This window comes from Aythya ferina (assembly GCF_964211825.1).
Source record: "Aythya ferina genome assembly, chromosome: 1".
Lineage (NCBI taxonomy): Eukaryota > Metazoa > Chordata > Aves > Anseriformes > Anatidae > Aythya > Aythya ferina.
In genome coordinates, this window is record NC_140296.1 from 158,495,933 (window position 1) to 158,568,021 (window position 72,089).

Sequence of the window (72,089 nt, forward strand, 5' to 3'; positions counted from 1 at the left end):
TTATGATTTCCCTACTGGAAACTGAAAATTTCCTTACTGAAAAATAAGAGTTCCTTACTGGAATTGGTTTCACAAGCTGGCACGTTATGATGGGATACTCAGCACTGTCCCATCTGTGGGCAGAGAGTTGCTTTCTGAGGTAAAGTTGGACAATGAGACTGCCAGTTACATAAGTAAGTTTTGTTTATCAGAGATTTCACAGTTTTCATCCTTGTGTCTGGTAGCATGTACTTTCAGGTATCACTCAGCCTCATTCGCAGGCTGGTAGAAAAGAGGACCTGCTCAACTTGTGCAGACCCAAGACATCCCCAGTTTAAATATCAGTGTTACTCTGTTTCTCCTTCACGCATAAACATCAAGCAACTTTAGCTTTATGAACTTAACAGAGTTGCCATGTTATCCAGGAACAGAAGCTCCCAGCTCATAAGGCATACAGGGTGGTCCCGGGAATCTATCTACTTATGTTTGTGCATGTAGCTGCAGCACTCAGCACTTGCTGGCACATCCTTTTCTACAAGACCTCAGTGGGAGTGGGAACTGCTTCCTCCTGCAAAGCTGGCTAACTGTATCATGCTTCTCCATGACACACTGTCTACAACTAAGTTCCAACAGGGATTTGACAGAGACAGTCGAATCTGGTGAATAAAAAATAAATAAAAAATGCAGGGCTGGTGTTGCAGTCAGGAATTTGGCTACTTAGACCATTGGACTTGCTTTGAGAAACCTTGTCTATTGGGATTAGATGGGGTCCATCTGTATGAGGAGAGAAAGTACATCTTTAGTTACAGACTTGCCAATCTGGTGAAGAAAGCTTTAAACTAAAGCTACCAGGGTAGGAGAATGTTGATGCTGACATTAACTATTGCTGCCCATAAATGCAGCACAAAGAAATGCCAACCAGTAAGTCAGTTTCATTAGGAGCCCAACTCAAATGCCTCTATGCACACTCACATAGCATAGGAAATAAGCAGGGTAAACTGTAATTTTTATTCCAGTCTCAGGGCTATGATGTCACATTCCTCAGTGAGATGTGGTGGGATGGCTCACATGACTGGAGTGCTTAAATGGATGGCTACAGGCTATTCGGGAGAGATAGGAAGGGAAAAAGAGGAGATGGGGGTATTCCTCTACATAAGGGGAGGTCTGGAGTGTATGGAGCTTATTTATGGTGATGAAAGGGTTTAATGTCTCTGCGTAATGACCATAAGAAAGGCCAAAAAGGAAGATATTAAGGTAGAAGCATGTTATAGACCCAACCGAGCTGAAGAAGCAGGCAGAATATTCTGTAAGCATCTAGAAGTGTAAATCACTAGCACTCATTCTCATGGGAGAATTCAACTTCCCAGGTGTCTGCTGGAAATAGAGGAGAAGGAGCAAACTAGATTCCTGGAATTTGTGGAGGATTACTTCCTGACACAGGTGATGAGGGAACTGACTAGGGAAGGTGCTCCACTGGACCTCGTGCTTATTAACAGAGAAGGTCTCAAGGCTGATGTAATGTTTGGAGACTGTTTCAAGCACAGTGACCATGAGATGATAGAGTTCTCAGTCCTTGGGGAAGCATGGATGGCAGTCAGCAGAACTGCTGCTATGAATTTTCATAGGGTTGATTTTATCCTAATTAAGGATAAATTAACAGGTCCCTTGGAAGAGAGCTTTAAAGAGTGAAAGAGTCCAGGAAGGCTTAATATTTATTCCTCAGGAAATAAATCCTGAAGGCACAAGAGCAGGCTGGCAGGCTGTCCCTATGTGCTGAAAGATGATCTCGTAGGGTAGAAGACTAGCCTAGCTAAATAGAGAACTTATTTTGGAACTTGGAAAAAAATAAATAATAATAATAATAAAAAAAAGACCTTTGGAAGAATGGAAGAAGGGGCCATTATCTGAAGAGGACTCCAAAGGTGTTGTGAGGTTATGCAGGGAAGAAGTTAGAAGTTCCAGAGCCCAGATAGAGCTTAACTTTGCAAAAATGTTTTTATAAGTGCACAAACAAGAAATGGAAGATTGAGGAGAATCCCCATTCTTAACTGGTTGAAGGGGGAAAACATAATGATGAGATGAGGAAAAGGCTGAGGTACTTACTGCATTTTTTGCCTCTGTTTTTATTAGTAAGACTAATTCTACTCAAGGTACCCATATCATTAAGCTAGAAGACAGAGACAGGGAGCAAAATGAAGCACTTTCAATCCAAGATGAAATGGTTAGCAACCTATTATACCACTCAAATACCCACAAACCTATAGGATCAGATGATATCCGCCATAGGGTACTGAAGGAGTGACTTTCCAAGGTTCCAGTTGACCAGGTGTTGGTGAATGTGACACCCACCTGCAAGAAGGTCAAGAAGGAGGATACAGGGAATTAAAGGCCTGTCAGTCTGACCTCAGTAAAAGGGAAGGTCACAGATGGCATCATGAGTGCCAACACACACCATGTACAGGAGAACGCAGTCAGCATGTGTTTATGAAAAGATGGTCCTGCCTGACTAGCTTGATCTCTTTCTATGACAAGATGACCCCCTTAGTGGACAAGGGAAGGGCTGGGGATGTTTATTACTTGGACAGTAGCAAAGCATTTGATACTATTTCCAATAGTCTTCTGCTGGAACAACTGGCTGCTCATGGCTTGGATGGATGTACAGTTTGCTTGGTGAAGAACTGTCTGGTTGGCCATGCTCAAAGAGTCACAGTGAATGGAGTTAAATTCATTTGGCAGCCAGTCACAAGTCTCATTCCTCATGGCTCAGTTCTTGAGTCAGTTTTGTTTTACATTTTTATCTTTGATCTGGATAAGGGGATTGAGTGCACCCTCAGTAAGTTTTCAGATCACACTAAGTTTAGTGGAAGTGTTGATCTGCTTGAGGGCAGGATGGCTTTTCAGAGGTATCTGAGTATCTGGATAGGCTGGATTTATGCCCTGAGTCCAATCCCATGACTTTCAACAAGGCTAAGTGCTGAGTGCTGCACTTGGGTCATAACAACCCCATGCAGCAAAATAGGCTTGGAGAAGAGTATCTGGAAGGTTGCCTGGCAGGAAAGAACCTTGGGCTGCTGGTTAACAGCCAGCTGAGCATAAGCCAACAGTGTGCCTAGGTGGCCAAGAAGGCTAATGGCATCCTGGCTTTTATCAGAAATAGTGTGGCCAGCAGGACGAGGGAAGTGATCCTCCCTCTGTGCTTCTGTACTGGTGAAACAACACCCTGAATACTGTGTTCAATTATAAGCCCCTCACTACAAGAAGTATTCTGAGTTGCTTGAGAGTGTGCAGAGAAGAGCAACAAGACTGATTAAGGGACTAGAAAACAAGACTTATGAGAAGCAGCTGACAGAACTGGGGCTGTTTAGTATAGAGGAGATTGAGAGGAGATCTCACTTAACACTCTCTATAACTACCTGAAAGAAGGTTGCACTGAGGTGGGTGTTGGTCTCTTCTCAGATAACAAGTGACAGGATGCAAGGCAATGACCTCAAGCTGCACCAGGGAAGGTTTAGATCAGATATTAGGAAGAATTTCTGCATGGGAAGAGTGGTTAGGCATTGGAATGGGCAGCCCAGGGAGGTGTTGGAGTCGCCATCCATGGAGATATTTAAGAGACGTGTCTCTGGCTTTTAGGGACATGGTTTAGTGATAGACTTGTAGTGTTAGGCAGGTTTTTAGGCTTGATCTTAAAGGTTTTCTCCAACTTAAATGATTCTGTGATCCTAAGATTACTTATTTATTTGTACCTATTATAACATTAGTTGTTACTTTATTCATTAATTCATTCATTTTTACATTATTTTTACCGGGACTGATGGCAGATTAGCAAACTTGTAGCTATGGTATTTACCTATCTATAATCCTCAAATACTGCACTGATGTTCTGTTAGTCCCAGGCTCATGAAAATGGGCTTTGAATGAGCCAAAGATCTCTTACATAGCTTCATAAAACATTTAGGTACAAATTACTGTCACATCCCAATTTAAAAATGTTTATCACTAACAAATATTATTTATTTATTTATTTCCCCTTAAGAGTTCATTCTCATATGATGAAAGTACTTCAGCCTAATGAAAGTATGTCAGTCTACTCTTCTCCAAATGCAGAGGAACAATTTATACTGACTTTATTTGCATATTTAATTACTATGAATATTTTTGTGTCTGTCTAGCTGTGGCTTTATTAAATTAGTAGAATTTTTCTTGTCATAAACATCAGCGTCTTCTAACTATCTTTAGCCTTGCTATCCATGGATCTTGCACTGATATCTTCAATGCAACTCAGATTTATTTCTGTCTTATTGCTGGTATGAGCAAAAACACTATTGTATGTGTACAACATGTGTTTCCAGCTCAGAAAGCCAGACATATCCTGGGCTTTATTAAAAGGGGTGTATCTGACAGGTTGAGTGAGGTGACTCTGCTCCTTTCTCATAAGACCCCCACCTGGAGAGCTGCATTCATCTCTGTGGCCCCCAGCAAAAGAAGGACATGGACCTGTTAGAGGAGGGCCAGAGGAGGGCCATGAGGATGATGAATCAGCTGGAGAACCTTTCCTTTGAAGGAAGACTGAGGGAGTTGTGCTTGCTTAACCTAGAGAAGTCTATGGGGAGATCCTTTCAGTAGCCTTTCAGTACCTAAAAGGGGCCTACAGGAAAGATGGGGAAGGATGCTATTGTACTGACAGGTCAAGGGGCAATGGCTTTAAACTATGAGTGTAGATTTAGATCAGATATAAACAAGACATTCATCACTATGAGAGTGGTGAGGCATTGGAACAGGTTGCCCAGAGAAGTTGTGGATGCCCTCTCCCTGGAAGTGTTGAAGACCAGGCTGGAGGGGGCGTTGGGACTCCTGACCTAGTGGAAGGTGTCCCTGCCCATATCAGTGTCATTGAAACTAGGTGATCCTTAAAGGTACCTTCTAACCCAAAATATTCTATGATTTTATTATTCTCAATATACTTTATAGTTCCTAATTTTTCATGTCTCATACTTTTTTATATTCTTTCGCTTCCAATTGCATTTCACTTTTCTACTGAAACAAATATGCTTATGGCTAAAATTGGCCTTTTTTGGTTGCAAAATCATGGGAGTATTTAAGGACAATCTCTTAAATTCTTTTTAAGTATAGGTATTCCTATTTTTCTTCTAATTTTTTCCTTCCATACAAATTTGTTAATCCTTTTCCTCTTCAGGGACGTTTAGCTCTTCTGAAGTACTGGCTAGAAACATGCTTTTGACCATATTAAATGGTCAACTTTGGCAACCACCAGATTCCAATCCAGTGATTAACTTGTCTTTATTCATCATAAGGAAGTTCAAAATGGATTTACCTCATGTTGTATGCAATACTTTGTGTCTTAGAAATTGTACAGTGTTGAGAAGCTCTACTAATGCTTTATTATGACAACAGTTCAGAAAATAAAATTTCCTATTAGAAAAGATATTTATTTTAAAAGTTTCTTCATCTTGTACCTCATCAAGATTACCTCCATCTGTCTGTAAGATGTGGACTTTCTCTTTTATAAATTGTCTCACATGCTGTATCTCACACTTTAGCTTCTGAGAGACAGCTGATGTAGGTGTCTACATGTATGCTAAGATTGCAAGCATTCTTTATAGTCAATGAGAATCTAGAAAATAGAGTTATGAAGCCTAGGGAGTGACTTAGCTCTCCTTAACACAAACACCATGACAGGATTTAGTTACATAAATTCTAGTATTATTTGAGATACTCTAAGATATCAAGGTCATCTGTATAAGTTATGAGAAATGGCTTAAAGATCTGTTCTATTTTCAAATGGCAACTGATGACAAATCATAGTAATTCATATTACATAATAAAAAAAATACCTGTGTTCAGGCAATTGCCATTTATCAAGGTGCTTCATTTAGCTGGTGATATGAAGACATCTACTGCTGTCAGATATGTCCAAGACTGTCCAGCATATCCACATCTCCACATCACTGACAGTTATGACTTAAGATCATGATTTTTTTTGTTATTTGGAAACAGTGGCAGGAAATCGGGTATGTCTAAGTAATCTAAAATTACTTTAAAAATGTTTGGGGACCTGATACTTCACTTGGAGCTCCAGTCCAGGAGACAGCCAATCTCTTAAAATGAGGTAATATGCCCACTTTGTGGAAATTGTCTGAATGATATTCTCTCCAATAGTTTTCATTGCCAATTTATATTAGCTGAGTGTTCAGAACAATATCTGCATTCAAATATGATAGAAATAGTGTCAGGCAAAATGAGATGTACAAGGTACAAACCTGGAGACAGTAAGGATCTGTTCTGTTGTCCCAAAGGTATCTTTTTTTTTTTTAAAAAAAGTATAGTTTTTAAAAGGGGTGGAAGGGGTCAAAGGTAAAACAAAAATTTAGAAGACAATCTAATATTTCTATTAAGTCATTACTTGATTCCTCAGTGAGCTGTTTTCTTTTATTTTATTAAAGTCTTTTAAATGGATTTCTTATATAGTTGTATAAGTTAGAAAAGAAAGAAACAGTTTACAGCTTTTGAGATTTGCATCATAGGTTTTCACGGGCTTATTGTGAATTTATACAAGACTGCTTAAGGTCTAATTTGCTCTTCATCCAACTCAGGAAGGGACAAGCTATACCAACATTTCCTTCATCCCATGTTGACGGAGGAAAATATATCACTTTCTAGGTATAGGTTTCTTCCTCACCTCCCAGAGATCTTAGAGCTCTCTCTACTCAGTCTGACATATTTTTCTTTACCTCTTCATGTATTTCAAATTTCAGGAAACACTTCACAATCATTTTGGTATAATTATGCATCTGTATATTTCTATACATGTATGCCTGTTTGCTAAATGGTAAACAGATTTGGCCTCACAAATGGACATAATAGAAATCTCTTTGACTTCCTGGTGGATTCTTTCATGATTTCTTGCATATATAAATATATATTATGGAAAAAATTGAATTACATTTTCAAACACACTTCATGTTTTCAGAATAGCGGTATGTATTTAACCTAGAGGGAGTTTCTTTTTTCTCTCTTCAAAAGCTGGATTGCAATTTCTCTTGCATTTCTTCTCATAATTATGGAAAGTAAAATATTACATTCAAATATTGTAACTCCTCCAAGCTTTCAGTCAGATCAGAACTCCATGTTATTAGCTGTTGGTCAAAGACAAACAAAGACAGATGTAAACTTTGTCGTGAAGGGCTGAAGAAGGCATTACAAATGACTGAGAAAAAAATAATGATAAAGGAAAGCCTTCACAGAGCAAGTAGGTAACAAATTTGTCAATTGGCCAATGTAAAATATGAATAGAACCCCATTTAATATTATTGACTATGAGCATGACACATTTCCCATTTACTCTCTACTTACAATAGTAAATCAGATAGTTCCTCTGGCATTGACAAATAATTTATTACAGTAAATTTATTAATTTATTTAATTTTATAATTTATCTAGCCTGAATTGAACAACTCATAGCCATGGTCTGAGACTTACTACTCTCAGCATGTTAAAAGGAAGCCATACAGTTTTGTGGAGTGAGATAGCCTTAGAACAGAGACCAGGCTAAGCTATAGTAGCTAGTAGTTTCCAGAGCTGGGAAATGGCATGATTTCACTTAATAGTAAAGACACATCTTTAAACTCTGAGCTATAATCTGGTCTTTAAATATAAAAATTAACATTTGGATCCTAAAGTCTGTTGACATTAGCCAAGCCACAATTTGACTTTTATCAAATTATTATTTCATTATTTTCATCATTTGCTCAAAATGTCTATGTGTTTTCACACGTGTGTGTGCATATGTCACTCTTGCTTTACACTGAAATTCTGAAGACACGTGGATTATTTGAAAAAAAAAAAAAAAAAAAGGAATAAATTCTACAGAAATAAGATCTGATTCCAAGTCTCAAGTCTTAACAGAGTAATGATTTTTAAATGGAAAAGCTGGTTTCACAGAGGATTGTAGACACAGACTTATAGACAGCAGTACTAATAAGACACACTATAATTTAGGTTATATTCATATCACATATATTACTTCAGTAATGGCTAGCCAGTTGTGGTATAGCAAAATCCATTGCTTCTATTCCAGTATCCTGAAAACAGAACGAGATCTTGTTACAATAATCATACATATTCATAATAGTTTTTTCTGGTAAACAAAAGTGTTCTACATGTGTTAAAGTGGTTAAATCTTTGCAATTGCTATGGAATTTTGATCACAACTGTAATGGAATAACCCTGAGAGTAGCCAGTAGCATAAAAGAGTATAAACATGGCAATATATTAGAAAGTCCCACACCATATTTAAAATAATACTTGATAAGTTCTTCCTCCATTTTTGTTTTGTTTTGTTTTTTATCCCACTGAGGTTTAGTTTGCCCTCTTTCTGTGTCTTAGTAAAGAAGTTTCTTGAAGCATGCAAGTGATGAAGAATGACTAAGACTAGTATTGAGCACAAGTGTGTGAGACTGCATCATGTCCTGTATATCCAGGCCCATCAGAGAAGACTTGTGTTGTCTCAAATTGTTAACTTTCCTAGGGAACTCAGAGAAGGAGCATTCTTTACAGCCAATGAGGAATAGATGGTAGGTAATGGCCTGTGACATTCTGACTCAGGACATGGTGATGTAAAAAAGGTGTTTGCTTTACCAATAACAGTAAAAGCTCCTTGAAAGCTCCCAATAATGTTTTGTCTCACATACACATCCCAAAACATTTTCAGAAAAGTATGTGCTTTTCTGAGTCTTGGAAAACAGGGTTTGGGCTACTAATTCTCTCAGGTGATGTTGAAAACTTGAATCTCTGCCTATGTGCCTCTAAGCCAAATAAAGATTATCTTGTCTATGTCTTAACTTCCTGCTAAACTTGGAGCTAAGAATGTCCTTAGAGAAGATCTCATTGATTTCCCATATTTCAAGACTGCAAAACACGCTGTTGGGAGTGACTGGGGGCTTTCCCAGGGTCTTATATGCCAACATATATGGTTGGTCACAGATGCCAAGTGTCTAGGCCCTCAGCACACCAGCTGGCTCTGATAACACTGACAATCCCAAATCACATTCTCTGGCCTTGTTGTCTCTATCTATTGACCCAGCAGCTGTATTTAAACTCAATCTCAAAACCCAGCTGTGGACATGCTTTAGATGGTTATCTACCTTGCCAGTCATCATATTGACTTGACATTTGAGTGTGATCATGGATATGCCTCCTATTTGCAGATCTGTCTCTGGACAGTTGGCCTGCCCTCTTTACAGTCACTGAAACACTTTTCTTGATCAGGTACTATGGGACTGCGTACCTTGCTGATGAGGATGTTGTCCTGCCTTGTGTGACCACTGGCTCCCAGCTTACCTTCCCCTGCACAGCTGCCATCTCTTGTTGCTCTTCAACAGTTATCTCAGGTAAAGCACAAAGACCTGAGTTGAAAAAGCTTCTGGATGAATTGGTAGAAGATGTCTAGGTAGGTGGAGGCCCTGGAGGGAACTGGCCAAAACAATTAGACTCTTGTGGTATACTCACTGCCCTGATACCACATAGGTTTGTGTACTACTGCACATGCTCTCATACCAGACCAAAAGTTTTCTCTAGCTGAAAGGCGAGAAAGTATGGGAGGTTGTGGTGGTTTTACCATGCTGGGCAGCTAAACACCACAACCGCTCTCTCACTCCCCCTCTTTAGATGAGGAGGGGGAGAAGTGAAGCAAAGAACAACTCACGGGTTGAGATAAGGATAATTTAATTAAAGGAAACAATAATAATAATTAAAGAAAGGTTATTATGAACTAAACAATTTAACTAAAGGAGAATAAAAAGGGAAAGGGGAAAAGGGAGGGGGAAAGGGAAAATAAAAAAAAAAAAAAAAAGGAGGAAAACAAACAAATAAAACAAATGAAGGGTATGTGGAAGTGCAGAGGAAAGAAATTACTCTCTACTTCCCACAAATGAGCAACGATTGACCACGTCTTTGAAGCAGGGCCTCAATGCATGTAGCCAGTGTTCGGGAGGAGAACCAACGTTTTCACAATGAGCGCCCACCCCTCCCCTCTTCTTCCTGTTTCCCCCTTTTATTGCTGAGTGTGACATCACATGGTATGGAATATCCCTTTGGTTGGTTTAGGTCAGCTACCCTGGTGATGTTTCTCTTCTCACTTTTTGCCCACCCCCTAATAGGGTTAGAGAGAGGCCCAATGCTGTGCCAGCACTGCTCAGCAGCAGACACAACACTGGTGTGCTAACACTGCTGTTCCAACTACAAGTGCGGAGGACAGCACTGTATGGGCTGCTGCCGGGAAAGTTAACATTCCAGCCAGACCCAGTACAGAGGTTTCTTCATTTTTTTTTTTCCTCTGTAGGGCAGGGCTTTGGTAAGGTGGCATGTGTCTTCTCCTTTTTCTGTTCTTTCTCTCTCAGCTCTGTAGAGTAGCCAAAGTCATTGAGCAGTTCCCTGTTTTTTTATAGTGTTCGCACATTCCCACTGCCCAAAATGTAGGGAATGCAACAATCCTAAGAGTCAGAAATCTGCCAGTGAAATTAAAAGGAAATATTACCATTTCACAGTAATTAGTCCTGTGGCTGCTGTGAGGAGCCTACCTACTTAAGTTTTTCTAAAACATAATCCAATTATCTGTATTTGTTGTACAGAAATTCATACAACCTTTTGTATCTCTCTCTACCTAATGCATGCAGTGGTTCCAACAATATATTAAAATGACATGACTTCAAGAGCTTGGTGCTGGAAACATGTAATGCAGGGTAGAAGAAAAACAAAGCAAACAAACAATAAAACAACAACATCAAAAACACATTAGTTTTTGTTGTTTTTTTATATATATATATAATTTTGGTGATGGCAATATGAAATATTAAATTGCCTGAGGTTTATGATCTCTCAATCACTCTTGATTAGTCAACACTTCAGTGATGCTGTTTTGTCTCAAGAGTTCATTGTAACATATCCACTTTCTCCTTCCACATTAAAATGATGTGTATGAACAAACCTCTAAAAGATTATTCTCAGAAGTGGATAAGCCTTATGAAGAAATTCAGTTGTCTAGTTTTTCTAACAAAGCCAAACTTTTTTTTTTTTTTTTTTTTTTTTCTGGCATTTTAGAATTTGGTTTATTCTTTGAAATCTTTTGATTACTGCAAAGATCCAATACCTTTAAATCAAAAGATGAAAGGATTCATCAGCAGAATACTGTACAATTAGTTTAATTGGCTCTGAGTTTTCCCATTGAGAGGGTTATTCCTAACATGTATTTAGCTCTTTCAAAAAGTTGGTGTGTGAAGAGTCACTAGCCTAATTCATCTTAATTAAAGTCTTCAGCTGGAAACAATAATACAATAATGAAGTTTGCAAAAAATATTAGTCAAATCATTAAAGCTTTTTCATTAAAATATAATTACATTAAATTATAATAATCAAAATTTTATAATTATTGACTTAAAATATAGTTATTTAATTTATTATAATTATCATAATTATAATATAATATTATATTATGTTATTATTTATATTATATAATATTGTATATATATGTATTACTATAGTATATTATTATAAATATAAGGAGAATCTCCATCTGGAGATTCACTGGATGCAGGGGGGGGACATGACTAATAAACAAAAGCCTAAGGAAAAGGCTGAGGTTCTTAATGCTTTCTTTACATCAGTCTTTAATACTCAGACTAGTTATTTATCCTCAGGATCCTCAGCCTCCCAACCTGTAAGACTGGGGTGGGGAGTAGAAGAAACCCCCACAGTTCAGGTGGAAACAGTTAAAGATCTGCTGCTCCACCTGGACTGTCACAAGTCCATGGGGCCGGATGGGATCTGCCTGAGGGTGTAAGGGACTTGGTGGATGTGATTGCTAGGCTGCTTTCCATCATCTATCAGCAGTCATTGTCATCCAGAGAGATCCTGGATGACTGGAGACTTGCTAATGTGACACCCATTTATAAGAAGGGTTGTAAGGAGGACCTGAGGAACTACAGACCTGTCAGGCTGACCTCGGTGCCAGGTAAGGTGATGGAACAGGTCATCTTGAATGCAATTACACAGCATATGTTGGATGACTGGGGGATCAGGCCCAGTCAGCATGGGTTCATGAAAGGCAAGTCCTGCCTGACCAACTTCATCTCCTTCTGTGACTGGGTAACCCATCTGGTGGATGAGAGAAAGGTTGTTGATGTAATCTGCCTAGAATTCAACAAGGCCTTTTACATGGTGTCCCACAGTATTCTCCTGGAGAAGCTGGCAGCCCATGGCTTGGACAGGTACACTCTTTGCTGGGTTAAAAACAGGCTGTGTGGCCAGGCCCAGAGAGTGGTGAATGGAGCAAAATCCAGGTGGTGACTGGTCACCAGTGGTCTCCAGAGGTCAGTGTTGGGGCCCATCCTCTTTAATATCTTTATTGATGATTTGAATGAGGGAATTGAGTGCACCTTCAGTAAATTTGCAAATGACACCAACTGGGGGGAGGAGGGGCAGTGTTGATCTGCCGAGAGGGTAGGAAGGCCCTGCAGAAGGACCTGGACAGTTTAGATTGATGGGCAGAGGCCAATGGGATGAGGTTCAACATGGCTAAGTGCCGGGTCTTGTACTTTGGCCACAACAACCCCACGCAACATTACAGGCTTAGAGCAGAGTGGCTGGAAAGCTGTGCAGAAGAAAAGGATCTGGGGGTGTTGGGTGACACTTGCCTGAACATGAGCTGGCAGTGTGCCCAGGTGGTGAAGAAGGCCAATGGCATCCTGGTTAGTATCAGGAATAGTGCAGCAGGACCAGGGAGGTGATTGTCCCCCTGTACTCAGCTCTGGTGAGGCTGTGCCTCGAGTGCTGTGTTCAGTTTTGGGCCCCTCACTACAAGAAGGACATCAAGGCCTTGGAGCATATCCAGAGAAGGGCTACAAAGCTGGTGAAGGGTCTGGAACACAAGTCTTATGAGAAGCCACTGAGAGAATGGTGTTTTTTTAGTCTGGAGAAGAGGAGGCTCAGGGGAGACCTTATTGCTCTCTACACGTACCTGAAAGGAAGTTGTGGGGAGCTGGTGGTCAGCCTCTTCTTGCAGATAACTATTGATAGGAGAAGAGAAAATGGTCTCAAGTTGAACCAGGGGAGGTTCAGGTTGGAAATTAGGAGAAATTTCCTCTCAAAAAGACTAGTTAAGCATGGGAATGGGTTGCTTAGGGAGACGGTGGAGTCACTGTTCCTGGGAGTGTTGAAAGAAAGGTTGGATGTGGTGCTTAGGGGCACAGTTTAGTGGGTGACTTTGGTGGTAGGGGAGGAGTTGGACCAGATGATCTTGGAGGTCATTTCCATTCTTAATGATTCTATGATTATATTTATTTGAGTATTGTAACTGAAAATGAATAATAGGTTCAAGTATGGTACACCTTATATGATACACTTTAATACTATTGAATCGATAACAAAAAAGAGCGTGGAAAAATACTGAACATTTTCTTGCTTCAATGTTGAATATGAAAATATAAAGTTTTCTGAATTGTAGCCATTTATGCAGAGAAAGCCATATATCTTCTCTTGTCCATTTTGCCAAATGCTAGAAGCAACAAAACACACTAATTCCAAAATATATTTGTGGATATAAGGACAACATCTTATCATGTATCAGAAATTATAATTTGCAAGTCCTTTCATCCAAGATTGGGCCAAATACACTACTTGGGACAAACCTTTGTGTCAGATTATTCTGAAGTGTTCTGGAGGTCATTTAGGTAGTTTTTTGTTTGTTTGATATTTTAAAAGCAGCTAAGGCCGTGCATGGCTTCCTTCCTTCCTTCCTTCCTTCCTTCCTGTTCTTTCTTCTCCTTTTTTCCTATAAAAGTGAGTTCCCATCTGTAGCTTTCTGGTCTTCTAACTGAAAACATTGGAAATGTTTTCATGTCAGTAAATATTTGTAGACTCAAGGCCCACATTGCTTGCTATTTCCCAAAAACTTCTTCACTGTGTTGCTTGCTGTTGTCCTACATGTGGATACAGAAACATGGCATCATTGCTTTTCTTTATACTGTAGATATTCTGATTTTGTGATTAGTTCCCTTTATTTCTTAATTTTATTTTTCAATATTCTGTTATAATCCAAAATAGTATGTCTATATATATATATGTAAAAAATATGATTAAAACAATAGCAGTTTACATAGTTTTGTCCAATTCCATTCTTTGTTCCAGAGATTTAAATAAGTTCCAGTTTAAGGAGGCAGTAACAGAGCATTAACGTTCTTTTTTTATGCTGGTTTAAGACACCCACGTAGAGGCAATCTGCAGAATTTTAAGTGCCACAATGTATACACCAAGTAAGGGAAATTCCTGACAAAACAGTTTTGAAGGAAATCATACCACATCTTCCAAGTATCTGAAAAAGGAAAGTGTGGTGTTTAACAGGCAGGGTCATCAGCCTTCTGTAGTGCCTGTGTCCAGACTGATCATCAGGCTCTTAGGGTACGTTAACAGTGCTTAACAACCAGAGCAGGAAGCTGGGCAGGAGACTAAAGGCTCCTTATGTCACCTTAAATGTATCCATTGGTGAGTCTGGCTGTTAGAGTGTTTGTGTTGAGTTTAATTCAAACACTTAAGCAGTTTCCATGCCTTTTCAGGGAGCGCACAGAAACTTTATTCTAATTCAACTGGAACAGCTGGAGCATTAGGATCTGCTGCCTCTGCACAACAAGGGTGATATTTTATTTTAAAATTTATCAACTACTTTTAGTTTTTCTATTACGTTTTGACAATGATATACTTAGTATTCGATATACAGTCCGTGTTTTTCCTTTCACAATGTTTCCTGAAGTTGTCACAAGTACATTCCCCAATTATTTTTCTCATTATTGAATAAATTACTTCTAAGTAAAACAATACCAACTACAACACGTTGGTGTTTAAAATTTGTGAAGAAAAAAAAAATAAGCAAACAACAACAAAACACCAACACTTTGAAATAGTTTGATGATGATGGTGGAAAGTAAGATTCCTTTTTAAAAAAATACACAGGGATGTAAGCCAAGCCCTGCAGCAAAACTGATTTCAGAGCAATGCATACTTTAAGAGAGGATGAGAAAAAATACATCCACAAGCAAAACAAAAAGAATATTTGACTGTGGACTTGCAGAAAAGTTATTGCTTCCACAGCTAAACACTCTGATTTGCATGCTCTCCCCCTGCTCCCCAACAACAAATGTACCAAAGAAAACATCAGCAAAACAAAACAAGCAAACAAATAAAACCATCACCAAGAACAGCAAAACTCAGCAGTGAATTTTCATAAATCCTCAAGAATCTCTTTCCTCCTGGTTTCCACAATTCATGAACACCAACTCTGTTACTGTGCCTCAGTGACGCTAGGTGGCACTTCAGAGTAGTGCTAGGGTCAGAAAGACTTTTGTAATCTTTTCTGGGTATTATGCGTATGAAATTAAAGATGAATAAAAGTAATGCTAGACTCAAACAGAAATTTATTAAATAGGCTTTTTGGTTATTTTTCATATAAGACTAAGAAATAACCAATGCTATCTGTCTGGAAAAAAAAAAAAAAAAAAAAAAAAAAAAAAAAAAAAAGGATTTTAACAGATTTATTCACTGTTTTAGGTCAAAAAATCTATTGCCAGATACTGTATTTAGAGGATTTGAGAAGCAAACCAGGGAGGGAACTGAAGAAAAACTATAGGCCTGGAAATCAGAGCAATGTGGTCTGTGAAGTATTTGATTTGATACTAAGGATTTAAAAGTTAATCCTTTCCTGGAAATTAAATTAGATTTAATGTCATCAGTAATCAAGTATGTGGTCACTGTCCATAACCAGGTGGATGTTAGAAGAGACAAATCAGCTTTCTTGTGTCCTATAAACCAAGCATTTATGAAGGGTTTAATTTGGATGTTTTCTTGTTAAGTTTTGAAAAATAAAATTCTTTACTATTATTTGGTTTTGCTAACATAAAAATGTATATATATCTTTGGAAAATCTTAAACTTTTGGGATATCATTAATTATAATGATAATAATAAAAAAGGGGGGAGGGTGACAAAGGGAAGGTTTCTTCAAAAGCAAAATAAGAACTTCAAACATTATTATCAAGATAAAGTAAGGCATTAAAAAGGTTGCTTCTTTAAGATATTGTCTTTGTTTACATCTTAGTTAGTCAATTCAGTGAGAAATTAGAAAGAGATTTTTTTTTTTTTTTCAGTTAAAAACCTCCTGCAAGGATTTTAATTAACATTCTAATAAGATTAATGAATGAGGGAAAAAATTATTCATTTAAATACCATAAAACAGTAGAAAATAATGTCCATAATTGAAAAGTCCTTTGAATGGGAGGAGTTGAAATTGAAACTATTTTGCAGGTTTGTTCCTAAGTGCTGTGACAAATTATAGGCATCATTAATTAAAGATGACAAAAATGCATTGTTGTCTAATTTGATTACTCTGTCTTCTTCATTGTAAAAATACAGTTATGACAAAATATGTCTTTAAAAGCAAAAACAGGCAAGGTGCTGTTTTGTGTGTGTGTGTGTGTATTTTTTTATTATTTTGTATTCAGTGGAAGCAATAAAAAGTTGTACTTTTTTAAAAGTTGCTGTATTTTTTAATGCTGTTAAATCCTTACATCATTCTTGTAGCTGAGCATCTGTCACGACACCTTCTCATATCTCTTGTTTTCACCAGCTTGAATTTTCAGATTATTAGGATATGTTTTTTGGATAGGCTTCCTAGAAGAATCTATCTAAAATCTGAGAGGTGGTCATCTGTTTTGCCTGTAGTGATCCTTCTGTGGTCCAGGGTTGCAGGAGGGGCTAGGATACCTCAGCACATCCCCAGAAAACAAGCATTTTATTCCTTTATGAGAACATTATGAGAGTAATTCCATGGTTGATGTGGTTGATTACTATCTTCATTATTTATGAAGGGACCAGAGATGGACTGTTTAGACTAAAGTTTTTCTATTTTATATGTCATTTTTTTCTACCTGACACTTTATACCCTATTGTAAGCCTTCCCCTCCCCTCCCCTCATTTGTTCTGTATTAAAAAAAAAAAAAAAAAAAAAAAAAAAAAAGTTTTAAAAGTATTGGGCTTCCCACTTCTTTGAAGTCTTTGCAGATGTTGCATGTAGTTTGGACCCAGTATAGGATAGTTATATCTGTCAGTTAGATATCGCAGAGTTGGCTGCGTTATGTCTGGAAAATGAAGAGCGTGTTTGCATTCAGAATTGACCACCTACAATGATCTTGCTGGAGTCTCATGCTACAGGAATTACTTATTGTCTTTTATTATGGAGGACTGGGAATAACAAAAATCCTATTATATTTCCAGTCCTTTATTGATGGCAGAGAATGAACTATACGAGGAATACCTAGTGCTTAAGAACAGAAGGCAAGTTTGGTGAGTTGGTATTGTATAGCTATTACACAGGCAGAGGAGGACCAATTTCAGATATTTTCCTTTGGACTTAAAGTCGCTTCTAGTTTGAAAGAAAACCTCTGTAGAGATTTTTAAAACTATGGAGAGAAAAAGGGTAAGTTGTATATATGTTCACATGAAGCTTTATGTAATAGGTTATTTGTATTATTTTTAAATACATTTCTTCTTGTAAGTTGTATCTGTTAATTTGAATCATGTGCATATTAACTGTGAAATTCAAGCTAAAAAAGGGCTATATCCTTTATTGAAATGCCAATGTTTAGCTGTCTACATAAAGTCTCTTTTCAGTAACATCTAAGAACCAAACATACAACTAAGAACCAAAGAGTAAAACCAACCCCCCTCCCCTCCACCCAAAAAAAAAAAAAATCTGCTGATTTTCTGGAGGGTTTTCCCTCCAGTTTTATAGATAACACTCAGAAAATGTGAAACCCAGAAGAAAATCAGATGCAAATGTTGGAACTCATTAGTTTCCTCTTTAAAACAAAGGTGCCAACATGCTGACACATAGTTTCAGAGAAGAAAAAAATAAAATAAAAAAAAAAAGAGAGAGAGAAGAAAAGAGCTTTCACATAACCTGTTCTTACTATAGCTATCACTACATCAAAGAGGTTTATTTTTCTGGACTTAATCATAATTAAAGTTATGATACATTATGTCATGCTGTCAAAACAAAAAAAATAAAGACAAACACTTTGGAGTTTGCCTGTATTACATTATTCTTTAATATAAATGACATATATGTTTTACAAATTAGAGAGATTGACTTTGGAGAATTAAGAGGCTGCAGAAGATTCTTTTAAGGTGATATTTTGATTGAGTATATGTTTAGCTTTGTAGATTGACAGTAGAAATGTGCAGCCTACCTTTGATGTGTTTGCTACCCATTACAATGTTTTGAAGAATCTCAATTTGCACAGCTTCAAATCATTCTCAGAAGATACTTCTACAAATGGTGTCCCAGCAAAGTCCAGATAGGCCTTGCAATTTTTATTTTATTTTTATTCTTATTATTTTTGCTATTCTTCTGTTTTTGCTCATAATTTAAATTCCACAAATTCATCAGATAGGGAGCCTGCATATCTCTGCTCAACAGTTAAAAACAGTGTTGAAGAACCCAAATCAGTAAACAATGATGACAAATGTACAATGTAGAACAAGTTAACAGGGAATTGTTACTATTTTTGTTTTAGATATATACATGGATTTATACCAATGGACAAACCCTAATACCTTTGTCTGCAAAGCAACCTCACTGAAGTCAGTGAAACTACTCTTGTGACTAAGTTAAGAGAGATTATCCCTAAGGAAATGTAGTAATTGAGCTCCAGACATAGGTTATAGGTTTTGTACTGCAGACCACTTATTTTGTTCACTAGGATTATGTTAGACTAATCCTGAATAGCAATGCTCTAAAAGAATGTCAAACTTAAAAAAACTATGTGTACAATATGAATTTATTTTTATTTTTTTCCAAAATAATGACATTAGCAACAATTTTATTTGCCTTTGCTAAATAGATACATTCAGAATTAGCTTAGTATTATAGTGATATTTTAAAACCTCCAGGGCTTGAAATAAATTTAAAGGAGGTAACTCTCACCTTCTCAAGTCTCAAAATGACTTGAGAGTCCTTTTTTCCTCTATTTGTCTTGTGTGGCTATAAAAATATGCTCAATCACTATCTTTTTTTTTTCTTTTTTATATATCATAACTTGACAAATATTTACTCCGAATCTCATATACAGTGGAATCTGAAGAACTGTAGCATTCAGCAAACCAAAAATTACCACAGAAAGCATGCTGGAAAAGAAGGCTGAAATAAGTCAGTTTAAAGCACAGTCAGTAATTCTTTTTTGATGGCATGTTTTATCTTGTAGATCTGCAATGATTAATTTATTTTACATCAATGGATCATCTCCACTTTGAAGTAAACTTTCTGGTATTTGGCAATAATTGTTAGCAACAATTTTTTGAACAGGCCTATTACCTAAATAGGTACTTTAGCTGAAATACAACTGAACCCCATCTTTAGAAATCTATTTGTAATTTCCAATCTGTATTGCAGAGCGTTCATGGATACACCGGAAAGCAGAGGGCTGGATTTCCCAGTATTGCACAGGGTTGCTGAAGAGACTCACACCGGAATACGTTGCCTTTTTGGTGTTGTATCCAAGAGGGCAAAAGTCGTTGATACCAACGGAAGCAATTTTGTTGTTATGAAGATAGACCACCTGAAAAGTATTGAAATGCAGAAGTGAGAAATAAAGCTTCTGTGGCAAATAACATAAATCATTTAATGTCAAATACTTGGTTAGCATTGTGCAATACTATACAGACTGACAAAACACCCACTTTTCCAAACAAACATTTGATTCTTACTTTTTGAAATACCTAGATTATACCAAATTAGAAATAATTTCTAGAGAAAAAACAGAAATCCTGCAAGGGAGTCCAGTAGTAATACTATCATTTGATTACACTGTAACTGAAAGGGAAGTCAAATGTTATATTATTAATATAGTGCTGTGGTTCAGAAGCATGTGCTGTATATAAAAATGTATTTGGTGTTGATTGGTTTCTCTCCAACTTTCTCTCATGACTCCAAAATTAATTGCTAATAATAATTAAAAGAGCGGATGGTTAATTTGCTCCATAGAAACTATTTCTGATGAGTTTTCCCAAGGTAAACTCAGGCAGCAATTTCCATTTGGGAGTCTTCATTCTTGCGGAGTTTACTTTACTGTAAAACCTCAGTTTAAGTGAAGACAGATTTCAGCTGGTTCTTGCAGATCAGTTACACAGAGCTTAAGAATATTACTGGTTTGAAATATATATTTCTTATCTTTGCCTTCCCAAAGGCATGGTTTTGTAGGGTACCAAAGGGATGGTTCTTGGGAAAAAATAAAAAATGACACTGAGTCAAATCAAACAAAACAAACAAACAAAAACAATGGAAGAAATGTTCTCAGTAAGCAGGTTTTCTGAGCAAAGAAGAAATAAGAATACACGAATAATTCCGTATTTGTTTTTTACCCTTAGAGATACAAATTAATGCCTACAGGTCTACACACCTCCATAGCTACACCCACACAAAAACCAGAATGAGTACTCCCGTATTTTGCAATTTTTCTATAACAATTCAATGGTTTACAAAACTTGAATCAAGTTACCTCTTGCACAAATACTTTTCTGTTCAAAACTGAATAACCATATATACATATCACACAGAGTCTTCCAAATATTGCTCTCTGAGGCAGTATAATAAACCATACCTGTATATATTTGTGTTCACCCAGCCCACTAGGTACTCTGACAAGTTCATTGTTATTCAGATGAAGCTCTCTCAGATGAGGTACGTTGTTAAGAGAGCCGTTTTCAACTGAAGAAATACTGTTGAAGCTGAGACCCAATCTGCAGAAAATAAATAAAAATACAAATAAAAAATGATGTCAAACTTGCCCACTTTATCATATTTCTTCGAGTGTTTACATCTATATACTACTGCAGTAGGAATGACCAGGCTAATTATGCATGAAGTTTAGACTCACCAAAAGAACTAGTTTAGAAAAGTACATTTAAATGTCTGACATCTGATAAGATCTATCATAATTATCACTAGTTCATTCAACCTTTGTCCATGGTACTGCATACTTTCATAACTTATATTACTGATGCCATTGTATGGCATCTTTCTGTGGCATCAGTAATATACATAGTAATGTATAACCCCATAACCATTGGCCTTTCTTTAAAAGCTGAATAAAAGTTTCTTGCAGGACTTTAGGAGCACTGGCTTTAACTTTCTTGTCAAAATACATAACCCATGGTGACCAGAACTGTTAATTTTAAATCTTCACCACATCCCAAAATACGCATGAGTTAAGAGCCATGTGGCAAACTGGAAACTGGAGCTGAGTCATATGTGATGATCTGCTCATCAGGACACAGAAGTGGGACATTACACATTTTCCTCATGTTCCAAACCAGACCTTTAAACACTGAATCATCCCTCCCAATTTATACTTCATGATCTTTGTTTATTAACACAATTTATGTCCAGTTTGGAAAACCTAGTTCTATCTGCACGTCTCTGTGTTAACACAATTTAAATTTGCAATCATCAGACTGTGTATTTATTGATTTGTGTTTTTTTTTTCAAGACACTCATAAGTTACAATGTTCTGTGTTGCAGTAAGGAATTCAGTGGTAATTCTGCAGTTGTTGTCAGTAAGCGTGCTGTCCTTTGAGAAAATTACCTCTGTAAAAGCTAGATATACATCATCTAGTTTGGGTTATTTATTTATTATTTTTATTTAGGCAATCCTTTTATAATTTTGAGAAAAAAGTATGTGGCCTACTAATAGCTGAAACAATTAAATAATTTAATATAGGTGATCAGAATCCCTATGATAAAATAATTTGCTATGGACGAATTTAAAGAAAGTCTGATTCACAGCAATCTACCGTAATTCTTTGTAGCTTGTGCCTGTTTCAGAAGGCAGAATCTGGATCTAGTACAAAATCACAGAACTAAAAATTCTTTCTTGATATTTATAGCAGAGATGTTTCTAGAAATAGGAATGTACAAGAACAGAAACACATTTCAGAAATTTTCTTTTAGGGATAAACAGTCAAAGAAAGATCTTGCTAGCTAATGTTATGCATAAACAGTAATAATTTTAAATATTTAAATATTTTAAATATTTAAATATTTTTATTATTTAAATATTGAAAAGTTATCATATTATTAAAAGACAAAGGAAAGCTTAATGAGATCTCCCATTCACATCAATGAGGATTTCATTTACTCGGAGATCAATTCACAGCACCCTTTATTTTTACTAGATTTTGGTAGGGAAAATTTTTTATTAATCTAATTTTAAAGTTATTAGAACAAAATTCCTGTAGAGAAGAGTAGCTTAAGTTTTAATAAAACTTGGGAGATTTGTTTCTACAGAGCAATTTGCAATTTGGCCTGGAGATCCACAGAATTACAAAGGCTTTCGGGAACAGATATAAAGAGTAAAAAAAAGAAAAACAAACAAACAAACAAACAAACAAAAACAGAAAAAAAAAAAAAACAAAGACAAAATTTAGGCAGAAGACTATAAGTTCTTAGTGAACACGTATCTGAATTCTCACTTTATATGCAGGTCTATAAGCAGATGTCTCATAACTAGGGAGAACAGCATGAGAAAAGCAGGACTGACTCTCATATTTGTCTGTTGAAGAAAAAGTAACCCATTTAGAGATATTAAATATGGAAAAGATCCAGCTCTGGATTAGCTCATGCAGGGAAAAGCTTTTGAGGAAGAGTAAAACTGGAGGAGTCTATACTAAATATAGACTCCTATTATTATAAATAAATAAATAAATCTAACTCATAAGCAGTGAAATTACGTGTAATTTCATCTCATCTAAATGTGAATGAACTATCAGTCACTTGGGGCTTTGTTTACAAATGAAATAAGACAAGATTCCTATGTAAAGCACAGGTTGACTAAGAGTAAATAATTAATAGGAAATAATATGATCTTCATTCCTCCTCTCCCCCTACCATTTTTTACCCACATGGTAAAAATGGGAGGACATTGGAAAGTGACTCTTGCTTACTACATTGACAAATTTTATTTCCTTTAATGAATTGTTAACATAGTGTTTCAGCTCATTTAATTACAGCATTCCACATCAACAAAGCCACATCTAAAAATGGAAGAAATTCTCAGATCTTTTTCATATTCTTTTTTCTCCAACAGTCAACTTTTTGTTATATGCACTTTAAGAAACTGCATTATTCAAAGCTTGAAATGTATGCAGCTAGATCTTTTCAGTAGATTTAATAGGATCTAGATTTTAATAACAATATTTGTATAATGTGTGTACTCCCCTGTGGAGCTCCTTCCTCAATGAAACCAGGAAAGTCTTTGTTCAGTCTACATTCTTGAGATATATATATATATATATACATATATATATATATGTATATATTCCACTCCAGCATTATATGAAAACTTTTGAAAGACATAAGAGTATTTTTACAAGGAAAACAAACAAACAAAAGGAGAATTATTGGTGGTCTGTTAGAATGCAAGAATTCAAGAGAAAATAAATGGTAGATCTACACCAAGTTCATGCATGGAATAGTTTATGATTTAAAACACACACACGCATGAAAAATAAAATAAAATAAAAATGTTTCTCATAGGCTGACTGTATTTTAGGGCAACTATTAGACTCTTGAGCACTGTTGATACAATCCAGGAGAGTGGTCTCACGCATGTTTCTGAAGTCTTAAACACATAAATAAAAATAATTTTGGGGTAACTTATTTTTGTTGAACTGGAAGAAGAATCATATTTTCCTTTAGATTTATCCCCAATGCTGTTCTGTAGCTCTCTCTTTGCTCCCTTCTTTCTACATGTCTGCTGTGTTATGTCCAATGCCCTCCTTTTTCACCAGGTCTGTATTTTGCCTTACTTTACAGCTTTGCAAAAGAAGATTTCTGACAATGCTTAGATTTCTTGCTTGACTGCAGGCCAGAGAACAATTTAAAAACTGGTGCCAACTCAGAGCAGCTCCACATTTCCACACCACAATCAGCAGAGTATCTTGTTTCTCAGTACAGCACAACCACAATGGCAGCAGCACAGGGACAGATATTTTTAGCAGTCCATTAGCACTTCTACATGCTGCTTTATGTCTAAGGAAGGAATTCCAACAATATTACCCATGATTTCCAAAGATTAATGTCAAAAAGCAGAAAAACTGCATCATCTGAAGGACAGCACACCTCCCCACAGTAAAATAAATTACCGTCTACCTGAGAAATTAAGATGGTTTGTTAAGGTGGTTTGTTTATTTATTTATTCAAAGTTAATCATTTGTCTGATGGATTGGATCCAATAATTTGAGTAATAGTCTTGTAGATCAAGTACACCTCCATTTTCATAGAAGTGTTTTAAAGTATCATGGTATTAAAAGACCATGTATTACAGGCTCATTTTCATATTTTAGCACGTTATTTAATGTGAACGAATTCACAAATAATTCGGTATGTCTACAACTGTTCTTCAGGAATTCTCCTTATACTTTTCAACAACTAGAGAAATTTATTCAACAACAGATTCACATATTGCCAAGGTATAATCACCACGAAATATGGTGAACCTTTTTCATTTGCATTGTATGTTTTTTGTTTTGTTTTGTTTTATCATATTATTGGATTCATTACAAACTTGTCTTTTTTGAGAAACAGAGGAAACATTGGCAAAAGGTCTGTTAATTCTCCTGTAGTTTTTCCTCAGTTTCCAGAAGAATTTGCATAAGCTATGTCCCACATAAACTGCCTAAATTACCAATGGAAATACAATGAAGGAAGTATGACATAACAAACAACTTTAATTGCTTTCTTTATTTTTATTTTGTTGTTGTTGTTTGTTTTTTTTTGTTTGTTTGTTTTTAAATCAAAGAAATAGTTGTCCCTGGCATACATTATTCATAACTGAAAATAATTGTGAAGTGTAGTTAGAAAAAGTGTTTTGATCTGTTATTTCAGTGCACAAGTCCTTAGGAGATTTTTGTGCTAAGCTATTTACTGCTCCAGTGATAATAATGCTGATGAAGCCCATAATTATGTTTTCTAAATGTATCTGTGATGGTTATAATTTCAACTAACATTTATATGTAAAAAGACAAAATGAATTATTACTTAGCCAAGTTGGTGAGTCCAGACAGGCCTTCAGCATCAATTTTGCTGATTTTGTTGCCATCAAGATGAAGTTCAGTAAGGGATGGAGGAAGTCCTGAGATAGGGAACATCATAAAATTACTTTTGATAAAACTGGATTTTATTTATCTATTCATTTTAATGGACTTGTTTTATGCTGAGGCTCCTTTTACAGTTACAAAAATGATTTTTAGCAGACTTGGCAAGAACAATGAATAGAACAAAGCACTTTCACAATCAGGGGATCTGGATGCTGCTAGTAACAATTTATTTGGCATGAAATAAGTCCAAGCTCCTAAGGTCATCAAAGTGCATTTAATTCTTAAGAAGCAGTTAAACAAAGTTTTTCATAGATATGAATTCTAGCCTTTCTGATTATATAAATAAGACATATACAATAGTGCAAGAAGTCTTCATTTTAGCCAGACTATGCATGTATAAAAATATATAAACACTTCATGCCTAGATATTTAATAAATAATAACAGCAGAAAATGAGATTACATAGATGAGGAAAAGCAATGTTAATGTTATTTTTAGTGGGGTACATATTAGTGTGCAAATTTTGTTTTTCAGGGGAAAAAAAAAATGCTACCACATATTTTAACTATCAGAGTTTCCCCAAAGGAAGGGCCAAAACAGGAAATGTGGCAAGAAAGAAACAACTAGTATTAACTTTCAAAAAAGTAGAGCTACTTCAAAACATTCTGCTGGCTGAAGAATGAATAAATTGAATATAATGTCCTCTGTATTGGAACCAACCTACCTTCCTTCCTTCCTTCCTTCCTTCCTTCCTTCCTTCCTTCCTTCCTTCCTTCCTTCCTTCCTTCCTTCCTTCCCTCCTTCCTTCCTTCCTTCCTTCCTTCCCTCCCTCCCTCCCTCCTTCCCTCCCTCCCTCCCTCCTTCCTTCCTTCCTTCCTTCCTTCCTTCCTTCCTTCCTTCCTTCCTTCCTTCCTTCCTTCCCTCCTTCCTTCCTTCCTTCCCTCCTTCCTTCCTTCCTTCCTTCCCTCTCTCCCTTCTTCCTTCCTTCCTTCCTTCCTTCCTTCCTTCCTTCCTTCCTTCCTTCCTTCCTTCCTTCCTTCCTTCCTTCCTTCCTTCCTTCCTTCCTTCCTTCCTTCCTTCCTTCCTTCCTTCCTTCCTTCCCTCCCTCCCTCCCTCCCTCCCTCCCTCCTTCCTTCCTTCCTTCCTTCCTTCCTTCCTTCCTTCCTTCCTTCCTTCCTTCCCTCCTTCCTTCCTTCCTTCCCTCCTTCCTTCCTTCCTTCCTTCCCTCTCTCCCTTCTTCCTTCCTTCCTTCCTTCCTTCCTTCCTTCCTTCCTTCCTTCCTTCCTTCCTTCCTTCCTTCCTTCCTTCCTTCCTTCCTTCCTTCCTTCCTTCCTTCCTTCCTTCCTTCCTTCCTTCCCTCTCTCCCTTCTTCCTTCCTTCCTTCCTTCCTTCCTTCCTTCCTTCCTTCCTTCCTTCCTTCCTTCCTTCCTTCCTTCCTTCCTTTCTTCCTTCCTTCCTTCCTTCCTTCCTTCCTTCCTTCCTTCCTTCCTAATTTACAATGAAATGCTTTTAAAAATTGAAAACGTTTCTGTTTTACATTTGTTTCTGTTTTGTATGTCTTTTGGCTTCAGCTCCACAGACTCATGGAAGGATGATTTTATGCTTGTAGAGCTTCAGTTAATTCTGGGGGGGTTTACATCTGTATAATGTTGATCAGGTTTACAAACCAAAGTTGGAGGGTGAAAACATTCTTCCACTTTATTTTAAGCATGAGACAAGGAAAACAAAAGAAAATAAAATGGCTTACTTTTGACAGTATACCTCTTGTGGAGCTTCTCATAAGGGTAAAACAATATTTTTTTTTCAAGCAAATAAAAGCCAACTGACCAAAAAATGAGCTGTTTTATATTTTATTTTATTTTATTAATTTTATTTTATAGCAGTCAAGTAGTGTATACTCTAAAGACTTCCATAATTTATTGATGTTAAAGTTTCATGAGCTGACTAAAAGTCACCATCTTACACCTATGTAGATCTCTCAAATATTCACTGAAGTCCTTACCTTTTGGGATGCTAGTAATGTTGGTGTCTGCGATACGGATATAGGAAAGCCTCTTCATCCCCTGAAAAGCTCCATTTTCAATGCCAGAGCTCTTGAGTGGATTTGTGCCTAGTTCTGCCAATAAAAGATGTTATTGAGCTGTGCTTCAGTTTATTTATCAACGTCCATTAAACTTCAGATCTCTAATAGATCAAAGCTAATTTGGAGGTACAATTCATTACTTTTCTTGGCTTTCTATATGTATATAGATTTTATGTATAAAATTACTGAGTGAACTAAGAACATCTTAATACACTGTGTTGATTTTGTTACAATTTATTATGCTCTTACCTAAGACAATCACTTGATTCAGTCCATTAAAGACTGCTTTCCTCAACTTGGAGATCTCATTTTCGTGAGCCCGTATCTCTTGAAGAGACTTTGGCATGTTTTCTGGAAGTTCCTTCAGGTTATTTTTGGACAGGTAAAGTCTTTCCAGTTTCTTCAGCGGAGCAAAAGCTGCTGGGCTTATTTTGCTGATTTTGTTGTTAACAAGGATTAATGCCTGTGGAATAATAATGAAGGAGATCTTACATGGCTACTGGAAAATTATCTTAAGAATGAAATATTAAAAACAAATACTTATTGTTTTCTGGTGTCTTTTGATCATTTTTTAGCCAGTCTAGTGAACTGAAGAAAATACAATGCAGTACTAAAATAAATAGATTAAGGACTACTGAAACAGTAAAAGATAAACAAGGCTTAAAAATAACTACAAAAGGTACTTCATTGCTGAGGTATATGCATCTTCTGTTAACACCCAGAAGAATCATAATTTATATCCACATTCATATAAAATTAAAATGTTCTATTTGTCTTAACACCTCACCCACCCCCCACCCCCTCCCTCACCCCTCCAGGCAGATAAGTGGGGAAGCAGTGTTGTTTTTTTCTTCTGTGTAGGAATCTAATTTATTTTCCCCCTAACTGTGATATATAGACTCTGGGTAACTGTAAGAAAATTAGATCCCTGTACAGTCAGGGAAGGGAGGCCTCCATGAAAACTCTGTTAACTGTAATAGGTGGTCTCCATTTTGAAATAGGTGATCTCCATTTTTTGAAATTTTACTTTACCGCTGACTTATATTGATTAATCAACTATGACATAAAAGAGGCAAAGTCCCATTACTGCCAGAAATGTAATTAAGGCTAATGGAAAAGATTTCAGATATAACAAATATGAGAATGAATCTTATAACATCTGTTTACTATCTACTTATAAGACGTACAGCTTTACATATTTGTGCAGTGAATTAGGTATAATGGACTATATAGATATGGATAGCATTATCTGTTTACACTTATTACTGGAAAAAAACTATAGAGCATTTTTGTTAACTAACTCCATCATGCCATTTTTCAGAAACAGAAGACAATAGTTGTTCATACACTCCCCCAAAATGATATTGCATATATTATAGTTAACATTCAGTGTATCTTAATACTTTTTTAATGTTTTCAGAATTAAACTTTTATTGGTATCTGTGTCAGCACCTACCTATCAAGAAAATTGAAAGAGGGGTAAGAAAATAGTATAAAATTGTATTTGATGCTTGTTTCTCCCCTAACGGACTTCTCTTGCAGTTCATCCTGAGCAAAGCAAGCTGTGTGTTCTGTACATGGTTTCTCTGAGTATGCATAGAGTTGAGCAGATCTGTTTTTAATTTTGAATGCTAGCTAGCAATGCCACATTTTCAAGAGGAGGTAGAAAAGGTCATTCACAGTTCAGCAGAGTATTTCACTAACAATAAACCTCTCCCAAAATAAATAGATTGGTCAGAGGAAGCTACAGCCACAGCTCTCTTGTATTTCAGACTGTTATTAGAACTTCCATAAGAACACATCAATTTTGGTTTCCTAAGAGAAAATTGTAAGAATTTGGAGACGGATGTAGCTTCTCCCCTTAGTGTACTAAAACTAACTGCAGGTATTAGGACACAGGAAACATATAGTTATTGTGAAGAGTACAACTTGAATTATACAGATTAATCTCTCTCGTTGTTCTTATTATAATAATGGAATAAATGAATGAGCTACTGCTAAATACATTCTTTTGCTGTTGTTGTTGATTTTACCATAGTTTTATTTTCCATAAATATTTAAACCAATATTCAATGAGTTTAGGCTTGTGAGCACTTGTAATTTTTATCCTATATCCTGCTTTGTAATGTTTATTTATTTCAGCTAAATATTTCCTTAACTTATTATTATTATTATTTCTTATCTGTTTTAACGTGTTTTCTTTTTAGATAAAAATCCTTTTGGTTTGATTATCACAGCTGATGTTCTGATACAAAATACTTCTCACTGGAAACAGGCAGGTATATATTCAGATAGGCCCTGTAATGTAAATATTCTGTTCAGAGAATAGCTAAAGCTCTTCCAAGAACAACTGTTAGTCCTGACCAAAACCAGAAACTGTCCATGTATTTAGGATTATTCTGTTCTGCTTTGCCAATGCTTTCCTGAATATGATCATGTTATCTTGCAGAAACACACAAAACATTTTTTTATTCAAACATTCAGAAAACCTATCTCATTTAGAAAAGATGATATTTCTCAAAGGTATACTTAAAAATACTTTCACTGTGGTAACATATCTATGGTGATATAAGCTGGAAAAGTATTGGAAAAGTATCACAAGCCTGTAGTTTTCAATTTCTTTGTACCAGAACATCAGTTCTCTCTTGCATCATGCTGCCTAAGACCCTGTTCCTCCTATTTTAAACCTACATTATTTTTCACACCACTGTGCTGATTTAAAGAAAAAACAAGCCCACACATCAGAATTTGCAAGAGAAGTTTTACTGTCTCCCGGAGCAACAGCAAATGATAACACACCAGCAGAGCACCTGGCCAGCCATACCCATGGGTTTCTTTCCTACTTCACAATAACTCTATTATATGCAAGGCTTAAAGAAAGAAGTTATTAGCTTTGGAGTGCTGCTGTTTATTTTCCTCAGAATGTGTCCCGTATGGTTTGCATGTAACAAAAGTTAAAACAAAACACAATAAAATTAAATGAAAAACTCAGGGGAATTTAGAGGTCAGTGAAAACAGGAACTAGAGAAGAAAATCTGAGGGAAAACATCTGCAGGCAATGTTATTGAGGAAGGGATGTTAGACAAAAATAAAAAAATAAAAAAAAAAAATGCACATGGACTAAGTTTCCTGAATATAGCCCAGATGGCATGGTGGGACGTTATTATATTCATTTTGCTATAGGACAGCTCCATATACTAATTTTGTGCAGGGCAAGCAATTCTCAGAGGTTAAAATGAGAGTCAATCTGAAAGTGCTGAAAGTGCTTGAACCGTAGCTAGCACTTGCAATGCTGCTAGTATGGAATAATTTGGCAAACCTAAGAAATGGAAATGTGACAGCTTAGGGTAATACTGAAATGGAGTCACAGGAACTGATTATTATTATTTTTTTAATCTATCTTCTTCCATGCTTCCTTTTCTTGGTGGAAGGAATAAAGATGATTCTTTTAAAAATAAATAAATAAATAAAGGGGGGGGGGGGGGAGGGGAGGGATGACACCAGCTCACACTCTTATCCTATGGATAGGAAAACGCATATATAGCATGATATGTATAGCATAGCTTTTGCAGCTCTTATTCAGCTCTTACAGTATAAATATTGACTTTGTTATATTTATTACTATATATTGCAATGTAGTAATACCTATAGACTAGTTCATCATGATCTGCAATTTACACAGTGCTCAGAGAAGTAAAAAAGCTTTGTTCCAAAGATACTTTAATTTTTACTGAACTACCTCAGCAGTAACCATTGTAGCAACAATAACAACTACAACAAAATTGAAAAAAAATAGTAAATAAAAAAAAAATTAAAATTAAAAAAAGGAAAAAAAGACTGCATGAATGCTGCACAATTAAAGTCCATGGGAGTCTGGCCATTTATCTCCCTTTGGTCTGGTTTCTGCCTCAAATATTTATTCCCTAAACAAAAAGGAGAGCTCACAGTTCATGAAGATTTTGGAACACTTGCTAGCATGCTCTTGTCAAAATATACCCTGACAAACTGCAGAGTGTGCATGTGGCAGTCATGTAGGAACTAGCATGGCATTGTTCTTCTTGGTGTTATCAAAATCTGCAATTTTTGCTCTGGCTGGGGGTGGGAAGAGGGATACTGTATCTTTTGGTACAACTTTATTATGTGAGAATCTCAGGGAACTGTTCTGTGGCTTTTGCATCCTTACATCTGTCCTTCTTGGTTTAGAACAGTTTGAAGTGAAAGCCTTGCCAAAAGCTAAAATGAACTGTAAAACAATCAGCAAATTATTATCAAGCATAATTCATGCTGATACATCTGTTTTGCCAGCTGGAGATGGTACTCTTACCTAACATCAAATCTTTAATGATGCATGTGGCCTTCAGGGTTTAAACTGAAAAATCAATCTGCTGACCCAATGGAATTTTTTTTAATTTCCTGGGTTATGTACTATATTATTACCTGTTATTTTATTATAGTGCTGCTATGTACAGTAATGCCTTAAGAATTGTAAGCTGAGGAATCAGGTGTCCAAATAAAAATAATATTTATTTTTTTTCCTTATGGTTTCAGTTATTAAGACATATTCATATCCTGGACATATAGTCAAGTTTTGCCAAATTATTAGGAATGAATGTGCACATGTAGGGGAAACAAAAATAAGCAAACAAAAAACAACCAACCAACCAAACCAAACCAAATCAAACAGACTAAAATAAAATACAACAACCCCAAAAGAACTTTACTTCCTTCTCTAATTATGTTTTACCAGAAGATAGAATTTTACAAAATAAGCATTTATTTTTAAAGTCATTTTAACAATAGTAAAGACCGGTAAACTTGAAATAGCCAAGAGGCCCTGAATGCAAGAAGGTCTCTGAATTGAATTCCAGATGTTTTAGCTTCTGAATGGCCCAAGATATAGAGAGTTAAGACAGAAAAAGGCTAAAGGTAATAAACAAACAAACAAACAAACAAACAAACAAATAAATAAATAATGGTGCAAGGATTCTTTTTATGTTGTGTCTTAAGGTAGGTTTTAGTAAAGTGGATCCAGTAGACATAACTAAGAAAGGCAAGGAAAAATGGATGACATAGGAAGGAGATGGAAGAAATGGATGGAAGAAGGAGATGGCATTGAAACAAGCCTGCCACTTGAGGAAAGAAGGCTGTGGAAAACAGTTTGATCGCATCCACAGAAGCTTGTTGAGTAATCTCAGCAAGCTGAGGAGCCTGGTGTAGATCTAGTTTGCACTGAGTTTGAGCCATCACTAGTAAGTGTTGTATAACATGACTTGCACAGATGACCAGAGAACTGCTGGCTCTACATTTTACTGCTCCAATAAAAATAATCCTTATGCTCTGGCATTCTAGAGCCACTTGCCCTTTCTTCAAGGGCACAACACTGCCCTTGTCAACTGGGGCAAATATTTATGTCATTTATTTTATCATAAATTACTTGTTTATTTTACTGCTTTATTCTATTTTTTTCCTTTAGTTTAACATTCTGAATCTCTCTATAATTTTGAGGATGTCAAACTATTTTCTCCTGCTATTTTGCTCACACAAAAAGTTCTTTGTCCTCTGCAGATTAAAAAAAAATAAAAAATAATGCTTTACATGCATGTTATGTGTTGCATATTGCTGCTTTAGTGGAAAATCTCATAGTGTGTTAAGCATAATGTAAAGGAGGAAATAGGATCTCTCTAAGGGAGTGTTGCATTTCAGAAAGATCAACACCTTTTTATAAATATATATATATATATTATTATTATTATTATTATTATTATTATTATTATTTTCCTCAGAATAATTGTCAGACACCTACAGATTATCCAAGCTGGAAAGAGAAGTGTCTCTCTCTCAGTTCTATTAAAAATATCTGCTATAGATGATAGTGGGAATCAAGTTCACAGGAAGAACCTGGGCAGACATTTCCATCTTTTTTACAGTAAGCTTGTGGCTACTGATTCTTCATTCTGTGATTCGTAGATCAGTAAGTTCACTTAACTTCTCATTTGATTATGATTGGGAAATAGGTACTAAAGCTGTAATGAAACATTAGAAAACTGTGTTTCATTAATATTTTTTGATCTATTAGGAGTTTTTTTCTGTGTTTCTGGAAGATGTTCTTAGGCTTTTCCTCAGTTAATCTAGATGGTTGTCCTTCCATAGGGAGTCTTCTTTTGGTTAAAAACAGAGCAAAGCAAAACAAAACAACAACAACAAATAATAATGAGGATATGAAACATTTTGTCCACTTTTTTTTTTTTTTTACTAGATATTGTTACAAATATTGTTTCAGTTTATTTGCCCACACACTTAATATGATAAATGCTTATTTTTTGTATGGTTATAACTTTAAGTCCCAACCTGAAATCTTTATTTATAAAAAAGATTTGTGCAAATCTTTTCTTTAAGTATAAATACAAATAGGTTGAACTCTGTTGCACATGCAACTGTGGCTTTGCATATCTCTAACATCTTAAGCAACATTCTATTTGATTTCAGGCCAATAGTGCATTCGTCTTCTTCTGCTGTACTAACACTATAGCATTGAAAAATTCCTGCTGGGAAAGTATACAGTCACTATTTTGTTGTTTGTGTTGTTCTTATAGTGATCCAATACATTATCTCTTACCTTTTTTTCCAAGTGCCAGGTATCATACTGGTTTGTTCTAGCTTTGCCACATAACATGTTCTGTTATGTGCTGTTTTTGTAAACTTTTCTTTCAATGTGCACAAAAGCTTACTCACATAGTATTTTGGATTCTTTAATATGTCTATGGGGTCAAAGTATTGTATTTTATTCAGAAGGCTTAGTTTGGCTGGAAAATTCTGACAGTTGTAAAAAAAAAAAAAAAAAAAAAAAAGATATCTTCTGCCTTTTTACAATAGCATCATCTCTGTAACTGTTTTGCCACAAGTCTAAATAAGCAAACCTTTTACATAGTATCAGACAATTTTCTTAAACTGTAAAACCCTGTCCTTAGCTCTAAAATGGTCTGTCTTCTATTTTTCACTTTTCTCCTGAGTCCTCTGAGTAAAAGTATATTTCATGTTTCATTTTTTAATAGTATGAAGTCTCATTCAGTTTTTGTAGTACAACTCTAATAGTTTAGTCACATTTTCATAGATTAATTGAAAGCTACAAAAATATCAGGTACATCACAACTATTGACTAATGATTTCTGGTTATCTTCCTTTGCAGGCATTTATTGCTTGCAGTTAAATATTCCCTTATTGCATACTTTTGTACCTGTTTGCCATATTCAATAGCTGCAAATTTTAACTGCTCTTTGAATTTTTAAAAAATTTTATTATTGACACAGAATATCTTTGTAGGTGTTAAGTCCTCTTGTTCTTCCATTTATGAACATAATCAGATAATTTTGTATTGAAAGAAAAGCCACAGACAAGGTATAGGTAGATCCTTTCTGCTAACTTCAGCTTTTAGTACAAATTGAACTTCAGGTTCAAACTAACTTGTTCATGAAAAACTTTTTAAAAAACTATTAGTCCTATGGTGAGTGATGTCTGCAGGATTATTTATTTATTTATTTATTTATTTATTATTTCCAATACCAGTATGAGTTGGGATTTAGGGAATTGTTCCCTACTACAAGTAGTCACTTTATGCAAAAGACTGACTACAGTTTCTGACTATTTCAGATTTTGGATCAAAAATAGCTATAATATATGTAAATCTTTCTGCTTTAGTAGAGCTTAAGAAGATTTCATAATTTAGGAGTCTAGAAAATTTTTAACATTACACTGTCAAACACAAGCCATGTGTATTTGGGAATACGATTTTTAAAAGTATATATATGTGATATATGTACATTTACATCACACACATATCCTTAAAACAAAAGATGACAATGGACCTCTATCAACAGTAAACTTTCTCAAATTTATTTATTATATTGATTAAAAGCAATATTCGCCTTTCACTATGTCTCTGAATAATATAAGGGAGGAAAATGGGAATTATTCCCAGATCTTACACCAGGAGAATGATGCCTGCCTAGAATAAAGATGGTGCCCACTTACATAAATGTACTCCATGGGTAAATTATTATGTTGTGGAGGAGACAAGAGGATTCTTTTTCTGTCTTTAGTATATCCAAGAAAACCACATTGGTTTGAAGGTCATTTGTTGAAATTTACATTACTATTGTAAAAATTTCCACTGGTGCCTAAATATGCCCTAGTTAGTTTGGGGATTAAGATGAAGAAATGACTGCCCTGAAGTTACCTATTTAATTCAGTATTAAATTATATCTGTTGTAATTAGGAAAAGAACATCCATAGAATTACTCAATGAATTATTATTTGCAAGTGCTCAACTTACAGCACAAGGTATAATAAAAACCAGAGCTAAGTGACAAGTAGGCAGAAGTTATTGGTGCCAGTACTTTTCATCATCAATACTATGTTCTGATTCATTTAATGCAGTGACATGAGGAAGGATTTCAAAATAAGTCAGGTGAAATAGGGTATAGAAACATCTGTTTCTCTTTGCTGACTCTATAGGCTACACAACTAGATCAGATGTAGATATCTATACAGTAGTTGCTAAAATTATGTGATGAACCTCATTGTGATTTGCTCATGCAGCTCCCTCCATTTTGGACAGACTGTCATTGCATCCCTAGTAATTGCTCAAATCTTTTCTTTCTGATGTTGAATTAAAACAAAAATTTAACAGAGCATTTGGAAGAAATTAAAGAGAGAAATGCTTATAGGACTTTTTCTCCAAGTAGAAAGGGATAAATGTAACTTCTTGGTTGAAAAAGTACTTGCTTGGGTGATGGCATCAGAAATATGAACAGTTGAAGTGGGAGTTGGCTTCTTGGTAGCAAATGGGAACAATAGAATTGAAAGAGGTTGTGAAGTGCCAAGGAAGTGAAGTCAAGTGATTCATAACGCTTATAATCAAAAAGGATCAAATGAAACTAATGCACAGAACAAAGAGACTTGGTGACAGGCTAGAAAAATAATTTCTGCTGCAGCATTTTGAAATATATCTGAGTTAGGGTATTACTTTCCAAGGCAGAAAAGTATTATTATTATTAATTATTATTATTATTTCTTAAGTCTGGAAAGAAAGATATTTTGACACAATTAAAACAGGTCTATGAGGTATGAAATTTTAAGATGTTGATAATAAGCAAAGAAATAAAAGAGGAGGACCTTTGATAGAAGAACACAAATTTGGAAGCAGAGGAAGGTTTCTGATGGAAACTTGGAAAATAGGAGAACCAGAAAAAAAAATGGGTATATAGAAAACAGGGGAGGAAAATATTTTTAGCAAAGAGAAAGAAGTCAGTAGTGTTGGAAGAGACTGGAAGGTAAAGAAGGATGAGGATGGAATTTTGGTAAGAGAAGATATTTGGCAAAAACATAATTTTATTGTAGTGAAGTGGGCAGGAGGTTGGTTTGAAAGGGGAGTTGAGATAAAATTATTAAAGAAAGCTGAATATAATGAAGAATATATACAGCACTGAATATTTATATTCATAAACAGAATATATACAGCACTCCTTGAGCTCCAAGGTGGAACAGGAAGGCATACAGTAATGAATGATTGAGGCAGCAAGATTGGGAACGATTTTCTTTTTTACTAGAAATAACCAAACCACCGTGCCAAAGGGAGTGAAAACATAAGTAAATAGGTGAGAAAAGTTACAGTGGGGATCAAGAGACTGAAAGGGAGGCAGCTACAAAGAGATTAAATCAGACGAGGAACTTCCATGACAGGAGAAGAAAGTTTACAAGAGAGGAATAGGAAAGAAAATTAATAGGCAGGGCTGGTGGAGGAAGATCACAGAGCATTTCATCAGTTTTCCTTTTCTTTTTTTTTTTTTTTTTATTTATTTTTCCCAAGTAATAGTTCAGCTATACACTTACATGAAGATTCTTCAAGTTTTTGAAATCTCCTTCTTTAATTTCAGTTATTTTGTTGTTCTGTAAGTCCAGCAGAGTTGTATCAGGGGGAAGGTCTTTTGGCACTCTTTCCAGTCCTAGGAACAGTGAAAAGAATAAACAATCGACTTTGAAAGAAACTTCAAATAGGGGTCAGTACTTTCCTTAGTATTTACCTTTCAGTAAACATTTCTAGAACTCATTTCCTGAAGTATGTTATGAAGACTTATTTGACAACATTTCTGTCTCCAAAGTGTCAAAGAGAGTTTTATTTTGCTATGTCAAATTAAAATGTATTTATTCACATTTCCATTCTTCCTTTTTCCAAGTTACAGAAAAGACTGAGTTTGTCAAAATTATTTCTAACACATTTAACTCTGATGAATTGTGTGAATAAAAATTGCTTTCAGAAGGAGGTATGGCATTTATTAATTTCACTGTGTGCTAAATTTTTTGGACAGAGAGCATTTCCTGCTATTTAAATCAATAAACTTTTCTTCAAAGAAGTACGATGGCTAATTATATTCATTTCCAGAAAAATATTATTTACTTGACAATAACTGAATAACTTGCAGTGAAGTCCACCTTAAAGAAAAAAAAAAAAAAAAAAAAAAAAAAAAGACACAAAATCCCCACTTTTCTTTCAGTTGAAACTATGTGAAACTATGTCCAAGTTTTCTGGAGAACAAATCTCTTGGTTTCACTACAACTGCCAAAAGAACATCAGACAGTTTAAATTAAAGACTCTCTTTGGGACTATTTTCTGAATAGCTGATATGTAAGTCCAATGAAGTCATGGAAATGAAATTATTTAGTGTTAAATAACACTCACTTTACCCAGCTTTGCTTTCGTACTGTGACTTGGAATAGAGCAAATCTTTTATAGTCATTCTGATTTACCACAAAATTAAAATGTTCTTTCCTAACTAGTCTTCTTTTTTACAGAATACAAAATTCTAAATGAATGGCTAGTAGGAATAATTTATAGCCATTAATAAAGTCTCAATATGGTCATCTAACAGACGTGTATTTTTTTTAGGAAGAATGGGCTTTTTAACAATAAAGGCTTAAATATTTCTGAAGGTATACTCAAACTCTCTTAAAAAGATCTATCCGTAAGTATCACCAGTGTCTCCCCAACAAATCCTGGAATTGAGACTTCTTAAGTTATCTTAATATGGGTGTAGCAGACCTAAACTTTTGAAAAGTGCTTCTTTTACACTTAGCTTTAACTGATGATAGTACTCTGTGTAGAACACATTCTGTTGTCCTGACATTGTAAGAAGTTGGTTTCTGAATTTAAAAACATCCTAGCCACTCTTCCAAACTTATCTCCCTCCCCCAAGTTCTCAAACATTAGCTTTTATGCTAATATAAATTTATTAAAACAGAGTACGATATAGGTTAACCTTGCTAATCTTTAATCCCATCAGAATCCAAAAGTTTTAAAATGAAGAATCTTCCAGCTCCAGATGAATAAGTAAAAGGATGTACTGTACATAAAATGACAAGAGTATATCTCATATCTCATCCTATTTACTTTACTGATTTTCAGAGCATGAATAGATGGTACAGATTAAGGTTCTTCATATTACTAAAATATTTTTTTTTTTCTCATTTAGGCATGAAGTTCATTTTCACTAAAGGCAGTTGCAAAACCCTAATTATTTTCAGAAATGTGGGACTAGAGCTCCACATAAACAAAAAAAAAAAATAATAATACCATATAATTTGCATGTTGTGTTTGGAAAATTTCTGTACTCTGCAGACAGCAGTGATGTCAGCAACTAAAAATTCTCTCCCCAAAGCAGTTTTTTTAAGATCATAATTTTGTTATGAGAAGTTTTCAGTCTAGCAAATTTTAATGGTATTTTTCACATATAAATGCAAAAATTGATTGAATTATTTGGATACAAATTAATATTACTATGTTGTGCTTGTCAGTGCTTGCATTTATATTAAAAAGACTAGTATTAGTAATTTAAGTGCTTGTGACAGAAACCAGTGTACATGAGAGCTATATAGCTGTAGGTTACAGAATGCCCTTGAAATATGCTTTGTAAGAATACTTGGATTGCCATTGAAGGGATAATTTGCTAGAGACTAAACTTCAAATTAAATTTCCAGCTGTACTCTTCAAGCTTCACACGTCAGATTATACAAGCTCAAGCATTTTCTGTGAATGAGGTAGAACTGATAATTTCACAGAGTAATGAAGTGGTGGTTCATATTATAGTAAGACAACTATAATCAGATAACCCTTTGTGAACAGCGATTTATAAAAGATTATTGTACTAAAATCTAGGAGGTACAATGCAATTACTAGCTCTGCATACAAGGAATAAAACTGCCATCCCTAAAAATATTGAACTTGTTTTATTACCTACCTCATGTATATTCTGTTATGTGTTTCCTGAAGCCATTTCTAAAAATGGTTTAGTAAACAGCTGAATTGAAACCATGGTATATGATTTTTCCTTGGCTTGTCTGAGTTTTGAACATATGGAGAGCAAAGTATCATGCATTGTGTATAGGAGTACAGGATACACCTCACGTGCCATAGAGATGTTACATTAATATTAAGCAGTACAGTACACCCACCAACTGACAGCTATATCAAATAGAGCTCTCCAGTGACACAACAGTTTGTAAATGGGTGGATCTGGACACTGTCTTATAAAATTATCAACTAATAATTCAGGATTAAACTGTGTTTAACTTGTGGACTGGACCCAAGTGTTTCACCACTTGTCCGACCTACATCGATTTGCACTACAACAGCACTTCTACTTGTATTCTACATCTATCCTGGACCTGCAAGCTCATGAAGCCAGTCTCTTCTCTGGAGTTTTGTTGCCTGAGGAGCAATCCTTCAAGTCTTTCTAGTCATAACAGGTCAGTACATAAGCAGTGCACATGAATGGGGGAGTCTAACATGACAGCGTGACAGAATTTGAAATGAATCTAGAAAACTGCAATCCCACTAGAAGCTAAAATGGCTCTTGAATCTTAAATTAGAATTTCCAATACCCAGGATGATTCTTGGATTCTTCTGGCTGGAAGACAGAAGAATTTAGAAGGGAATTGTGGGCTGTACATATTACTTATTTCCCACGACTTAATGCCCATATACTTCTGAAAACCTGTTGTAGTGTGACTCTATGTCCACTTACTAATGCCTTTCTGCGAAATTATATAATGTCAACTGACAGAGGAGCTGGTACAGGAAAATACCAATTGAGTCACTTCTTAATCATTTTTAAAACATTTTACACAACTATTTCAGCTTTCTTTTCTTTTTTTTTTTTTTTTTTTTTTTTTTAATATATATACATTTAAGCTTGTGAATATAAAAAAGAAAGCTATATGGCAATTTTTCATAGCAGTCTGACTTTTTATGTGAATACTCAGTGATACAGAGTTTGGTATTCAGTTCTCTGGAAATATTTCAGGCCTCTGGTTTCCAAGATTAACATAAAACCGACTAAAGATTTTGATATTTCTGCCTTTCTATCTGTTAATTTGAAAGTGCATATTGTTTTATTAATTTTGATTGAATAAAATGAGATCACTTATTATTTAAGTTGTTAAATGCATTAAAAAAAAATCATGAATGAGCAGAAAAGGTATAGCCCCACCCTTACAAAATGCTTGCTTACACTGAAATTAAAAGCCTAAATATTCTGGAAACATAATTTTTATCTTTAGTCAGAAAATTATTGCCATTTGCACTAAAATAGTTCTCAAGAGAAATTGTGTCTTCCTTACAGAAGCTAAACAAGTATCCATTCCTGCAATATGTGCCAGATCATTCTCTGCAGATTACAACAAATGGAAATCTTCTTCTATCCTACATCATCAACCCCTAGCACTTAGCAATTCCCACCAGCAGACATGTATGTGTGTAAACATGCATGGATATGACAATACATAAAGAGTAGAATATACCAGAGAACATTAATAAAAAACAAGTAAATGAGCTTGAAACACTTCCCCTTGTTGCTCAGGATCAACTGTACTTTTATTTTCCCAGCAGAAGGTTTCCTATTCTTAACTTATTCTTACACTAGTAAATACATCACAGATTTATGGAATAACTAATATAACAATATGATCAAATGTATTAGAGGGATGCCTAGCAAAGCTGGATCATCAATGGTTTTCTTTCACATAGACAACAAGAACCCACACTCACTTTTGGAAGTACTGTGAAGGAAAGGCTCATCTAGAGTCAATTAGAAGATGTTCAGTAGAGAGAGGTTACCAGGACCAGGAATCTCTCCATAGCAGGAGGATGGAGATGAAGGTAACATTTCAGAAATCAGGCTTGTCTCAGTGGGATCCTACCTATGTGATGTGTAGTATTTTCTCATTATTTCTTAAATAAATTAGATTAACACAATTGCAATGTCTGGCTTCTTATCTGTGATTACCTCTCCATTTGGAAAGGACTGATGGGTCTGGAGGTTTCATGAGACCAGAAACTAAGCACAAATGAGCCAAACTAATGATACAGTGAGGCTGGTATAATTCAGCCCTTATTGAATCCCTGAGAGAGCAGCAATCTGTGGCTAGTCATCTCCTGTGTAGTAACAGACCAGCCCAACTCACACATGCTGCCATTTAGCCAGCCAAACAGGTGTAGGAGATGTAGCAAGGATTTGGGAATATTGTGAGGACTAAAGAGGATTAGGGATTTTGATATACAAAGCAAGCTTCATTACTTTTGCAGCTCAGGGAATTACCTGATCAGCTGCGGGAGCTGTGATCAAGTGGCTGTTGAATTGTTTAACCCCCAAAATGTGAAGGGTGGAATTTGAAACCTCCCCACTATGAAGGGGCTTCAGTTCACTGCTCCAGTTTCTCAGAACTGAGAATCTGAAATGTGGCATGAAGCCACATTTCTGCTGAAGCCATACAATTATGCAGAAAAGGAATGCAAGATTTATGGGGCTAGTGTGAGAGATGAAGCAAAAAGGAGTCTGAGTCTGTAGTCCAGAGATGAGGACACTTCCCTGGGAACTGTATCCTTGCAATGCTGAGACCACATAGTCAAAATAAGAAATATGTGACTGGTGCCAATTGCAAACAACTTAAAGCAGCAGAGCCTGGTTTATTAAATAAATAAATATATACATACATACATATACATATATATATTTTCCCACCTCCTATCCAGTTTACAACAGACAGGAATGGGGCTTTTTCCCCTGAATAAACATTCCCTTTCCCAGCTTAGGAGAAAGGGTCAAAAGGCAGAGGGAGATCTGACTGCTGTAGCTCAGATACATGTGTTATTGCATTGCAACACTCACGATTATTATCATAGGGGCCATAAAATGGGGCTCTTTTCAAGTCTCCTTTAGTTTCCACTAACAGCTGCTGCCAGCTGAAGAATTTGGACTGAGTTACATGTAATTCCCAGACGTGGTCATCAGCGGCTGCTCTCCCGGTGGGGGCAGTCTCTCCAGCAGCTGTCTGTTCTTCCTCTGCTATGTGTTCTTCCCTGCTCAAAGCCCAGCTCTGCCTCATCTCAACAGTGGGCTGTGTGGATTCTGGGATGAATGGGGTGAATGGCAAACTCATGGGTTCAGGAGACTTAGTCAGGGAAAATACAGGACTCAAGGACAGCTTTCTGGAAGGATGGCAGGGAACTTAGCATAGTGTTGAATGCTTTGGAATAGAAGAGTTCACTGAAACTTTCCCAGTCCGTGTTCTTCAGTATTTACTGGAATTTGTTCTCTATTGTGTGGGATTTGAAAATAGGAGTGGTTTCACAATTTGCATCCTGCCAACCACAAAAGTAAGAAACAATTTTTTTTTTTAGAGGAGTATCCACAACCTCCTTCTCCCTCCCACTTTCAAATGAAAAGTCTGTTCTTTACCTTTCCTTTTCTTATTATGAAATCATCAGTACTAATGGGAACATTAGAAGAATTGGAGAATTATTTTTTCTCAGGTGATTATTCTTAAAGATTTAAGAAACAACAACAACAACAACAAAAAGAGCAACACAGTTTCCACTGGAATCCATGAAACTCTTAAAATGCAACCATGACAACCATTTTTCAGATATTCTTCCTGCTCTTCAGTCTATAAGATGTTCCATTAAGATCTTTTTGGGACTTTTAATAATTTTCTTCACATATTATTATTTTTGTATACCTCTGACCCTTTCCATTGGAAAGAATGAGAAAATAAACTCCATTCCCTGCTGAGATGGCCTTTCACAAAAGTAGACCAACTGGTATACTACTACACTGTTTATTTGTTTGTTTATCTTCCCAAATTTTACAACATTGTTTTCCAGAACAGAGTGAGGAACACAGGAAAAAATAAATAAATAAAATAAAGACACATTATGATCAACTGTGCAATTCCATTATGATAGTGTTAAGAATTGTAAAAACCCAAGGAAGAGTTTTAAAATGAATGCATAACTTATCTGCTCACTTCCATTTCCACTCACTCCTTGTAGTGACCACATATTTCAAAATATAACAAATATTGTAAACTACAGACTTTATGAATTATTTTTCTGTGATAGTCACATTTCCGATACAAATAGATTCAGCCTCCTGTCTCAAAATAATAATAATAATAATAATACCAATGAGTAATGATACATTCTTAAATCTTATAATCAAGCAAATACCATTTCTGTGTTCTTTCTGACTGACTTAATGTCAACGGTCTGGAAGATACATACCTTATCAAGAAGGACAGAATTCTTTTAGAAAGGAAGAAAAATATTTTTGAAACAATCATTAGTCTTCAGGGATGAAGACATTATGTAAAAAATCAAATATCGTGAGATTTCTGAGGTAACTGCTAGAATTGCCAACATTACAATTCCCACTGTCATGGTTACTGACATAAAACATTCTATCAGAGAACAGCAACAGTCCTGTGTGATTCATGCAATCTGCCAGCATGGTATGCGTCATGGCTTTAATCAATGTGGATGCAATGCAGATGTACTATGTATGACTATTCGTGCATTGAGGTGAAACATATATTTCTTATGAATATTCACAGTATTCAGAAGACAGTATTTCAATGTCTGGGGAAATTTCTAACATTAAATTATGAATGAACCTTTGGATATTTGATATTTGCCTGGTTCACAGTTTAAGCAGCAGGCAATAGATACAAGTCTACCACTCTAAATCTTTACTTTGTGATTTACCAGAATTAGCACTAACTCAAAGGGGTAGCCATAAAGAGTGGTTTGGTGGGATCTCCTGTACTTTCCAGTAAACTTACACTTTCCTGTTCTCACCACATAGTCATTGCACAGCTCTAGTTTTATTATGATCTGAGGGCAGAGGTTTGTTCCTGGTATTTTAGGGACATGAGTATTTTTCATAAATGTTTTAGGATTGCTTTCAACTTCCTTTCATGCAAAGAAAGGAAGAGAGCCACTGTGAATATATCTGAACACAGTGAGTAACATTTAAATAAATGTTGAGATAATTTCATGAAAGAATTAGAAAGTCTGCAGAGCTGTTATCTCCCTCTAACAGATTATTTTAGCCCCTGACCCTGAAAGCTGCAAGATTTTCATTAGATTCCTATCTTAAGTTCCTTTCTCATTTTTCCTCACCTGTATCTGAAACTTACTATAGATCTCCTTTTTTAAACATTTCTTTCATGGCTTCCCTTGAAAAAGTGAGATTTTCCCTTTTGTGTTCATACCCTCCTTCTTAAATCTTTCCTATTTTATCTGTCTTCCTGTTTTTCTAAAGTTACCATGAAATCAGATGGGCTTCGAGTTTTCACTTCTTTTATATTATTTCATATTTATTACATTATTTTTCATATTAAAATAAAAACTGCCAACATCCTCTCCTTAACAGATTTTTGTAGCACTCTAAATAGTTACCAGGAAATGAACACCAGGCTAGTATGGGATATCTTCCTAGGTGTCTTCTCACCTAAGAGCATGCACAGAGTACACACATTATCTTTAAATGTTGATTTTCACTTTTTTTATTCTTTATAGAATGCCTGAGAAGTCTACCATAAGATTGCATGTATAGCAAATGTAACCCTGTTGACAATGTTGTACAGACCTGTTCAAACCATCAATCCCATGAGCTGAAAACTACTACACAAAAAACAAACAAACAAACAAACAAAAACCCTACAACAACAAAAAAAGCCACCCAGAAAACAAGCCATCCAACCAAACACATACAAAACAAAAGAACAAAACCCACAACACCTCCCCCATGCACACACATTTGTGGGCATGGGCCTTGGTTTTAAAGCTCCCTGTGTGACTGTGTTCACTGTTTCCATCACTTTCCTTGCTGAGATGCCAAGGAGAAATTTCTGCTCTACCTATTTTCTTTTCCTAGTGTTTTCCTTTCCTTTTCTAGACAAAAATGCTCTGCATGAATGAACTTTTAAACATAATACAACAGAATTCTAGCATTATCTATTACTGTTAGTCAGGACAACTATGTAAAACAGGAGAAGTAAGTTTCAAAAGAATGTACAATGCCTTGTAAAGCACATATTATTTGACCTGAACTTTATGAACAGATGAAAATATATTCAGAAAAAAATATATTTTTTTTCCCCTGTAACCATATGGTAGATCCAGGACATGGATAAAGTGAAACATAGACCAGTGAATCCAAAGTTGATAAAGAAAGGTTAGATATTATACTCTCAAACCTGGGTTAGAAAGATGTTTTAAAGATACACTTAAAAATATAAACTTTTTTAAATACCATGGAAAACTGAACCATGTAAAAGTATTTTTCTTGAGTGGCTGGAGGCTGGTATTGGTAGTTTCCTGCTATTATCATTGGTGGCTTCAGGTAGGACTCAAATTCCTAGGCCACATCCCTACTGGTTGAGGGTTCTCTTTGAACTCTGGGAAGGAGCCTTTGGACTCCCTAGCTCTTTCTAACACTTGGCAAGGAGTTTTTAGCAGGTGAATAGCACAGGATTTGTGTCTTGAAAATATCAATAGTTTCTAAACAATTATATCTGTTACCAAATACTACAACATTTAAAGATGTTGAGAATTTAATACAAATATTATAAATGTCCATAACATCAGTAGATGTCAGTAGTGATCATTTAGTATGATTGAAGTGCTTCAGTTACCTGCTATGTTCTGTAATGACTTAACAGTTGACTCTTTTTTTTTTTTTTTTTTTTTTTTTTTTAGCTATCTATTAGTTACTTATTTGTACTGTGGGATATTTTAGAAATGAAACCTTGTTCTATCATGAACCAGAAAACAGTCACTTCTTGTACCACCTGCATTTGGCACTCAAGATTTTCATTCCTGCCACTACATGTATGCTTTCTTAAATTGTATTTTCTAGTGTAAAACAAGTGAATAAATCTAGAAACAAAACAAAAACAACAAACAAACACACACAGGTGGTAACAGTTACCTTGGAGCAGGCAACAAATAAAGAGAGGATGTATTTGGAATGAACTAATTTTCACCGAGAATCACATCTATCAATGGGAACTGGAACATCAAGAGTTCAGGTAGTAAAACTAGTGGTTTATAACAAGGCTTGTCTTTTGTTCTTACAGTGGAGAAAGCTAATATTTCATAAGTATAGATCAGTCTACATCTAGCCAATATTTTTCTTCTTAACAACTTTTCAAGAGTGTTTTCTAATTATTTTCTTCTTAATTTAATAATTGTTTCAAGATTTACTGAGCATAGGACTTTCTTTCATGGTTTCTTTAACTTCCAAGATAGACCCAAAATAGTATGCAAACTGAATAGATAGTAAAATTTTTATAATCATGGTAAATTTATTGAAAAACAACGTTGCTATCCTCAGTTGGCTTTTTCATCCTTTAATTTTATCACACATAGCTTAATAACTTAACCTAAAAGCTCAACAAGTAAAATGTAAGTTAACAAAAACATTTATTTTAAAATTATATTTATTAATATCTGGTCATTTAAGATAATGGTCATTCCTGTTTTTTGTTGTTGGTGGTTGTTTGTTTCTTTTTTTTTCTAATTGCACTTTTAGAAACGTATCAGATTTTGAACTAAACATTTAGCTATAAAAACTATGGTTTAGAGAGGATGGTAATGGTAGAGATTTAAAAGCTGAAGTACTCAGCAGTTTCTGCTTTTCCATCTATTTTCTTGGACTCATAAAATGACTGAGACTGATCACCAATAATGTAAGTATTATTTTTCTTTAAGAATATTTTATGTTGACAATGGAAATTCAAATCAAGGTATGTCCCAAAGGAGCTAATTTCCCTTAAAAGGAGAGAACAGGTTCCCAATCACAGATATGATCAGAAAGTGGATGTTTAGTTATTTTTGGAAGATTTTATACAAGGTAAATTGTCTTTTGTCAACAAATAAATTAGATGTTTTCATGTTAGCATTATCCAGGTGTTGAAGGGCTATTAGTTAATATAACTTAGACGTTTTATACACACAGATAAACTGTCTCATGTTACTGGATCCCTGGAATAATGTTTTACACATCTGTGAGCTTTTCACCTGCTGATCTCAAAGTATTTTTCAAATACACACTCCAGCATCCATGCTGAGCTTCCATACATGCTTCTTTACAGCTGGAGAAACCCTGCAATTCTGAGCTGTGAGCAAAGCTCCAATTTAAGATGTAATGCAGCTTGAACTTTAATTACTGACATTCATCTCTCCTGCACTTTTTGGAGACGGCAAAGCCCCCATGGATGCTCATGGCAAGATGGCTGAAGGAACCTTCACCTTCTGTGAAGTCTCTAAGGAAGGCGATTTCACCGCATACCACAGAACACAAACACTACTCAATGCATAACAGGCTGCTAGACTCGCCTGAAGGTAAAATAAAGTTCTATCCACCACCACTAAACGTACTTAGGGAGCATTCTGCATCTGCCACAGGGCTAAATAATTACGTTCTTTCTCTTGCCTACCAGGGTACTCTGAGAGGAACCTTTCCTTGAGACTCCCTTTGGGAGGCTGAGACTTTAAATTGAACTGTCAAATCTTCCTAGGGCTTTCACAGAGCATGTTTGCCTGGGCAGCTGACTTCATGTCTTTCCTATATTTGATATTTTGATACATGAAGAGCTGCCTCTGACCAGCTATATCAGCCACTCTGTAGTGCATGCTAATAAGGAAGACTACTATCTTTACAGAAAGCACAGCTATATTGTAGTAATGCCTATATTGAAGCATGATCAAAAAGTGAACCTATGGTTCTCTTTTGGCAACAGGAGCAAAATTCAGAAAAGGTAGAGCTTTCATGAAAATGCTACAGTGGTCTTCTTTGATGAGATCCTTGAGCCTGTTGCACAAAGGCAATAAATCTCATATGAGGTAGGCACACTGGGTCTTGTTCTTGATACGTCAGTAACTGCACCTCTGAGAGAATTCTTCTTTGGGGTGTGAGAAGACAGTATTCTCTTTCCTGCTAGTTCAGCTTTTGGCTCAGAGGCAAAATAAATTAATTTGAAGGTACATGTTTAGGAAGATGTGACTAAAGCTTAAAAGTAAAAGAATGCAAAAATTCAGCTGACACTAGTGTAACTAGACCACCAAGCATTTTTTTTCACTGTTTTTATAAAATTTAGATTTTTTTAAAATATATATATTCTCATCGAGTACTCTTGAGATATGGAAACTAGCCCCTCCCTCCCCCCACCCAAAAAAAAAAAAAAAGGGGGGGGGGGCCAAACCTCATCTCCAGACCCTCCTGAATGTTATAGTTCTCCTGTTGTGTTTTCTTTTCCACATAAGTCTGTATCAGGTAGTAGGCTCCTCCTTACACAGCAAGAGTTTACAAATTGTAAATGCCCCTTCAGGCACAAAATGAAGCATGCAGAGTAAGAGAAATCTCCATATGTAGCCCAAGTTAGGTCCCCCAGCTTCCTTGCTATCGCCTGCTCCCTGCACCCAGCTGAAAGGAGGCTTCCTTCCATGCCACAGAAAGAGAGTGGAAGACAGGATCTAGATTACAGCTTTCCTTTGTGGACAAAGATTTAATTTATTAAGTTCTTAATATATCCTTGGGAGGAGCCTTGTTATTGCCTGAAGCTTTTCTTCAATTAGTGCTCATGGGACTACATGAATCAATTTGATAATTCTGGGGCAGGGAGGTAGCTAATTAGATTGGGTAGGAAACGCCTGGAACTGCAAGGGAAAGGCACATCAGGAGCAGTGGTCTGCAGAGAGTTACAACACTCATTGCTGGTGTTACAGCTCCAGCATACACCTTGTCTCCCTGATCACTGTGCCCTGTGCCCTTCATCTGACAGCCAAGGAGCATGCTTGGTAAACTTGGCAGAACTGCTCCCAAAGAAATTTTGAGCTCTTAGAGTCAGCTTCTGGCTTTCCTCAAGTCTTTGGTTAAATCTGTCCTCAATGGAGTCTGAGTCGCACAGAAACAGACTTAAAGCAGGAGGAGTGTAGAACAGAGGCACACTGAGTTGTCCTGTCCCCACTCTCTGAGGTGTCCATTGGACCAGTGTCCTGGTGAGCTTCCCATCTGGGCCAGGCCCAGAAGTGGCTGTCATAGCTACACGTGACAGGGATAGACAAAACTTCGTGCCAAGGCTGAATAATGCTGAATGGTTATAACTTCCCTGAGCTCTGCCAGGGAAATATTACTTATTTTGCTGGACTGCATTTCTGAACCCAGGGAGATCTCACTTCCTTTATGCCCAGAGACTGGATGTTATCAGCCCAGCTGCTTCAAAAGCACTGGCTTCTCATTCCAGTATCTTCACTTAAACCAAGCTGAAAATGTATTTCTTATCATCCTTCTCAAAATTCTCTGGAAAACATAGACCTGGGGCTTTAATCATTCTACTTCTGAGACTCCTTGACGTTATGGGACTTTATTAACCCAGAAGCAATTGCAGGCAGTGGATTGTAGTGAACCTCCTTGGAAACCACATGAATGTGAAGGGGAACTGAATGAATGTGGGAGCAAATATAGCAACAACGGGTTCCTGTGTGTGTATCTCTACTTTTTAACTGAGTGAAAAGTTCCTTACATTCTGCAGAATTGAAACAGACTGGGGAAAAGTTCCTAAAATAACTTAAATTCCAACAGCATTATCCAGTGTAACAACGATAAAACCTGAGGTCTTCATAGTATGCAGGGCAACCTCCTCCCCACTCCATGTTTGCTACTATCTGGTGTCTAAAGAGTGAAAAAGAAAAATCTTGCAACAGAGCCAATACTGTGAAAGTTTTATGAATGCATGGGTAGGTTAGTCTGTACTCATTTGTGCAACTTGGCTTGCATTGTTCACTGGATCCTTGCCAAACATATCTGTTGCATAATTATGTGGCTTACTTTATTTTATTTTATTTTAAATTTCTAGGGATGTAACTAATGTTTTCCCCTCATTTCTGTACTTATACAACACCCACCACAGTGAGACCCAAGCCTTTTTTGTTAGAGTTGTGGCATGACCTATAGTAATTATAAAAGGTAATGTTATAACATAGGAAAATAGAAACACCAGAAATACATTCAAACATCTGAGAGAAGACTCAAAAAAAAAAAGTCTATAAAATTATGGCAAGATATGTGTCTATCCACTGAATAAACTGTCTAATTTCCTTGTGAGGAAATACAAAAACAAACAGGAAAAAAATACTCTTTTTTTTTTTTTCTTCACTGACTGAATAAAGCTGCATAAACCAAAAGCAGTTACACTGAAGTCAACTTCATTACTTGTGATTTCTGCATGGTAAAGTCAGAATGCAGTGACGGCAGGCATGGCTTCATATCCTGCTGGCCTGACGATATAGACAAGCCCTTGTACTTGTGGGAGTATGGGGATTTTGTAAGAAAAGTTCTCATGGTTTCAGCTTGAACAGTGTCTAGGACAGATATTTAATTAGGAACTCCAATATGTGTTCATTGTTTTGGAGTGTTTCCAAGTTATTTCCTCCAAAGATCTGGTTCTATGGTTGATTGTTCCATGATTCAGTGTTGGTTATTCCATGCTCATGTAATCCTATGGAAATAGGATGATTTTTATGTTGAGGTATTTGTCAGTATGATTAAGGGTGTTGGAGTCTGGACCGTGCAATTTAAGACTTTTAAAAATGTTTCCATACCCACATCTAACCTCATTGAATTTATTTAATACGGTTTTGAAGGAATAGCCTTGAAAAGTGATTTTCCCTGAAACAGAAATCTGTAGTGTTTCAAAGAACAAATGAAATGTGCATACATAAAATATACATAAAAGATCAAACATATTTTGTGGTCATGACTGGACCCTTTGGACACACTCCAGGGCTTACCTAGGTCAGAGCACTGCACCACGCGGAGATGGCACTGGCAGCGGAAGGGGCACACTGGCCCAAATCCAGATATGACAGGATCATCTGTTGGAGCCATATCAGCTGACCCCTCATCTTCCAGCATAAAGTCAAAGAGGCCCATCTGGTGGAATGGCTTGGCCAAGCATACTGGCAGTAGTAGGATGAAGAGGAGAGCCAGCCTCATGGCTTAGTTCATCGACTCCAGGCAGAACCTAGGATCCAAAGCAGGGAATTTAAAACAGAAGTAGCAATTTTTCCATAGCTGCACAGTTCCTGCTGAAGGAGGTCCAATACATCCACCAGTTGCATAACTGTTCCTTTCAATAAATGAAATCTAAATTTGAAAATAGGACAGTTATGCGATAGGAGTCCAGTAACTACTTGCCAATAGCCTTTTTTTTTTTTTTTTCAGAGAGATTTAAAGGCAACTCTAAACACATCTGCTTGCACATTTAGAGTAATATTTATCAGGAACAGGCAGCATTGTCAACTTTGTTATGCAAAACAGTCAACACAATAAGCCATATTTTCCATGTGTCTGTTTTCTGCCAACGTAACAGTCTATTTGATTTCATTAGCGTTTGTTTCATAGCAATGGTTTTGTTCCCTGGGGATGAACCTCAGGTTCCCAAACTCACTGTAATGCAGTCATGTGTCGAGAAACCTTTTTTTGTTGTTGTTGTTTTTAAAGTGCCAGCATGCTGTGTGTTTTAGATTATAGTAAAGCTGACTGAGAAAAAATAAGATCTAGTGATGGGGTGGAGAGAGAGGGGGTAAGATCTTTAGCTATTTAAGTAAGCTATACTTCATTCTCAGTTAAACCAACACAATAAAATGGAATACAATGTTGTGTTATATTAGATATTCTTGGCTTTCTTTCCAGACTTTTGGCTAGGGGATTATACATTATAACAATGCACCCTGAAAATCCTCTGCTTTGTAATGTGTAAGCATTTGAACTGATGCTTGTAGTATTGTCAGCACACTTTCTAACTGGACTTCAGGGCCTCATCCTGCAGTCTTTCATGCTCAGAAGCAACTTTACAGAATTGTGAATTACCACTGATTGCTACACTGCCAGATAAGCAAAACTGCCTTATATGTGTTTTCAGGACATTGGCCGAAATGCATTTCTACACACTGCACATTGTGCTACCTATGTTGTTGTGCACTAAAAAACTAAATAAATTATGAAACAGCTGTTTCTAGGTTTCGTATCAGGTCTGTAGAGATCAGAGAGATCAGCTAATCTTCTGAAAATTACTTTCTTTTATTTTTTACTTTACATAAGGAAGCTTATATTTTGTAACTTTTCATAAGTCTAAAAACAACACAAATACACACAGAAAGAAAATTGCCTTCAAGTCATCAAATGGTAGAAAGGCAAACTTGTATTTTATTTAGGAAACTTAACATATTCCTGAGTACAGATACTGATCTATGTAAGGAAAGCAAAAATATTCAATGGCTTCAAGTCAATAACTAGATCATCGAAATTTGCTGCTGAAATGCCTTGTCTGTATGCTAGTTTGGATTTATATTATCTAGAAGTTATCCAACAGTTAGGGGTGTGCTATGTCATTTCCTGGCTCCATATTGACTAATGAAGACTGGAAAAAAAAAAAGTGAGGGAGGAAAAGGAGAATTAATGTCTCCCTCTCTCTATTGACATAAGGAACCTACAAGGTAGGACTAGATGACAAACATGGACAGCTGATATTAGGTGAGCATTGCATACTGAGGCCTCTCTAGAATACCACATCCAGGTACTCTAACAGAAATAGTCAGTATGAATAAATAAATAAATATATATAAAAATCACAGGCCTGGAATTAGATACAATCTGTATTGTGCCTGAGTTCAATTTTCTTTACAATTTTTTACCTACAGATGCCAAAAATGCAGTCCTGCAGAAAGCTCTGAGTTTCATTCTTAAGAGGATGATAAGGTTACCTTATCAACTATGATAATATTTTAAAATCAGTTTACAGTTCTGTCATCTACCTGACAGGAAAACAAGTATCTAACATCTTCAGATGTCCCAAAGACTTCAAAGTGAGTTCATGTGGAGAAAAACACTGTTTCTGTTATCTCTATAAGAAACATAGTTGGTTTCTTAGTTAGACCTGAAAGTATTTTCTATTCCTGGAGTAGACCATCATATTACCCACTATATGCACTGAGGAACTTGGCAGACCCTAACATCAGCTAGAGAGTCAAAGCCTTTTAGCCCATCTTGGTAGCAAAGCCCCATGCCATACAAACTCTTGTCATGTAGCTGGGACAGGCCTAGGTGGAGCATCCACCTCCACTCCCTCCTACTCTGGCCCCTGATGACTTCAGGGCGGTGTCCCATGCCCAGCCTATACCCCTATAGTGCAGTATTGATGGGCAAGCAAGGATGTCACAGCAATGTCATGTTACCACATTGTGGTAAGTTATGGTTTAACTTAATGCAAGATTTGGCATACTTATTATTATATACAGATGATTATAGAATAACAATGCAACTTATTAATAGTTTGAAATGGGAACGCAAACCTGCTAAATCATCACTATTCATTTTAATAAGCTGCTTTGTGCAAATTATCAATTTAATGCTACCTGAGTACAGAGTATTTTTCAAAATGCTTATTAACATCAACAGACATTGGGAAAGCTGTGCACCATCCCTGGCATGGCACTGTCAGTCAGTAATTAAAAAAAAAAAAAAGTTGTCTCAGCTCTTTCTTACATATTATTATATTTTTAAAAAACTGTTACTCTTTCCCCCCAGTGTCACTGCCTAAGCACCATCCTCCCCCAACCCCCACCCCTTTCCCAAGAATGCACAATCAGGATCTTACCCTGGAGTTAAATTACTAACACCCTCCCCTCACAAGGAGGAGGAGGAGGAGAAGGGGGGGGGGAGGGAGAAAAAAAAAAAAAAAAAAAAAAAAAAGGCACTCTGGAAGTCTCTTCACACTTTAGTACTTGATCATATTAATACTGATGAACTTCTCTTATCTCAGTGAAAGCCTGTAGCAGGCCTTTTCCTTTGGTCCCTGTTTTGCCAAAACTATAAGAAATTCAGAAAGAATTGTGTATAAAGGAGGACTGTATGGCAACAAAGGATATCAGGGATATAATCTGATTCCAGCAGAGAAAATAGCAAACACAATTACATATTAATCAAGAAATAAAAATAGGTATGTGTATGCATATATTTATTTATGTATTTTCCTACTGCAGGCACACGTCTGTTCATATTGTTTGCACGTGTAAATGAACATAAACAGATACAAAATATATACAACAATGTACTAGTAATAAACGTTTACATTTCACATAAAAAAAATAAGGAAGGAAAATAAGCTGAATTCTTAAAGGTCTGTGACACAATATTTATGTCTGCAGGACAGAACTGTTTAAATTTGCTTTAATTATGTGTTTACAATGAGTAAGACTTTTCCACAAACAGAGGAAACTATAGCATAGACTTGGCCACATTTCAGTTCAAAATAGCACTTGAAATATGCTTCATCAGTTCACGTCACCACAGTATTGGTGGTCTTCTTGTCAATTTGCCTTAATATTACCTTTTAAATATTAATTCACCCACCATCATACATCTCTCAAAATGCCACAAATGGCAAGTTAAACAATACATGCAATTTCAAAGAAATCTCCTTCATTATGTGTTTTAATGTATCTATTTATTTATTTATTAAGTAAAGTCTAGATGTGGGAAAAAAATGTTGGGAGTCTAAAAGAGACTAAAATTCTTTTAACAGGAATTTCAACTCCAAGAATTTTCTTTTATACTACTTCATTCACAGGCAGCTTCTTTAAATATTAAGTCCTTCATTTGTAAACTGTAATATAACACTTTCTAACATTACAGAGACATACGCCGATCCTGTTTAACTATCTACTACACATCTTTTTCTCTCAAATCAAAAATTACACACATTAAAGTTTGGAATATAAATGAAGAAATCTGAATAAAAAATGTATATCTCAGAGTGCCGTTTAAACAAGAAATACAAGAACTCAACACTTTTTTTTACACTCGCTACATCACAGATTCTAAACACTGAATTGCAAACAGAGAATATACTGCTGAAAAAGTTTACAGTACGGAAAAAGAAAGGACTATAGTAGTGCTTATACAAATCAAAACAAGAGACAGAACAGTCAAATAAACAGTAGGAAATGTGCACAGTCCTTAAGAATGCATTTTCATGTTTTCAAGAAACAAAAGTGCTGGATACAACATTTAACATTGCTAAACATTTAGTAGGATTTTTCCTTGCTTCTGTTAAAATTCAACTACTTGCCGTAGACTTGCCTGAAGTTTTATTAGTGCAACATAGTTCAGCAGAATTACTGAAAACCATACCTTTTAATCCAGGGATTTGCAACAGGAGCTCTCAAAGCTGAGATGTAATTAAACTAAATATTCAACCCAGGCAAAAGGCTTTGCAGGTGTGGAAAGGAGGAGGGGGTAAGTTCAGCTCAGTGACTGTCACTTGGTGGAAAACCCTCCTGCTTCTATTCCATAGCACAGTTAAAAAATAAGGTTTCTCTCAATGAACACAATCCAGGCTGACACCCACATTAGATCATATGGTAATGATATGTCTCCTGTATTGTAGCCAGAAACTTTATCAGCTCTTTTGCTTTCTTTTCCTCTTTCTTTTTTTTCCCCTTTTGCTTTATTCCTTTTTCATCTGTTTAGATTCCCGAACCGCCTGAACACTGTAAGACAGATGTGTAGCTGTAAATCATCTCACTTATTTTATTTCAGTCTCTAAAACATATATTTAGTGAAGTTTTCTTGGTTTTAACTTTTTTCTTTTTTCTTTTTTTTTTTTTTTTTTTGTTCCTGACTCATGGCTGAGAAAGTTTGGCTGTTCCTCTTGTTTATAATACTTGTAATTCAAGGAAAGGATATAAAATTAATCCCAGAGCTAGCCAAAGTGGAGATTAATATCAGAAAAAAAGGGTAGCTTTAGGTAAAACTATTTATACAGATATCAACCTGCCTCTGCTTATGCAGAGTGTAATAGTGTAATATACTACTATTATCCTGTATAATAATAGGCTTTTACGTATTTCTTCATTCTACAGCATGTTTTTGATATATATGAAAATCATGTTTTCATTAGTTGAATTATTGAAGCATTTGTGGTTAAAACTGTTTTATATAAACTTATATAAACTTTGAAACTTTGCTTTTTTTTTTTTTTTTTTTTTTTTTTTTAAACCAGGGCAGCAAAGCAAAGGGGAAATTAGATTCTTTTTTTTTTTTTTTTTTTGTAATATAGGGTAGTTGGTTTTTTTTAAACATGAATGAAGCAATCTTTTACTCATTGTTCAGATTTATATTTTAATTAAGTAATCTCTCTTTTGATGCAAATTTCAATAGAATCTAAAATGCAATTTCTCTGTTTCTGCACAATTAAAAAAATCTAGAAACCAGAAAGGACAATAAATACAACAATTATTATTTAGTTAGTTACCCAAACACATTGTGAACATGTGTAGCTTCCTTGTGCTGTTAACTGTCCTGTCTAAATACTGGAGGCTTATGTCTCTGTGTTTTGACTTGTATCCTTTTATTTCTACCCCTAGGCTAGGACCAGGTGCAAATCTGAAATTAAAGCTTGTAAAATGTGAAAGTATGTTTAAAATAAGTCTGATTTTTTAGAAACACAATAAAATCTTGAAATTTTAGCTATTCTTTTCATTTGATTTTAAGATGAGCCAAGAAAACAGCTCTTAAAATTTTTCTTTGGTGGAAGAAAACATGGTGGAATAATTGACTGTTAGTTTTGGTCAGTGTAGCACAAAGATGTAATCAGCGATCTTATATTACAGCTTCTTTATATACTTCATTCTAAAAGTAAGGATCATTTATTCCTTCCCAGTCCTCAAGCCTTCCTCTGCCTTCTTTCTCTGCCTCACCAATGGATTCAATACTGCTAATGATTTTTGTTGCAACTTTTTTTTCTACATATGATTAGTAGTGTTCCAAGCTTTCATGCTTACAACAAAGCCTTATCTATGTCCAGAAGTATCTCCATGAGGCTTGCTGAAATCTTGGCTGCATCTTAGTAATGTCAGTTATTTGAACCTTGGTCACCAGCTGCAGATGGTTGTTTAAAAAGACATTTCAAAGCAAGACTTTGATGAGGAACAGGTCAGGATAAACTTGTTGTCAATTTGCTTCATAAAATCCATTCATATTTCCCAGTGAAACTGTAATATATTTGTTCTGATATCTGTTATAGGGTTGAAAGGTGTTACAAATTAATAACTTAGTCATCTCTTTGAAGGCATGGGAGAAGATGGAGAGCCACCTCTCTTTCTTTTCTGTCTTTGGCAGGAGGGATAGTTGAACAAAAATATTAAGATCAAGGTGAGAACAGGTGGAGCACATCTTCTTCAACTGGGGGATTTTCTTTCTTTTTCTGTAATGAAGTCCATCCCAAGAACCTCAGAAGGGTACAGATGTCACATCCTTTAGGAACTATGAAAAACCCTAATTCTGACTGTTGATACCCAGAGGTAGAGCAGGTATGTTTTATGTGTCCAACCCATCCTGAAATGCAAAGTGGAGAACCTGGGGGACTGAGGAACTGAGATGGTGGGGACTTAAAAGACCAAATATCAGCACAGTATCCTATCAAGTGTTAATGCACACTATTTTCTAGGTATTTTGTGTGCTTATAAGGGGATGTGGGATCCTTTCTGACACAATTAATTAATTCCCTTTCTTTGCATTCTGCTACATCATTCAGAAAAAAATATATATATATGACATTGAAACAAAGAAGCACAATAAATAACATATTGACTTAGTATTGTTTTGTAAAGGAACACAACTATATACAGGGCGTAGCACCTATAAACTCTCCTTTTCAGTTTGACCTATTTTGACAACAGCTTAGTCAATATTAAAAAAAAAAAAAAAAAAAAAAATTAGAAAAATTGGTTTCTATAAGATCTTATTCTGAATTAACCAACCTACATGCTGTTCCAAATACCTATTTCCAGAAAGTTACAGGCATCTGCATATCAATGATATTTATATAACAGTATTTTTATTAAATTTTGATGGATAGCATCTGCTTTGTTTGATCATGGCTTATTTTGTGGACCTTTCATAGGTCAGTGACAGGAGAGCAAGCCAGACTGTCTGCTGTTGATGACTATGCCCAGGTTCAGTGGAAGTCTCTGCAGGAAGGGGATGAGCAGCTGCCCAGCAAGGAGCAGAAGTACCCTGGGGGAAGAGCTCCTGGAGTGTGGGGCTGGCCTGGAAGAAAGATATGTCCTGCAAGCATCAGGAGCTGTCAGTACAAGTTGTACACCTCCTCAGAAGAAGAGGGAGCTGACACAATCAGCTCTCAAAGGAGTGGAAAGAAAAACTGATTTTAGGGAGCCTGGGAAAGAAGAGTAGCATTTATTGCAATCCAGAAAGTTACTGGAATGAAAGCAAAGAAAGAGGACAGGATCTGCCCTTCAAGGACATGGTAGTTCAGAGATTCAAGTTCTTCCTCATTCTGAGTTTCCTCTCCTGAAAAAGGTATTTTCCTTGGGCTTCCTTCTAATAGACACAAGCTTTGATGATCAGCACCTGGTTAGAGTTGTTGTGGTTGCTGTTGTAAGGAAAAGGGGCAGGCAAATCTGCTTCAAAGTCCTCATGAAACAGCTAGTCAAGTGCCTGTCCCCAGCAGGGGATGGGATGAAACAGGATCTCTTGTTTGACTGCCTCTTAGGGGCTCTTGCCACCTCTCCTGTGTCTCATGCCTGGGCTTTACTAGCTCCCTAGTATATCATCCACTGTTCTCTCTAATGTCCTGCTGGCTGTCTCTTCTCTTTTCTGTTCAGTGCATAATTTCTTCCAAGTACCATAGAAAGATGTTCTTTACCATAGCAGTGTAGTTCTTCTACTAAAAATGCAAGTAAATATTGACTCAAGTTAAATAAACATTGATCCAGGTAAATATTGACCAAGGCACAGCCTAAGAAAGCAGTTAGAGAGACAGAACTGCCATTTCTGAGTATTTTGAATATCAATTTTCCTTCAGTGTTCTCTGACCTCATAAATGATACTTATGTACTTCTTGATATTTCTACAGATCAAAAAGACCAAAATATCAGACTTTGGACAAGTACTACCCCGGTACAAAAAAAGACAGGGGGCTCCTGGAAAGAGTCCGGCGTAGGGCCACAAAGATGATACGGGGCCTAGAGCATCTCCTCTATGAGGAAAGGCTGAGGGACCTGGGTCTGTTCAGCCTTGAGAAAAGAAGACTGCAAGGGGATCTTATTAATGTTTATAAATACCTGAAGTGTGGGAGACAGAGGGATTTGGCCAACCTCTCTTCAGTGGTTTGCGGGGACAGGGCAAGGGGCAATGGCCAAAAAATGGATCACAGGAAGTTCCACACCAACATGCAAAAAAACTTCTTCATGGTGAGGGTGATGGAGCACTGGAACAGGCTGCCCAGGGAGGCTGTGGAGGTACCTCCTTCTCTGGAGGTATTGAAGATCTGTCTGGATGCCTACCTGTGGACCTTCTTTAGGGAACCTGCTTTGGCAGGGAGGTTGGACCAGATGATCTCTTGAGGTCCCTTCCAACCCCTACAATTTTGTGATTCTGTGATACTATCAGTAACATTATTTTTTCTGTACCTGTGAAAATACCTCCTGTACAACTGTTTGAACAAAAAGCAATTAAACATCAAAAGAGAGATCCCTCTTTTTGGAGGAAGTCTCTTCTGTCAGTCTGTTTTCTCTCCCTTTCCCACTCACAAGATCATGTACTGTGTAAACCACCTCTCTGTCATCTCTCTGGTCTTCTTAACGGAGACTATGGGATTTGCATCTCACATAATGAAACAAACTCAAATTGTCTGCAATTGAAGTATTCAACATGTGACCATGTCCTTTACCTCAGTCTCTTTTCTATGGAAATGGTAATCTGTTCCTGTTTTTCCTGACACCGTTTTTCCTTTTCTCTGGTCTTTCTATTCTCTCTTGAATCAAATTGTTCTGTTTAAGTACATCCAGAAAATGCAGCAGCTAACTCATACCAATATAGCTTTACTACTTACTGTGATTTCCAATGTTCTTTAATCCTTTAATCCTTGAGGACAAAGCCTGTCCTAACTCTTCCTCAAAATTCCGTGGTGTAGATGCACATTTTGTGATCACTCTTAACCTGTTTTCCTCAAAAATACAGTGAACATATAAAATCAGATTTGTACCTGTAGTCCCAGATGCTATCCATTCTAGTAGCAAGGAATGAGAGGAAAGTAAAAGTGATGGCACCAAAGACTCTAGAATCTCTAATTAGTGTGACTAATTAATAATATAGAAAACATATGCAAAACCTTTTCTTATCATACACACCAACATGCTTTTGTAATGGTATTGAGGTACCCCATTTACTTCTTTTCAGTGATAGACAACATCACATTTTTTCCTGCCTGACTTCTGTGTGAGTGCTAAGTCTTCTGCCCTGCAGAAAATCCCTCACATGAAGAAAATAAAGTGCAAGTGTATCCCCCTCACCAAAGGGCCCAGGAAGATACAACTCCCTATGGGAATAAACCTGTAGGAGTGAAGGCCACAAATGACTAGAGAAGAGAGATAACTAGCTTAGGTAAGAGAAGAAAAAAATTATAGTGAACTGTTTGATCAGACTTTGGCTTTTCTTTTTATTTTTCAGTATCCTGAGTTGAAGTCCAGAATTTTCAAGGTTCTAATGAAAAATCCAAACCTTTATTCTCATTTCAATGGATCATGCTCTGGACAACTTTCATCATCCCAGCTGGATTACACAATGCCCTAGAAAAGGATGACAATAATTCATGCAATTGTTGGAACTATATGCCTTGCATGTCCTTTGTTAGTCAGGGGTTATGAACCAGCATTCAAAATGAGACACATCCTGTGCAGCTCTGAACAGCCTATTCCCAGATTATGAAAAACATATGAATGGCCAGGTCATCCTTGTTTTCCAATTTAGTCATCACAGAGAGCAAACTGTTTCAGAGGAAGCTAGTGACTGTATTACTGAGGAAAGTCCTGAAACAAGGAGTGTAATAACAAAAGGAGGACATTTATAGTAGCATTCGTGTTTGTGTCTCTCTATATTAAAATGATATATTTTTTTTAATGTTGGCAATCTGCTGAGGAAATAATTTATAACTTCAACTAAACATATAAAATAATGACTTTGAAGATATAAGCAATGACATCATAAGTTACTGTTTTTGTTTGGATTGTATTACCACACTACAGATAACTGTTAAGAATCTCAAGGTGGATGGTGATGAGTTAGTTATGAAGGAGCCAACCCTGTCTAAACAGAGTATGCCACATGGGGTTCTAATGAAAAGGATGTGTACTTGATAATTATTGAAGCTTTCAAGTAATTGACTGCATCTGAGAAAATTTGAAAACATAATAAGGAAAAATAATGACATGGGAGCAGAGTTCAAATAACACAGTTGATATCTAGCATTCAAGGGGAAGAAGTGATTGTGAGAATATTCAATGTTTTACTCAAATTTTATCTGGTTTTAAGACACAGAAAGTAAGAATACAAGTATCCTCAAGAAAAGCAAAATGGAAATTGATACTAAAGGAAAATTTTAATTGTAGCATGTCTCAGAATTTAATAATTAGAAGTCATTAAAAACTTCTAAATCTTTTTTTTAATAATCAATGCAGAATTAGATTTCTTCCAATTCCAAGATCACTTGAAATTAAGATCATCAAGAATTAAATAATTCATTTTTAAATCCAGAGAGTTATACAATATGTATAGTATAGTATATATAGTAAATAGGTATACTACAGGTAATAGTCTTCAAAATATCCATTGCATTTCATTAAGTATTTGAAGAATCAGTCTATTTATCTTGCCGTTAACTAGTGCCTTGAACACATGAATGGATTGACCAAGTATGTTTTTTGTTTGTTTGGCAGATTTTAAGCAGGTTCTACTTTTATTCTTATAAATAAACCCTTGTTTATATAAATAAGCTCTAACTATATACAAAAAAGATTACTCAGAGCAATTGCACTGATATTCCTCAACAGCAATTTTCCACAGTGAAGCTGGAAAAAAAAAAAAAAAAGTAATAGGAGTAATAGGGAAACATTGTTTTTTGTTGTTGTTGTTTTGGCTTGGTTTGTTGTTGTTTCTTTTCTTGTTTATGAATATGCTTGGTTTGTATTTATTTAGCTTGCTGTTTATTATTATTATTATTATTATTACTATTATTATTATTGTTGTTATTAGGTCTGCATGTGCAATAGATGAATTTATTAACATGATGTGACAGACCCTCAGTGGACGTGAATCATAATTGTACGATTGCACATCTTGTGATTTACCCCCTTTCAAAATAAGGCCACTGAATCTTTTGACTCATCTTGATCTCTCGTAATATACCGGGAACCCTGTCCCTTAGAGATCTAGGTTTGGAAAAGTGACAAACAGTTTTCCTCAATACATCTAATAGTTTTGATTTTCAGAGATACATTCAAAGAGCAGTTTTTGAAAACCAAGTATTTTATAAGGCACTGGAAAGAAGAAAAAAAAAAAAAAAAAAAAAAAGGACCCAGAGAAAAACAAAACAAAACAAAGAAACAAACTACAACAACAACAAAACTCCAGGCACCTAAACTAACTTATCACCTTTGAAAACCACAGTGTATTGAATTAGTTTGGATCTACCAACTACATTAAAGATGGAGTTGTTTTGCCTTACATGTAAAAATGAAACAGGATGTTTCAAAATAAATGTGTCACATTTTTATAACAAGATGGAAAGCTTACATCTGAAGAAGCCACACATATCTGTAAGCAAAAATCTGTTCAGAGCCTGCCCTTCATTTATAAAACCAAAACCACTGTAAGTTGGATCTTGAGACTTGGGCAGGTTGGAACAGTTGTCTTGTCTTGTTGTTAAAGGTCTTCCACCAAAGGTCTTCTTGTGCATCCTGTCTATCCTCCAAATTGTTTGAATCACCTCTGTAGGAGGACGTACTTTTCTTTCAGTCACAGGTAGAAAATTCAGCTCTCTGAGGAGGAGTTCACACTGTATGCAACCCATTCACAGCCTGCAATGCAGTTACAGCCATTTTCCTGTCAGTTTAAAATGACATATTTGGCAAAAAAAATGATATGGAATGGAGTCACAAAAATAAATAACTTTTTGGTTTTAAATTGTAGGATATAAGATAGAAAAAATAGACTTTATAAGTACATTCAAGTAAATTTTAATATTTAGAGGATTTTGTAGGATCTTTCAAGGACCACAAATGCTTTAAATTTGTGGCTTTATTATTTTTTAGTTTATACAGTTATGGCTATAGCTTATATTGTACTTCATCCTAAAGGATAGTTATTGTTTAGCCTGAAGTGCCTAGTTAATATTCATAATCAAGTGTACTTCAAGTCAATCAAGTCAAGTGTACTTCCAAAATGAAAAATTGTGTGGTTTACAAAGAGTCCATTTTACAAATTTACTTCTCATTCCAGGTAGCAAAGTCATTGCATTCTCTTAGCTCTGACTTAATAAACCTCTGGATTATAGCATCCATGTGGGCCAAATTCCAATTTATGGTTAAAATTACATTAATATAGATTTATTTTCTTCTGTGGCCCTTGGAATACTAAACATGAAGTTACCTGAAGCCTCTAGGATTAACTATAGCCTTCCTTATAAGCTTTACCAAGACCTGAAGGAGCGAGCACTGCATCAAGCTGAGAGGCTTGAGGGTCTGATCTGTCTGACTATATTCAACTATAATGATAAGAAGTGCTGCTCTGTTTGTAGATATGTATTTCATCCCTTGCCACCACTTTACTTATACTCGTTTCTCAAGTGTTTACTGACTCTTCTCCACAAACTTCACATTATATATTTTCTCTTAATTTAATAAAGAGTTATGGTGCTCTACTGAAATTCACCTTCCTTTTCTGTAATTCTCCCCATGACCTCTCAGATTTTCTGTTCATTGAGATAATTTGGTTGTATTTTCTTCAGTAAGCAGCTGCTTTGTATAGTTTCTTTTCCAAATAGTAAATTGAAAATTCCTTATTGTATGTTTCAGATCAAAGGATGAAAAAATCAGCAGAACTAGAAAAGTACAGAATGTATGAAATGTTATTGTCATTTACACTGGAGACAGAAAAATATTTTTTGTAGTTTTTACAAATATTCTTTAAACCTCAAAAGAAAGTTCAGCCTGTCTGAGTTTGTTATTTTTATATGGCTTCTCTTATGAGATTACATCTCAGGATATTTTATTAAAAGAAAAAAAAAATAACATGACCTTCTGTTTATAATAAAAGGTTGGGGGTTGTAAAAGATGAAAATTCACATTCTTGTATTTCATGTCTGAATCTTTTAAAAATAATGTCAGACATCTTTCATCAAGGAAAAACAGTATCAAATTACTGCTTTATAATAAAATTTGTACAATATTTATGACAGCTTGAATTTAGTTTCCTTACCAGCCTTAGAATTAATCAACCTATTCTGAAAAAAAAAAGGTTGTGAATTTTTCCTTTTAAATATTCTTTTTTTTTTTTTTCACCAAAAAAAGCAGGTATTTGCATATTGTCCAGTGAAGTGCTCAAAGAGACTTAACTTTTTAAATTGTAAATAAAGAAGGAGTTGCTGTTTGATACCAAGGAGAGACAAGCCATGTGCTAAGTAGGACTATATGAAATACTGTAGTAGCATTTTGATTCCTGTGACTATAAACTCTTGAGTCATGGCAGCTTATACAGCAAACTTGTGCAAAATATGACATAATAAAATATGACTTTTCAAGACATCCAGAGTGCTTTACCTATTTTTTTTTCCAATTACATTTTGTTTGTATAAGTCCAATGGCATACCGGCTTGTATCAGGAAGAATAGTGTAGCCAGCAGGACCAGGGAGGTGATCATTTCCCTGTACTCTGCTCTGGTGAGGACACACCTCAAGTGCTGTGTTCGGTTTTGGGCCCCTCAGTACAAGGACATCGAGGCCCTGGAACCTGTCCAGAGAAGGGCTACAAAGCCGGTGAAAGGCCTGGAACACAAGTCCTATGAGTAGTGGCTGAGAGAGCTGGGGTTGTCTAGAAGAGGAGGTTCAGGGGAGATCTACAACTACCTGAAAGGAAGGTGGGGGGAGCTGGGGGTCAGCCTCTTCTCACAGGTGACTAGTGATAGGACTGGAGCGAATGGCCTTAGTGTTTGACACGGGAGATTTAGGTTAGAAATTAAGAGACATTTCCTCTCAGAAAGAGTAGTCAGGCATTGGAATGGGTTGCCCAGGGAAGTGGTGGAGTCGCCTTCCCTGGGAGTGTTCAAGGAAAGGTTGTACTTGGCACTTAGGGACATGGTTTAATGGGTGACATTGGTAGTAGGGTCATGGTTAGACTTTGATTAGATGGTTAGATCTCGAAGGTCTTTTCCAACCTTAATGATTCTATGATTTTATGAAAGAAATGACTGTTGCTTTACTAATCTCTGACCTATAATCTGACTTTACCCAGACTTTCCAGGCTTATTGTAAGTGTAAATTTTGTAGTTTTTGTTGTTGTGTTGTGTTGTATTGTTAGTTAGTTTGTTTGGATCTACTGTTTACTGAATTTTGGTTTAGCTTTTCTGAAGTCCTGGAGGTAGTTCAAGACTAGTCAATTAATGATTACATAGGACACAGAAAACTGTGCATCGGCTTTTAATTCATCCAGTCTCTTTGCTTTTGGAGAACAGTATACCCAACAGAGACTTTAAATGGACACCAAGATATTCTCTATTACCATGTGTGATGGGTTTGTATCCATATGCATTTTTATTTAGAAGTTTATAAAGGAAATTATTTTGCACAGAATATTCTTTTGCATGTCTTCATAATCACTAGGCTCTTTGAAGCAAAGAAGACCCCAAATCATCAGATAAGAAATCTGATTCTATGACTTGTACATATGTTTTTATGGAAAATTCCAAAAACATTTAACAAGAAACAAAATTGTTTTTGTATAATATTTTAAAACAGACAACACTATCAAATGGAAAAAATAATGGAAAATTATATTGCAGCTATAGAGCTCTGTTCTATGTAAAAGTTCTGTTGAAAGAATCTCATTTATTATTTGGTTCTCTTGGGTTTTGAGAAATTTCTATAAAAGAACATCTATTATATTCCTTTTTAATTCAATAAGATTTTTCCATAAATGTGGCTGTAAGCTGGATTCCCATCTCTCTTGTATTTAAATGTACATCACCTACTAACTAGTTACATAACATAATAAATATGTGATAGTGTTTACAGGACTGCCAAGTAAAATGTAGTGGTTTCCTTCAGTCTTCATTAATTAAATATATATATGTGTATATATATATGCTATAACAAACTAAGATCATTAATTTGAAATATGTATCATGGGTGAGGACACTGACATGCTTTAGAGTTAATGACACAGTGCCTTTTTTTATTATTTTATCTAAAACAAAACAAAACAAAACAAAACTGCATGTTAGGTCTATGAGGCAGAAATTCTAACACACTCAGTAGAGGTATGCAACTGCAAGCTTCTGATGAAGTGCAGGATGAAATCTTCATAGCTAATAGCAAAGTACACCAAAATACAAAATAACAAAATACACCAAAGACCATCTAGTTCATCTGTCTTCTGTGAGGTGGCATCAAGCAAAATACCTCTGAGAGATGTTGATTACTACTACTTCCCTTGAAGAATTGTAGACTAGGACTTCTTCAGTTTCTTTGGTGTAAATTTTACAGATTATAATTTAATATAAACCTATGTTCAACCTGCTATGACTGAGTTTACAGTAGTCGTTTAAATTGGCTTGATTTAGGTGGTTTTTTTTTACCCTTAGAGATTTCATTTATAAATATTTAGTGGGAAGTGCATATTATTTCAGAGAAATATAGTGTCTTGTTTAATTTGACCCTCCCCCCAACAAATCTTATTTTTTCATATGTGTCTGAAGTCAGAAATTATGGATTAAAATGACAATGGAGTTAAGCCTGTGTTCTTCTCTTCATTAGTACAATAAAAATGTGGACTCAATTTTTATAGCCATATATTTCACACGAACCAGTAAACATCCAGAAATGTTGAACAAAGGAAGACAGTTGTTTTAATCTTTCTGGATTTCAGTGAAGCTTTTGATACTGTCTCTCACAGTATCCTTCTGGACAAAATGACCAGAATACAGTTGGATAAAAGCATAATAAGATGGGTGAACAATTGGCTGATGGGTTGGGCCCAAAAGATTCTTATAAATGGGGTTACATCAGGATGGCAACCTGTCACTAGTGGGGTTCCCCAGAGTTCCATTTTAGGATCAGTCCTCTATAATGCTTTCATAAATGGTTTGGATGAAGGACTTGAAGGTTTTCTGAGCAAGTTCATGGACGATACTAAATTTGATGGAGCTATTGACTCCATCAAGGGTGGTGAGGCCTTGCTCTAGACAGGTTGGATAGTTGGGCAATTACCAATATGAAGTTTAACAAGAACAAGTGCTGGATTCTGCACCTGGGAAAGGGCAACATGTACAAGCTGGGGGACAAGATGCTGGAGAGCAGCCCTGCAGAGGGGGGTGGCTGTTGACCTCAAGCTGAACATGAGCTGGCAGTATGCCCTGGCAGCCAGGAGGGCCGGTCGTATCCTGAAGTGTATCAAGAACAATATTGCTAGCCAGTCAAGGGAAGGGATTGTCCCACTCTACTCTGCACTGGTGCAGCCTCACCTTGAATACAGTGTGCAGTTTTGGGTGCCACAGTATAAGAAAAATATAAAATTGTTAGGGAGTGTCCAAAGGAGGGTTACAAAGATAGTGAAAGGTCTGGATGGGAAGATGTATGAAGAGTGGCTGAAGTCACTTGACTTGTTCAGCCTGGAGAAGAGAAGACTGAGGGGAAACCTCATCAAGGTCTACAGCTTTCTTGCAAGGGGAATGAAGGGACAGGCATTGATCTCTTCTCTCTGATGACCAGTGATAGGAACTGTTGTGCCTGAAGCTGCAACAGGGGCAGTTCAGGTGTATCAGGAAAAGGTTCTACACTGAAAGGGTGGTTATACACTGGCACAGGCTCACCAGGGAAGTGGTCACAGCACTGAGGCTGCTGGAGTATAGGAAGCATGTGGACAATGCTCTCAGAAACATGGTCTTATTTTTTGAGTGGTCCTTTGGGGACCCAGGAGTTGGACTCAATGATCCTTGTGAGTCCCTTCCAACTAGGGATATTCTACGATTTTCTGATTCTATGAAATGTTAGTGAGAGAATTTTTAACTTTGAGACACACAATGATGTGATTTGTAGGCATGAAAGTATAGTAAAGCAACTTTAAAACTGCAGATCAACAGGACTGCAGAGTTCCATAGACAAAGCAGAGTTTTTTCTGGCAATGAGGGTAGTGTTTGCAATCCAGATACTTTCTTGCGAAAGACATTCTTGGAGGGTGGATATGAAAAAGGCAAAATAGTTATATTCATTATTTTCTGAACTAAACACTCCTAAATTAAAGAAATTCCTATATGTAAAAACTGTACCCCTTGAATATCTGAAAAGATTATGCTCTAGCGCATAGTTTTATAAATGAGTGATGACTCAGAAGAAACATTTTTGTGAAAAAAAAAAAATAAAATACCACTTCAACACCCATATAAGCTTGGCTGTAAATAATTAGAAGTAATTAAATAAATTAAAGGGGAAAACAGGAATAAATCAGGTAGAAAAAGAGGGTAGGAGAGTGCTAGATGGAGAAAGGTTAAAATTCAAGCTATTCCTGCTGCTTGCCAGACTGAATCACTTAAAGTTTTCCTCCCCTCACAAATATTTTACTGACATCTTTTCCCATTTTTCACCAATAAGACCTAAGAAATATGTGCACTTGAACAGTCCCAGAGGGTTATATATCTTTTTACTTTCTCTCATGCTGAAAAGTTTCTTCAATTTCTTTTAGAAAAAGGACTTTGCTAGAAGTCTCTTCTAGTGAACTCTGTGTTCAAGGTTTCCTAATTCAAAGTTGTTCTTATTTATTTATTTAATTTATTTATAAATAAATATGGTAGGTAGAGTGTATTGAACACTGGAATACTATAATTCCTAGCTACACTCATTTCAATTTACTTGTTGCATAGAGGCCACTGAAAGCCTTTCAGCTCTGGAACAAGCAATCTAGCTGCTTATTGGCCACTGCAGGACCTATATATTTCAGCTGGCTTACTCTGGTGCAGTTCCAGTGTTACACAGAGTACAACAAGGGCAGAAGAGTAAAAGCTGTCACAGGCATGTCAGAAAGCTGGTGCAGCTTATCTAGGATAATCCCAGGGAGAAGGCCCATGGGTGTTTGTAAAGCAGTTGCCAGAAGCAACTAATTAATGTGGAAATCTGAATACTAAATATGCATTTTTTTATAAGGATTGTTATTCATATATTTATTTGCTTTATTTAACAATTTTTCTTTGCTTTATTTAATGAATAATTTTTCTCTTTGGAGCAAGTTGTTTGATATATATATACATATTTTTTTCCAGATTCATTCATCTTTACACATAATTGAAGAGACTCAAGAGAAAACTTTTTTTTTTTTTTTTTTTTTTTTTGGCAAGAAGTTCTAAAGTCTTTGTTAAGGAAGTTCTAAACGCTTATTTAAAAGAGGTCAATGAACACTTCCTGGTATGATGCAAAAGGCAAAAGTAAAATAAATATCATTCCATCATTCTCAGTCACATATTTTTAAGGCAGACACAATATAAATAGATTATATGAGAGGCCGTGAGAAAACATTCTGAATTAATAGGCTGAGATATGAAAATTGTTTGAATAATATTATTATAGTGCATTTGCTTGAGAGTACTTGAATTACTCTTCAGATATACCTCTTTTGCCTTATGACAGCTTTTGTTACTCTCCAGATATACATCTTCTGTCTTATGACAGAACACTGAAAAATAAGAATTATTTTCTCCCAAACAGTTCAGAAGAAAAATTTTGTGTGATATTTTGAGTAAGAAATATGCTAATATAGAGGCTTCTTTGATCAACAGTTATTTATCAACAGCCTTTTATCAACAGTTATTACAGTACTTAGAAACACATTTTCCAAAATAAGTGTTAATGTTCAGAAGCAAAAAATTTCCTCCCAAACAATTTTTTTTTTTAATCAAATTCTGCTTGGGCATTTTTAACGTTCCTTTGACAAACTTTTGTTTGACTGGGTGCATAACATTAAAGGACTAAACAAGCTCTTTGATATTACTTCATGAAAGATTTTTTTTTTCCCTTTAACTCCAGTGGATGATGGATATGACCATAAATAAATAGGTTACTTTCACGTATCAACACAGTTGTGTTTGCTCGGTGGAAATTGTGGGAATTCAGCGTTTCTAAAATGAGACCACATATCTGAATACAAGTGTATAATTTTTAATTTGTATTAGAAATTTTAATCTACATTGAAACCACAAATTATTAAAATATTAAGGGAGAAGATACTTCACTTCCTGAAAAAAAAAAAAAAAAGTTGAAAAAAAAAGTGTTGGCTCACTTACACTTTAATAAACCTTTCTATCTTACTTCTGTAGAACAGATTTAGATAGACCACTAATTTCACTAACATTGACTTGTCCATAGTGCATAGAAGAAACCCAATGATATGAAACCTTTTAGCATTTCCCAGCTCCACTATCTAATACTTCATCTTTCTGTGGAATGGGATTGGTCTGACATTCTTCAAGTAGGAATATTTGGGAAATAACATGCAATATATATAATATACTGCTTCACATTAATTACTCCACAGTTTTAGTTATTACCTAAATAGATAAATAGATGTAATTACCTAAATAAATAAATTGCAGAATGTTGTACTATCCAGAGTACTACGAATGGCTAGTGAGTTAATGTGCTGCGCATTAGCCTAACAGGATGCACAGGCTTCTTGGCAACGTTCCTCTTTGCTAATAACATAGAATGATAGAATGGTTTGTGTTGGAAGAGACTTTAAAGACCATCTAGTTTGAACCCCCCTGCCGTGGGCAGGAATGCCACCCAACAGAGCAGGTTGCTCAAAGCCCTTTCCAAACTGGCCTTGAACACTTCAAGGGATAGGGCATCCACAACTTTTCTGGGTAACCTCACCACAACACAACAGTGCCTCACCACCCTCTAAGAACTTCTTCATAATATCTAATCTAAATCTACCCTCTTTTACTTTAAAACCACTACTCTTTGTCCTAACACTGCACTCCTTGACAAAGAGCCCCCCTCCAGCTTTCTTGTAGGCCCTCATTAGATACTGGAATGCTGCAATGATGTCTCTCCAGAGCCTTCTCTTCTCCAGGATGAACAACCCCAGCTCTCTCAGCCTGTTTCCATAAGACAGGTGCTCCGGCCCTCTGATCAACCTCATGGTCCTCCTCATTCTAATAATTCCATGTCCTCCTTATGCTGGGGGCCCTAGAGCTGAATGCAATACTCCAGGTGGGATTCTCACAAGAGTAGAGTAGAGAGGCAGAACCACCTCCCTTGACCTGCTGGCCGTGCTTATTTTGATATAGTTATTTTA

At 35.9% G+C, this 72,089-nt stretch overlaps 1 protein-coding gene across 1 annotated transcript; it reads right to left on the minus strand.

The window, feature by feature from the left end:
• Positions 1–18,124: 18,124 nt before the first annotated feature.
• Positions 18,125–56,293, minus strand: DCN (decorin). The gene is made up of 8 exons (XM_084506550.1): positions 55,863–56,293; positions 51,461–51,693; positions 37,165–37,277; positions 27,526–27,739; positions 27,196–27,309; positions 25,135–25,228; positions 20,699–20,837; positions 18,125–19,657 (listed from the first exon to the last, which is right to left on the minus strand). Exons 2-8 carry the CDS (start codon positions 51,663–51,665, stop codon positions 19,463–19,465), a joined length of 1,074 nt encoding a protein of 357 aa, XP_084362676.1. The 5' UTR covers positions 51,666–51,693; positions 55,863–56,293; the 3' UTR covers positions 18,125–19,462.
• Positions 56,294–72,089: the final 15,796 nt, after the last annotated feature.

Excerpts from the sequence above, each read along its gene's own strand:
- DCN (XM_084506550.1), bottom strand. The coding sequence starts at position 51,665 with ATGAGGCTGGCTCTCCTCTTCATCCTACTACTGCCAGTATGCTTGGCC. Across the intron at positions 37,278-51,460 it reads GGTGCAGTGCTCTGACCTAG|GACTGGAAAGAGTGCCAAAA; the intron begins GTAAGCCCTGGA and ends CACTGTTCCTAG. Across the intron at positions 27,740-37,164 it reads AAAACTTGAAGAATCTTCAT|GCATTAATCCTTGTTAACAA; the intron begins GTAAGTGTATAG and ends ATTATTCCACAG.